General features: G+C 40.1%; 1 protein-coding gene across 1 annotated transcript; it reads left to right on the top strand.

Annotated features, from left to right (window-relative positions):
- The first annotated feature begins 42,300 nt into the window (after positions 1–42,300).
- LOC121872090 (nephrin-like) lies at positions 42,301–68,662 on the top strand. The gene is made up of 9 exons (XM_042374781.1): positions 42,301–42,384; positions 53,415–53,623; positions 54,928–55,053; positions 57,478–57,876; positions 58,177–58,352; positions 58,914–59,055; positions 64,116–64,246; positions 66,774–66,933; positions 67,661–68,662. Exons 2-9 carry the CDS (start codon positions 53,578–53,580, stop codon positions 67,963–67,965), a joined length of 1,485 nt encoding a protein of 494 aa, XP_042230715.1. The 5' UTR covers positions 42,301–42,384; positions 53,415–53,577; the 3' UTR covers positions 67,966–68,662.
- The last annotated feature ends 3,427 nt before the right edge of the window (positions 68,663–72,089 follow it).

Below are 72,089 nucleotides of genomic sequence, written 5' to 3'. Positions count from 1 at the left end.
GTCTACATTACCTGTACTTAGTCTATTGATTAAAGGTGAGAGATATAGGTGTATTTACCTGTGGGTGTTTGTCAAGCTGGTAGTAACAACGCCAGGTAACATGGGAATTCATCTGGTGGGCCTCATTAGCTTGTAGGATCTAGTTCTAATGGGCCCCAGTGCTGATAATAGACACGTCTAATAGTTCCCAGTTGTAATATGTCCTTTTCATAATAGATTCTAATCCTCTAATAGGTTTCAGTACCAAAGAGGCTCCATTTCTAATAGGTCTCAGTTCTTATGTTCCCTTTCATAATAGGGTCTCGTCCCAATAGAATCCACTCCTTAAGTCCATAGTTGAATGGCATTTATCTTGATTCCACAGACACTTTACGCCATGTTGTAAAAGACCTGAAGAAGTTAAGAAAGAAAAAACAACAAAACTCTCCAATAGAGGTCAGGTCAGGTCAGGTCAGATATTGGGAAAGAATTGGATCGCCTGAAGATTCGCCACTAGCATATTTCACCTTTAGATTAAACACCTTAACGCTATCTGGTGGGATGCGTTAGGTTAGGTTAGGTTACCATCCAGGGAAACAAGGGTCAAAGTGAGGTCACGGGGTATTAAATTTGTGATGTGAGAGATATGATAGAGAGAGATAAACAAAGACAATAAAAGAGAAGGAAAAGAAACAGACAGAAAAATGGAGAGAAAAAATATAGAAAAAAGAAGACGTAGATAAACAGATTGAGAAATAGACAGACACACAGACAGACAGACAGATTCCCAAAAGAACCTCACACTGAAATCTAAAGGCTAGGAGACCAGACCAGACCAGACCAGACCAGAAGGTAGAGGTGTAACACATATCACCTTTCCTTAAGTATCATGACTATTAACACACCTAAAACATGGTGCTCCTCAAAGGGAGCTTGGACATACCTATACCGTGTCCTACCATGTCCTGAAAGGCATGGTGGAAATGTGTCGTATTTAACTCCCTGTCTTGTATGGTGTATGACATGGGTATATGGTAGCGTGTGTTGTTGATATGTCTATAATTGATGGGTTTTAGCGTGTTCTAATTTGCCATTGCGTGTCCTAACAGTTCTTCAAAGGTAAGATAATGGGGTTGGGAACACGAAGTCAGGTATACAGTGTGTGTGTGTGTGTGTGTGTGTGTGTGTGTGTGTGTGTGTGTGACTGGTCTTAGCGTCTCTCAGAATATCAATACGTGTCTAAATATGTCATGGCGTATCTCCGTACCCAAATGTATCCTAGCGTTCTCAACTTATTCAAATGTGTCTTAACGCGTCAGATGGTCAGTAAATTAGCCCATGAGACAGTTCGTTAATTAGTCGGTCATCGCCAATCTCTATCTCAGTCACTCAGTCGGTCAGGGAATGCGTTGATAGAGCTGACACACGCAGCTAAGGAGAGAGAGAGGGAGAGAGAGAGAAAGAGAGAGAAGGGGGAAAGAGAGAGAAGGATAGAGAGAGAGAAGGGGGAAGAGAGAGGAGAGAGAGAGAGAGAGAGAGAAAGAGAGAGACTTAAATATATAGATAAATAGAGAAAGAAAGAGGGACACAGAAACAAGAGAGATACAAAACAGTCTCTCAAGGAAAACAGTACGTGGGCGAAGAGAGAGAGAGAGAGACAGCGTAAAGGAAGATAAATGAGGAACAGAGACAGAAGAAAGAAGAGACAGGGACACGAGGTTGAAGAAACAGATGAGGCAATTATTCTTGTTAATGTGTGTTAAGTGGTGATCTCTCTATTAACATTCTCTCACTAACACACACACTCTCTCCATCTATCTATCCTTTGTTTTTTGTATTTTTCAACAACCACTAATTATACTTTCCCAGGTATTTCACAACTGCAAAAGCCACAATATGTTAAATTAAAAGGCAGGTAACTTTTGCTTCATATAATACAGTTACTTTATTGAATTTTCATGTTTCCTTGATAATGAAATTTGTGAGAAAAATGTCACACAAACTTTTCATCCCGTTGTTTTATATTATTCTTTGTTATCGAGTTTGATATTAACAAAGATTAATTCCCTGGCGCAATTGGTTCAATCAATGTGTGTATTGATAAAACTTTGTATGTGTGTGTGGGGAGTGTCTGTCTGTCTGTCTGTCTGTCTGTTTTGTGAATGTGAGAGAGGTGTGTCTGTTCATTGTCTGTCTGTCTTGTTATGTGAATATGTGAGAGGTCTGTCTGTCTGTCTGTCTGTCTGTTATGTGAATGTGTGAGAGAGCTGTGTCTGTCTGTCTGTCTGTCTGTCTGTTATGTGAATATGTGAGAGAGGTCTGTCTGTCTGTCTGTCTGTCTGTCTGTTATGTGAATATGTGAGAGAGGTGTGTCTCTGTTTGTCTGTGTAATGTGAATATGTGAGAGAGGTGTGTCTGTCTGTCTGTCTGTCTGTTGTGAATGTGAGAGAAGTGTGTCTAGTCTGTCTTGTCTGTCTGTTATGTGAATGTGAGAGAAGTGTCGTCTGTCTGTCTGTCTGTTATGTGAATATGGAGAGAGGTGGCCTGCCTTGTCTGTCTGTCTGTTATGTGGAATATGTGAGAGGGCCTGTCTGTCTGTCTGTCTGTTATGTGAATATGTGAGAGAGGTGTGTCTGTCTGTGTGGGAGAGACGTGTGTGTGTGTGTGTGTGTGTGTGTGTGTGTGTGTGTGTGTGTGTTAGAGAGAGGGAAACGTGTATGTATTAATTTGTTTTTTGTGGCTGGTTAAGGGAGAGACAGACGGACACACTAGGGAGACATATGTGTGGGTGTATGTGTTTGGTGTATGTGCGTGTGTGTATATGTATGTATATGTGTACAATATCACATTAATGGCTACGTACACCTCACGTCGCAACAAGTAAACAACAACAACAAAAATAAACAGTCTAGCAAAAACATAAACAAAGGATCTCACATATTTCCTTCACTAACAAAAACCTTCCTGGAAATGGACAAAATAAAAACGCACATACAATTTTGCCGTGTGTCATCGTGATGTTATTCTGGTCGTGTTCATGCCATTTGTAGTCTCTCATGACCTCTATTTGATATTTTTTAAACAGTGTGACAGAAGAACACAGCCCACAAAAGCTCAGAACATCGTCTGGCGTTACACTCCACTCCACCGTGATTCATTTATTGAAAGTACACCAGACGAACGTTCGCCCGTATTCCCTCCCCATCACAATGACACATTTATGGACGAATTATTACCCCTCGTTATGCCAGCAGTGTCACTTGCTCTTATCTCCACCTCGAAATGAGACACATAATGTAGCTACGCCAGACGAACGTACGCTGTGGTTGGACTAACAGTTATCGTGTGTGGTCTTGTATGAAGCTTCTGTTTGTGACGTTAAGACCACAAGTCGCCTGATGTTCATGTTCTCAGCGTGGATCACCTCACTGGCTCTCCCCGGCCATTACCTTGTTATACGATCAACCTTATGATAACACCAACCAGGATAGATCTATACTGTTAACGGGCTGTGTACTCACTGTCCCCTCCGTAGGGCCATGATTTACCCACTCTTCCCACCGTGGGTTATGGGTAGGCTTTGGGTGGACCTAAAGCTAATGTTCATAAAAGGTGTGTGGGTCATGAAGTGTGTCATTAGAGTTATACTGTATATATCTCTAGCATTCATGAATTGGTTAGGTTAGGTTAGATTAGGTGAGATTAGGTTAGGTTAAGGAAGAGATGCAAGGTTCGATTCCCAATCAAGGTGGAAATTCAGCCAAACGATCCTTCTCAATCCAATAACATGACCATGAGATCTTAAGGCAAGAATTCATTTGGTAACGCATACTCCTCACAACTTACAGGTCCTCGGTTCGATTCCCAGGGGGTTGATCCAAAAGACTCGCCTTAAAAGCTACGGCAAGAAAATGGCGACCAAATTACATCAAGACTCTGCTCTTATTAGATTACTTCTCTTACCCGAGTGTAGTGATCTGTTTAGGCTGGTTTATTTATACTGTGTCCCTGTGTCAACCCGATGATGTTGAGACAGAGACGAGAGATATTGAGAGAGACAAGAGATGATGAGGGACAGGCAGAGATAAGAGACATCGAGAGAGATAGACCGAGACAAGAGACATAGAAAGACAAGAGACACAGAGAGAGACAGACAAGAAGCATTGAGAGAGATATACATAGACAAGAGACATTAAAAGAGACAGACAGGTAGAAACAGTAAGAGAGAGAGAGAGAGAGAGAGAGAGAGAGAGAGAGAGAGAGAGAGAGAGAGAGAGAGAGAGAAAGAAATATAAAGAGAGAGAGACAAAGGATGACAGTAGACCAAAAAAGAGAGAAAAGAGAGAAACGGAAATATACGAATGAGACAAAAGAGAGGAAAGAGGAACCAAAAAAGAGGATCAAGACAGAAAGAGAATCCTGGAGAGAGAGAGAGAATGGAAGAAATAAATAAATTAAAGGTAGAGAAGGAGGAGAAGGAAGGTATTATAAAATTCACCTAACCTTAGCATTATTAAACACAAGATAATTAATCCCGTAATGAAACACATGGTACTTTCAACCCTCTTAATAAAAACACAGATATTTTAATCCCTCTGCAATCCAAGCCACCATCTTTTTAATCAAGGTAATTAATCCCCCAATCACAAGGTAATTAACCCCTGAAACACTCGGCACGTGAACTCTTTAAACACAAGTTAATTAATTTAAATAAAACGTAAAGTAATTAATCCTCCATTTAACTTCAATAACAAATAATCATTCATCTCATCCCCCTCTCAGGATGGCCAGGTCATTTCAGTTCCCTCTCAGACTGGACAGATCATCTCAGCCCGCTCTCAGAAGGGTCAGGTCACCTCAGCCCCCTCTCAGGATGGTCAGGTCATCTCAGCTCCCTCTCAGAATGGTCAGGTCATCTCAGCCCCCTCTCAGGATGGCCAGGAGCCCCCCTCTCAGAATTCAGTAAAACCATCTTGAATGCTAACTATTCACCTTAACAGTTATGGTCAAGTCTAGGCGTCATTTCAGGAGCCATATTGGTCGCCAGCGTTGTGTTTTTGGCCTAAATGAGTCGGAGATATACGGTTCACTTTGCAGTTCAGACTAGGAAATGTCTCCAGTTAAGGAATGAAATTATCGTACGAACCTTTATAAATTTATCTTTGTTTCGTAATCTTAAAGGAAGCTCCGGTTTAATGGATTCTCGTATCTGTAAAAAAAAAAGAAAAAAAATCACCTACGAACGCTCTAAAATTCATCGTTGTGTCGTAACTTAAAACAGACTAGTTAAGAGAGGAAATTTGGAGTAACGAGTCTTAATGAATCGGTCTCTTAATCGTGGTTGAAGGAGGTCATTTAGAGAGACAATCTGACGAACGAATATCTATGTATCCATCTTTAATACGTAACATACATAACAATTTACATGGTAGGAATATTTCTAATTTACGGAATTTTAAAAATCTAAGTTATTCTCGCATCTTTGGCCACGTTCTTCACAGACAGTAATACTTGAGCTCTTGTATTTCTTGCCGTGCTAACGCTAGGCTGGTAACAACTGCAGTTTACGGTACAATTTTATGTGTAATTTCATCCTAAATGCAGGTAAAGCCGCTATCTTCCGTGTGTTTTAAATCATAAACGTAACCAAGAATTCTCAGGTGTGTTGTGTTCAGTTTGTGGAAGATATATACCATGCTCATATATTTTTCTTGTTATTGTTATGTTTCGTGTTATTACTATTGTTATTTAGCTTTTATTGTAATTATTAGTAGTTGTTTTAGTACTAATAATGGTCCACTCGTAATAATCGTAGTGTTATTAGTATTAGTAGTAGTACTAGTAGTAGTTGGCAATAATAATAATAATAATAATAATAATAATAATAATAATAATAATAATAATAATAAAATGATATACCCTCGTTTGTGTAGGTTCCCGGCACTCACAGATAAAGTGTATACAAACAACTCGTATCGGTATGCATAAAAGAAACAATTTGTCTCTCGCACTAACGAACAAAAATACACAACTCGAATTACCATTGTGGTCAATTACTCATTCGCGACCCAAAATTCTCAAATTCCTGTTCGATCTTTTTCTCCCCTAAGTGGAAATGTGAGAGTGTATGTAATTGGCTCGCTTATTATACGATACAAAGATTGATTCTACATGGTTAATAAATTTAAATATATTTTACTATAACTGTAAGTGTATGTAACTGGCTCATTTAAAATACTTATTTATTTTAGCTACGACATAGTGAGATTTTTTATCATTCTTAAGTCAATTTTTCCACGTAACTGGAGATGTGAGGACGCTTCTAATTGGTTCACGCAAACGACGACAGAGATGATTTTTTTCATTGTTTATTCAACCTTTGAGCACTGCCAAAAAAAATAACTGGGGATGAATCACTCTTAAAACATTGTACCTGAAACATTTCCCAAGTGTGTAAAACTATGTAGAAAAACATAAGACTGCAATGTAAACATTCCCTCCCAACATCATCATCCTTTACTTAGCAAATAAATAAATAAATAAATAAAATAAAAAAACAAATAAATAAATAAATAAATAAATAGATAAAATAAAAATATATCTCCATACATCTCTGCTTCAGTTATCAATAAAATGTTTAATATCTAATTTTTTCTGAATCAGCAATTTTCAGGTATTTATTTGGATGTTTTTACCAATTTTAGCATTTTTTTTCTTATCAGTGTAGCTTATTTCTCGCATTTCTTATAGCAGTGTATTTCGTATTACAAACCATATGGTACTTAGCATTGTATCAACCTTTTGTAGATATTAATGTCCCTTTTTATCAGGTCTCTTTGATTATTAAATGCTGTTTTTGCTTGACCTAATCTTGTTTTCATTTTATACATCTACCAACACAACTAATGTTGCTTCACAGATACACAAAATTATGGAACATAACACTGATTATAATTGATCGGTCATGGCCTTCACTCGTTTTCAGTAATCCAAGACGACGTTTGATTTAGTGTTAGCGTCTGTATCTCTGGTCCATCAGCTGATGTACGAAGTGTTTTTTGGACACGAGGACACGAGTAGTGGTTCCCTGAACGCTACCAGACGGTGGAGATTTTGGAATAAAAGATCGTTGCAATTATTGTTAGGGAAAGCATCGTTGTGGTGGAGAAATATTCAGAAAAAACAATAATTAAAAATAATAACTATAATAAAAAATACCATAATTTCTTTACAGTAGAAAATTAAGTTATTCTGAAGACCATCAAAACCCTCGCTGCTCTTCCGAGAAAAATTATCTGCTCAGCGCAAGGAGAAAATTAAGACTTTTAAAAGTGTCTAGAAGACTAAACTTTCCTCAGGAGTTTCAGTTCTAAAGCATTGTTCTTGTTCTCAGAGTCCGGGTTAATGTACTCTTTGTCTGCCAATGAATGACTCACAATACCCATTCACCATAACACTCTCTAAAGGGGGCGGGCCAGTCATAATTATTTTTTTCATATACAGTATATAGATCAAAAGATAATATATACATAAGTATAGTTCCATGGAAAATATTATAAAATGTTCAAAAACTCTTCTGCCATGACGTCACACCCGTACCTCACCACAGATAAGCCTCTTTCGTTCTTTTCGGTTATATATAGACCAAATTCTTCGAGATGGTTTTTTCATTTTTTGTCCTTTTATTATGAGAGGTTAAAATAGGATTACTATGAAGCTTCTTCTAACGTACGACTACATAATGTGAATATCAATGCCTCTTCCTGGTGCAAGTGTATCGTGTGGTGGTGAATCCCAACCTACTGCGATCATTGCACTCTTATAACTGTCACTATTCTTTAGGTCTGATAATTAATTTGATCTAAAAAAACTAAACTGGAAGATCCAACACAAAATGAAAACAACTTCTCACTGAAATAGACAAGTAAGGAAACAACTAAACGACATCATCTCACACTCAAACTAACATAGCGTTCTTGAGCCGACGAACCTCCTCTTCTACGCTCGTTTCTCTACTGCTTTCCAGGCTTCCGGCTCATACACGTAAGCGCCCGTCAGCCCCCGATGTCCTTTCAAATTCTCACTAAAATGTATCATACGTTGACAGAAAACTTTCTTTCTCTCTCTCTTTCGCTCACTTTTCTGCCCACTGTCCAAACTGCTATTGTGTACATTAGTCATTGTGTTGCTGCTGGGCGGGATAAGAACGTTACGTCATAAGTCGGAAAGCGTTAGTCAGTAATACTCGGATATTAATTTTTTTTTTGTCTTTTTTATAATCTATACAAAAGCATAAGAAGGATTATCCAAACAATATTTATTGATGTCTTAATCCAGTGTTTAGATACGGAAGAAATACTTTTTTTTAAATTACTAATTTATAATTTACAACTTTCATAAGTACGCTAATAATAATAATAATAAGAAGAAAAAGATGAAGATCAATAATAAAATAATAAGATACGAATTCAAACTAATTCTCCATAAAAGCTATTTCAACCGTGAGACATTTTATAAGGTAGAGACATAAATATTACAATAATACTTTTAGCTTATGGAAATGGTGGAACTATTAGACTCTAATAGTAAAGTTGGCTGCAGTAGTCATTTATAGTCGAGGTAGTTTGTTGCAGGAAACAGGCCTTTAAATTTTGACCACCGACTCGGAGTTCTTGAAGATTCGTAAGTTAATTCTACCCTCAGTAGCTTGGGAGATGTGAACGTATGTAGTTAATGTATCGAGTCTTGGTGCAATTTTGAGGCCATGTTGGTTTTACTATGTCTCGTATCTTATCTATCATATGTGAAATTTTCGAACGTAATTTTTCCTTATGTAATCTTATCTAATTAATCTAACCTAACCTAATTTAACTTTATCGTAATCTAACCTAAGATTTTATCCTAACCTAGCCTAACCCAAATCAGCTTAGCCTGCCTTAATTTAACCTGACTTCACTAATATAACCTAAATCCTAACCTAACTCAACCTAACCTATTGTATTTAATATAACGTAACCGAACTTAAACCTCCATGGAAGCTGCTAAACCACATACTTCCGTAAGTACACATAAGTACTTATTAGTTACACTTATACACCTTAACATCTGTGTAATGTTCTATTGTACCACGAACCTATTATATAATATTTCAATACTTATAAATATAGACAGAGAAATAGGTTACCACAACTCAAACTGCTCACAAGGTAGTTCACAAATATCAACACACGCATTACTTTGTGCTGGTCTCATTGACTAGAGCGACACACACACACACACACACACACACTCGTTGATACCCTCAGAGTAGCGGGACAGACAGTCAGTTCTATCCTGCTGACAGTAGTGACGGAAATACAAGCACACGTCCTCCCTCTTGGCTGACGTTTACATCCTGACTTGTTTTGGTCTGATACAAGTCGTCGCTGTTTACTGTGATTGTGTCAGCGTGGAAGTCAAGTAAGCTGACACTACATATTACTGTAAATTATTAGATGCATCAGGTGTTATATATTTACGTGGCGTGACAGCTGTTTTTAGTGGAGTAATTAGATATTTGTTTTCTCGTGAACACCTGTTGTATTATTTTACTTAACATTGGACTTTATTTCGTGTTTAGTTTGTTTAGTATTATGGAGAGGTGAATAATTTATCAAGTATGTTTATTTTTATTTATGACGAGAACAAAAATAATTAATTGTGTTATTCTTGTGCATTGTTGATTGTTGTCTCTCTTGGGTGGGAAAGAGAGATGTATTTTATCTTTGTTATGTCACTTAGTTGTTAACAATGGGTAGGAATATTAGAAGATGAAACATAGATATTTAAGATATTTAAAATAAGAGGCATAGTCAAGTGTTGTTACCTATCTTAAACTTGGCGGGGTAGAGTTTGCGGTTACCAGCTTGTTTGTTGAACACCTTAGTATTCTCAGTGGGACTTTTGTGGGTTGACTTTAATAGTGCATTCATGCGTACACTGAACAAAGTGGGACTAGGTACTCCACCTTGGGGGTGTCGTGCTGCAACTCTTGGCTTCCATTTCGTAACCCAAAAACGTGTAGCAGCCCTTCTGTTCGTGAGGCAACCAATTATCCAGTGTAACAGCCGACCTCCTATCGATTTTAGCAAGTTCGTACAATATGAGTTGTCTATTGGCAATATCAAATGCAGATTTTAGGTCAAGAAATATGGTGTATCTGTGTGTTTCATCACCACGTACAGTTAAAGTGTAGTGATGCAGTTATGTACACCTTTACCATGGGTGAAGCCATTTATGTTAGGAGACATGTGTTCTGTGATTCTGTATAAGAGTCTGCCAAGAACCATCCTCTCAAAGGTTTTACACAGGCAGCTGGTTAGTGATATGGGAAGAAAGGCATCAGGCTGTCCTGGGGTGGTATTGGCAGTTGACATGCAGCATGACTCATATTGTACAGTACAATGCCAATAATGTGTGTGTGTGTGTGTGTGTGTGTGTGTGTGTGTGTGTGTGTGTGGAATGGGTTGTATGTGTGGGTGTGAATTGAATTGTTTTTAATTTCGTTGGAGACAATATCTAGTTTATTATGCACCCTATACTCATCCTATGAACGGTAGCGCAAAAAAGATTACAGAGCAGAGGTCACAAAGGGTGTTTACCAGGCTCTCAAAGGACAGGATATTGTGGCGTTAAATGTTATAGAGTATTTCCAGTACATTGTTTGTTTAGTTTAGTACATAGAAGTTTATTAGCTACTAGATGCGAAATGTGGATACGGCTTTAGTATGTCGGCTCTCTTGCCATCAGAGATAAAGAGCTGTGGCATTGTATACAGTACTATACACAGTGTACTTGGGCCTGTGTGGGATGGGTGTATGTATGTGGTGTATTTGCGTGGTATGGGCGTGTGTGTGTGTGTGTGTCTGAGTGGTGTATGTGAATGGTGTGTGTTGTGTGGGTGTGTGTATGAGTGGAATGGGTTAATGTGCATGTTTGTTTGTGGTGTGGGTGTATATGATGGTGTGTGAATGGTGTAGGTGTATAAGTGTGGTGTGGGTGTGTATATGTATGATGTGTGAATGGTGTAGGTGTGTAAGTGTGGTGTGGTTGTATGTGTGTGTAGGTTGTGTGTTTCAATGCTTTTTTATATTCGAGCGATATATTTTGGGAGGTCTTATGAAGATTAGACACCCCTGGTTAATTCCCCTAATAATCAAACACCTCCAACCTAACCTAGCATAACGTAACATAACATAACAACAACATAACAACAACATAACCTAACCTCTCTTATATGCTTTAAATACAAGATAGATAAAGTTAAAGGGAAAATATTAACTTGGTGTGTCCATATGTAGGGTACGAAGGCTCTTTAACACAGCCTCAGGTAGGACTGAAACAGATCCTTGTACCGTTGTGTCTCTAATTTACTTTGAAGTGTAAGAAAAGGTTGAATGTTTTCTCTTATGAAATGCTGAAAAGGTGACTTGGTTTAAGGTGACTCGTGATGTGTGTGTGTGTGTGTGTGTGTGTGTGTGTGTGTGTCTTACCTTAACACGATAAAAATAACACACAGAAAATACCATTAGACTTACCCTGGAACTTTACCTTATTAGTTACTTTCACTTGATAATTGTCTTGAGACCAATTTAATGAGGAAATGTAACAGAAATATTTTGTTACCTTGATTTTATCTCTAACCTGTAGAAAAGTATACACATATTATTAAGGTAAAGTCTTAATATAATTGGGAAGATATTTTCTGGAGATTATTTTTTAGTCTTAGCTTAAGGTAACTAATTATGTGTATTTTTATATCTAACTCACGATAAATAGTTATAATGTTTACTTTTAATGACTCTACACACTGTAATATAACAATTGTATAACAGTGTGTGAGAGTCATCAAAGTTCCTCTCTGATCTTGTTCTCTGATGTAGTTCCTTTGATGTTGATGTTATAATGTATTACTGTGCTCATAAGGTCTTAAAGAGCGTAATTATTAATTAGTAAAGATACGTTACTGTAATAATCTCATATACCCTTCATATACAATAGTGTATTATAGTACATGTTTCCTATACTGTATACAAGCCTTAACTAGTCCATATACCAAGATTACATACAGAATCCCTGACCTATCTCACCTGTAAAATACTCTGAGGTGTAAGATTTTTCCATTCATTTTGCATGGAAAAATAACATTAAAAGTACCATACAAAATCCTGATATACTTTCGAAATATTGATATAATTGTCAGGTAAGACTTTACTGGAGTTAAATAGACTCTGTTTACCTAAGTTACTCTTCCCTATTACCTGGACACAAGCTATAAATAAACAACTCAATATATTTTACAATGTGATTCAAAACTTCGGAATTACACAAATGATTTAATTTCCTCTCCCATCATCAATAATAACTGAAATTGCTAACCTCTGATAAACATATATAGGGTGTCCCAGAAAAATGTCCCTGCCTCCCTCCCTACCTACCTGCCTGCTCCCTCCCTCCCTCTTTCCCTCTGACAGTATCTCAGGGAGGCAGGGAGGAAGCAGGGACATATTATTTTCTGGGACACCCTATATAGTACAGTATAAATTCTTGGACGTGGGCCTTGTTGAACGATTCTTAACACTCGCGTATCGATTTTTAGTACATTACTTTCTGTGTGTGTTCTCTATATGGTCAATAGTGCGTGTCATTGTGTTATAAACCAGCGGTACGTTGATAATAAATGTGATAGTTTATATTTATTATATATCGTTTATGCTGTATATATATATATAAAGAAAAAAATAAGAATATGCAGAAAAGAAAGGCAGAATGAAGAGAAAAAGGTCAGAATAGAGGAAGACAGAATGGCAGATCAAAAGGCATAATGGCAGAAAGGCAGAATGACAGAGAAAAAGTCAGAATGGCAGAGAGGAAGACAGAATGGCAGAGAAGAAGACAGAGTGACAGAGAGGAAGACAGAGTGGCAGAGAAGAAGACAGAGTGACAGAGGAAAACAGAGTGACAGAGAGGAAGACAGAATGGCAGAGAGGAAGACAGAATGGCAGAGAGGAAGACAGAGTGGCAGAGAGAGGAAGACAGAATAGGAGAGAGGAACAATGGCAGAGAAAGGAAGCAGAATGGCAGAGGGAGAACAGAATGGCAGAGAGGAAGACAGAATGGCAGAGAGAGAAGACAGAATGGCAGAGAAAGACAGAATGGCAGAGAGGAAGAAAGAATGGCAGAGAGGAAGACAGAATGGCAGAGAGAGACAGAATAGCAGAGAGAAGGCAGAGGAAGACAAGGACAGAGAGAGACAAGAGAATAGAGAGAGAGGAAGACAGAATGACAGAGAGAAAGATAGAATAGCAGAGAGAAGACAGAATGGCAGAAAGAATGGCAGAGAGAGAAGACAGAGATGGCAGAGGAAGACAGAATGACAGAGGAAGACAGAGAATGACAGAGGGAAACAGAGATGCAGAGAGGAGACATAGTGACAGAGGAAGACAGAATGGCAGAGGGGAAGACAGAATGGCAGAGAGGAAGACAGAATGGCAGAGAGGAAGACAATGGCAGAGAGGAAGACAGAATGGCAGAGAGGAAGACAGAATGGCAGAGAGGAAGACAGAATGGCAGAGAGGGAAGCAGAATGGCAGAGAGACAGAATGGCAGAGAGAGAAAGACAGAATGGCAGAGAGGAAGAAAGAATGGCCAGAGAGGAAGACAGAATGGCAGAGAGGAAGACAGAATAGCAGAGAGAGAAAGACAGAATGGCAGAGAGGAAGACAGAGTGGCAGAGAAGAAGACAGAGTGACAGAGGAAGACAGAATGACAGAGAGAAAGATAAGAATGGTAGAGAGGGAAGACAGAATGACAGAGAAGATAGAATAGCAGAGAAAGACAAGAATGGCAGAGAGGAAGACAAGAATGAGAGAGGAAGACAGAATGGCAGAGAGGAAGACAGAATGGCAGAGAGGAAGACAGAATGACAGAGAGAAGAGGAAACAGAATGGCAGAGAGAGGAAGACATAGTGACAGAGAGGAAGACAGAATGGCAGAGAGGAAGACAGAATGGCAGAGAGGAAGACAGAATGGCAGAGAGAGAGAAGAAATGGCAGAGAGGAAAGACAGAATGGCAGAGAGGAAGACAAGAATGGCAGAGAGGAAGACAGAATGGCAGAGAGAGAAGACAGAATGGCAGAGAGGAGAAGACAGAATGGCAGAGAGGAAGACAGAATGGAGAGAGGAAGACAGAATGGCAGAGAGGAAGACAGATGGCAGAGAGGAAGAAAGAATGGCAGAGAGGGAAGAAAGAATGGCAGAGAGGAAGACAGAATGGCAGAGAGAGAGACAGAGCAGAGGAATACAGAATGGCAGAGAGGGAAGACATAGTGACAGAGAGGAAGACAGAATGGCAGAGGAAGACAGAATGGCAGAGAGGAAGACAGAGAACAGAGAGGAAGACAATGGCAGAGAGGAAGCAAGAATGGCAAGAGAGGAAGCAAGAATGGCAGAGAGGAAGAACAGGGAGAAAGAATGGCAGAGAGGGTAAGACAGAATGGCAGAGAGGAAGACAGAGGTGGCAGAGAGGAAGACATGGTGACAGAGAGGAAGACAGAATGTCAGAGAGGAAGACAATGGCAGAGAGGAAGCAAGAATGGCAGAGAGGAAGAAAGAATGGCAGAGAGGAAGAAAGAATGGCAGAGGGTAGACAGAATGGCAGAGGGAAGCAAGAATGGCAGAGGAAGAAAGAATGGCAGAGAGGAAGACAGGTGGCAGAGAGGAATACAGAATGGCAGAGAGGGATACAGAATGGCAGAGGAAGAAAGAATGAGAGAGGAAGACAGAGTGGCAGAGGAGAACATAGTGACAGAGAGGAAGACAGAATGACAGAGAGGAATACAGAATGGCAGAGAGGAAGACAGAGTGGCAGAGAGGAAGACAATGACAGAGAGGAAGACAGAATGACAGAGAGGAATACAGAATGACAGAGAGGAATACAGAGTGACAAACACAAGCTAAACTCTAACGCCAAACATTTCTGTGTAGTTATTTTGTCTTTGGATTCTGTGATTCCCAAGTGAGGGAGGACAGTCGACTACAGCACAAACGAGGGGGGAGGAAGAATAAAGAGTGGGCGGAGAGAGTAAAGAGGGACGGAAGAGGTAAGAGGGGACGGGAAGAGGAGGACGGGGAGAGGTAGGAAGGTGGTGGAAGTGGGGGACGGGAAGAGATAAGAGGACGGGAGAGATAAGAGGGACGGGAAGAGATAAGAGGGGACGGGGAGAGGTAAGAGGGGGACGGGAAGAGATAAGAGGGAACAGGAAGAGGTAAGAGGGGAGACAGATAAAGAAGGTGTGGTAAGAATGAAGAGGGGAATAGGGGTGGTTGAAGAAGGTGTGGAATGAAGTAAGAGGGACATGGGAGAGGTAAGAGGGTACGGGAGGAGGTAAGAAGGAACGGAGAGAGGTAAGGAAGGTGTGGGAAGAATTAAGTTGGAACGGGAAGAGACAAGAGGAGACGAGGGAAGAGGAAACAGACAAAGAAGATTAAAAAACACCTTTTATTTATTCTTCTTTGTATGTCCGTGTTCTTTAGCGTCTGGGGTACCCTCCCTTCCTCCCCACTCCCCACTCCCCACTCTCCACTCCCCACTCCCCACACTCTCCCGAACTCTCCACCCTCATCCCCCCACCCCCCCACCCCACTTCCCAAGCGTCTGTCAGAGCCCTTAGTTGGTTAATGAGAGTTAAACAGAAACGGGTGAGAAAATTCATTAAAAAAAGGTAGATATTTATAAGATGGAGTTACCAGGAAAATCAGAATAAAAAATAAATTAAAGAATGAATGAAACAAAAAAGTTGAAAAAATAATATTTTAGAGATTTAATCAACGAGGAAGGTGATGAAATAGTTTTTAAAAATAGAATTTATGAGTATAATTAACGAGAAAAATAGTAGCAATAGTTGTTAAAACACAGATATATTCAGGAGAATGTTAATAATAGATGTTAAAAGCTAGAAATATTACGGAAAATTTTAATAATAGTTGTTAAAAGCCAGAAATATTATAGAAAACATTAATAAGAAGAAATTTTGAAAATGATTGTTAAAAGTTGATTAAAAACACATGTTAGAAGTCACACTTATTAACATGTTACAAGCCATATTGTTCACTGCTATATTGACTTTTGTACCAAGCATATCTCTGTTCTAATTATGTATTTATCGTGGATAAAAGTCTGATCCTTCCCAAACTGAAGCATCGACCCGCACAGCACACCCACACCAGATAACAATCAGGGTAAGTCAGTTCGGAGACTCATTCCCGCGTCTCAGTTTCACTACAGGTAGCGAACTTTTGTCCACGATAGTACAACAGTTGCCTCTATGGAACACTTTTACTAGGTTATTTATTCTCTCTTGTTCGTGTACCAAACCAGATTCTTTTGTTCAGAAATATCAACACGTCTAACTGGTATCATTAATGAGAAAGAGAGGGAGAGAGATTTTGTGTCAGACCAATTTATGTAGTACAGTATAAGGAAATCAGTTCACGTGATCGGTAGCATTAAAGACAGAGTGAGAAAAAAAGATTTTGTGCTAAGCTAATTTCTTTTTTCTATAAAACAATAAATCTAAGAATACCATCAATAGGAGAAAGCGATAAAGAGATACAAAGATAGAGAGAAAGCGAGAGAGATACATAGGTAGGGAGAAAGTTAAAGATAGAGACAGAAAGAGAGATAGGGATTTTATATTAAACCAATTTCTCTTGCTGTAAAACTATCGCAAATGTAATCTAGATATTCCCTCCACCAAGACACAACAACAACAACAAAATGAACAATGTTGCCTCGCCGTTGGGCTTTGCAAGTTCAACAAAGGTTCCGCGGAGCAATTGCAATCGACCCTTGGCACCTGGACGTTGCAAATAAATTCAGATGAAGAGCGTTGCTTCAGCGCCAATTAAACTTTAATTCCAGGGTATTTATCCAAGGGTAGGATCACTTGAATATTTATAACCTGACGAATTTCCGAATTTACAAAACAAAGATTAATCCAGTTGGCTGGGATTGATGTCTGATTTTTATTTTGGATTTGGGTGATTTTTTTTATCTGATAGTTTTATTTTATTGGTTTGTGTCTCATTGTTGGGATTTAAGTCTTTTATTTTGGTCTGATTTACAGTATGTCTGTTCTGGGGGATGTATGTCTGTTTAGGGAAGATTTATGTCTTCTGATTTTGGGAATTCATGTTTTTTTTTTTTTTAGGACTTGAGCCTGTTTTAGATGTCTGATATTTCAATTTATTGGAATGTCTGATTTTATTTATTTATTGGGATTTGTCTTTTTTTTACGGGTAATAGCCCACCTGGCACAGGTCATCGACCCACAACGGGGCCTATAGGGGGCGAAAATAAAGAGTAAAAAGAAATTAAAAATAGAAGAGGAAAGGTTATATTAATCTACACCACGAAGATGCCATAAAACCAGCTTTTTGAAGTGAGACATATTGCATGAGTATAGAAACACAGAAGAAGGCAGAGCATTCCACAGTTTGGCTGTGTGAGGAAAGGAGGATGTACTATAACAGGTTATTCTAGTGTGACCAACATCCAGACAGAAACGGTGGGCTCCGCGGGCAAGACGAGTGTTACGAGCCCACGGCCTTGCCGGCGGTACACAGGATGCCAAATCCACCGAACATTGCCCGCTAAAGTACCTGTAAAAGAGAGTGAAGCAAATATAGCGGCGATGTGTTGGTTTTTTTTCTGAGATTTATGCCTGATTTTATTTTATTTTTTTACACGTCCGTATTTCATAGAGAAAGTGAACCAATTCTTATCACTCTCCAGATTTCGCGAACTAGATGGTCCAATATTTTAACACCCACTAGACTTTTGCGAACAAGATTTGGTAATTTTTAAACCGCGCCAGATTTCACGAACTAGATGGGCTATTTTACCCGGACGCGCCAAATTTCATGAACAAAGCTGGCCAAGTAGGCTATCTCAAGAGGGTCGCTGGCTGGTAGGTGAGGCGAGTCGTGCTTACCTTCTGTTAGTGTCGATGTCAAGCTGCGTCAGGTAGTTCCTCTCTCACTTATCTTGATGACATGAGACTTTAAAGTATTCCCCCTTTCTCCCAACCCATGCCCTCACCTCCTTCCCCCCACCCACTCTTCCCACCAACACCTCGACCCCTCCCTCCCCACTCTTACCATCCACTTCCCTCACCCCATCTTGACCTCCAATGGCTCTCCTTACCCCTCCCCTACCCCTTAACCCTTTCCTCCTTGCCTCCCACCTACCTACAAGTTCGTGACGAGAGGAGGTAGAGGAAAAAGAGAGGACAAAAAAAAGTAAGTGGCAAGTTAGAGGAGATGGAAGAGGGATAGAAATGAGAAAGATGGGAAGAATAAAAAGGGAGAGAAGTAAAATGAAAGAGGAGAATGAAGAGGAAACGAGAAGAAAGAACAGAAGGAAAATAGGTGAATTTGGGGAGAAGAAGTAGGAGTAAAAGGGAGAGGTGGAAGAGCGAAGGATGAATGGTGTAAAGGAGGAAAGAGTGAAAGTGGAAGGACGAGAAAGAGAAGGAATAGAAAAAAGGGGAAGAGGGGTCAGCATCATCAGGTAGTTTCTCACCACACTCACCTGGATGACAGGAGGTGGTGACGACCCCCAGGTAGGAAGCACCATCACCTGCCTCACCCACCCCATCAGGCAGGTCTTTCCTCAAGTGACACTAAAACATGGTATCTTTCTCACCCAGTCTCACGGGGTAGTTCAATAAGCATTTATATTTGTCGTAAGTTATTTGAAAACGTATCTGAATGATTTGATCGTAGGTAAAAAAAAATATCTTAACTGGTGATATGAGAAGTAATTAACTCACTAATGTCTGATGTTAGATTTCCTTCCCTAAATGGTAATGTGAGGATGTATCTAACTAGCCCATTAAATTAAGGTACAAAGTTGTTATCTCAAGGGATCAAAAGCTTAATTCCCTTCCCTAAATCAATTAGCTTGGGAATTGAAGACCAATTTGCCTCACTTAAGCTTCGACATTCAGCTGACGGTTAACATGGAATCGAAAATGGTTCACGTCGCAGTACCACGACCTACCTAAATGACTTTGTTCCGCTGACTAATCTATCATAAACTCATTTGACCCGGCGTGGCGTGTTTCCTCTCTCTCTCTCTCTCTCTTCTCTCTCAGCAGCTGGTATCCAGTACTCGCCATAACTTCCCTTCAAAACGAATTACCGAGAGTATAAAAATCTTGGCGTGACCCACACACCTCTGCCTTACCAAATACCTGACACCCTACGGTCGATCCTCCTGTGTTCTGTGGCCTCCATCTCACCCTTAAGAGATCATCTTTTGTCGTCCATCCACTGTGCTAACTTTTCCAACTGTGTATAATATTGTGTTGACAGCATCCAGCCTCAAGATAACACACTATGAATGGCATTACTGGTTTTACCTGGAAGTTACCTCGTTGTGGGAGTATAGAATAAGAACGGTCGAGTGGAAACAGTGTTCGTCTTCAGTTTTCGAGGTCGTTGGTTCGCACCCAGGGTTCGCCCAGTTCATCCAGCTGTATTTACATTTATGGCTGAGGAAGTGAAGGCGACCGAGTGTATTACCAACCATGTTCTGTTTTATATACAGTGTACTATATCCGCACCGCCTCTCATAGTTTGTCAGCCTTACAGTATAGGACCCACCTTTTAAAAGAAGCAATGGTGAGGGGATAGAGAGATGGCCACACAGATAAACAGATAAATGGACAGGAAGATGGATGGGTTTATAGATAGGTGGAGAGAGAAGAGTGAAAGTGGATAACTAAAGAAAGAAAGATTGGAAGAACATACATACATACATACATACATACATACACATACACATACATACATACATACATACATACATACATACACATACATACATACATACATACATACATACATACATACATACATACATAAACAACTAAATCTACAAATAGACAGTTAGATTGGAAACTGGAGAGGAGGAGAGAAAGAGAGAGAGATAAATAGAAAATGCTTATTAAAAATGGAAAGAAATTTATAATTCGGTGTGAGAAAGTTTGAAACACACACACACACACACACACACACACACACACACACACACACACACACACACACACACACACACACACATACACACACACACACACACACACACACACACACACACACACAAGAACTGTCCAGAAATATTTGTTCTCGCGTCATTAATTTCCCGAGCAGTACAGCAGGTCCCCAGACCTTCATTATAACAACCTGGATATACTGTATTTCAAGATATCTGCTCTCTCTCTCTCTCTCTCTCTCTCCCCCCCTCTCTCTCATGAATGTGGGTCCCATCTGCAAGACTGCTCATTGGGGACTGTGTAGATGCAACATACAGAATACTAATCCTTCGGTAAACAAGGAGTCGGTGTAGCCGGCACTGTAACCGACCTCCTTCACTTCCCCAACAGTCTAGTTACGGTACCCATTTATAGTTTGGTACCTTTAAAAAAAAAAATCCCTTGATCGAACCAGTGATTCATGGGATAAGAAACGAGTGTTATATCCTCTCACCCACCAAACTTCTTTTTTCTCTATACTCGCACACGAAGACAACTTGTAATCTAAAGTGTGTTACCTTGATGCGGGTCACTGTCAACACAATGTTATGCTGAATTGGAAAAGTTTAACCCCACTCGAATGGATGACAAAGAGAACCTCATAAGGGCGAGGATGTGACCACAGAATTCAGGGGATCGACCGTAGAGACTGTAGGGTAGGAAGCACTAGGAGGAAGGATGGGGGGAGTAGGGAGGGAGGGAGGAGATTACAGAAGAGGAGTGGAGGAAGCTGAGAGAGTGTTTACATACAGAAACTGAGTGAAGGTCTTGTAGTGGAGTGTGAGTCGTCTCGTGGGTATAACAACGTTGACTTGTCTTTAGTGGGTGAGGGTGAGAGAGGGAGAAACAGGGGGGCAAAGGGAGAGGGGAGAGAATGAAGGATGGAGAAGGATGAAAGAACAAAGGGAGATATGATGTTGGTGTGTGGAAGTTATGTGAGGAGAGAGATGATTGAGGTGTGTGTGTGTGTGTGTGTGTGTGTGTGTGTGTGTGTGTGTGTGTGTGTGTGTGTGTGTGTGTGTGTGTGTGAAAGACAGTAACGGATAAAGAGAGAGAAAAGATAGACAAAAAAAATTCCGAATGGAAACAGAGAGAGAAGCAAGAAAAGAGAAGAGGATAGAGAAACAAAACGAATGGGAATTAAAGACAGAAAGGAGATATAAAAAAGAATAGAAAGAAGTTAGTCCATGGTAAAATATTTTATACACACCTTTAGATAGTTCAAAGATTGTTTCTGACTCCTAGGGACCTGGACATTGCTGTTGCCTGTGTTGTGGTCGACAAACACCACCATGAACACTGTGTTGTTGAATCTCTCTCTCTCTCTCTCTCTCCATATGTATTAAACCTTCCAATTCTACGAGTTTTCATCCATTCAGGAAAAAGTATTCTATAACAAATTAGGAGTTTCAATTATTTTTTTTAATCTGAACGATTCTTCCTCCCAGGCAATTGTGAGTTGAAATAGCAAATTAATTCGTTCATCATGATTACTCCTTTTTTCAGTCTTTTGTGAACAAGAATTAATAGAAAATAAGATTACTTTTGTTTTCCTCTAAGGTCTTTATTCCATTCCTTTCAGATATAGAATAACTGGGTCAATACATAAAAGAGGAGGAAGGTTGAAATGTATACTTTGTTTCCAAATCAAACGTCAAGCGAGAATTTATTTTATTTTAGTAAACAATAACCAAGACTCAAATTACTAGTACGAACACTAATCTTATAACACCTTCGCCACCATTTTATTACCTTAAAATTAAATATCCTAATACAAAAGTAGCTACCCTCGCTGTGTTGAGTTAGTGAAGCCCCCAGGCTCCATGCGGTATTCAATGACTACTACTACTACTACTACTACTACTACTACTACTACTAAACACACACACTCCACACACGTTCACCTTCTGGCCAGCCACCCTTTATTACAACAAGTTGAACATTTTATCAACAAACTCAAGCTTAATTGAAGCCAGGGGTATCCATCACACACTCCACGAACGGTGCGTATTTTCCTCGGATTATGCTACGGTCCGCGAAGCCATCCGGATCTCAGAGTAAACAAACTGTCCAACTCCCCCCTCAATATCTAGGGAATTTAATGACCATGTTCCTCTCCTATTCTTTTTCCTAATATCTTAATTTGTTTTTTTTCTTAACTATCATAACTTGGGTAAAAATACGTTCTCTTTTTACATATTTCTTATTATGTTGATAGCTAGATTTCATCCTCCTCTTCAAGTTCGCTAAAAATTACATACAAGTACGTTCCTTATTATTCCAATTTTTTCCCTAACTCTCTTCAATTTCACTGAGACTTAAGAAGAAACAATCCCTCTTTATTTTTCCCATTTCACGGATCAGGAAGTCGAACATGAAGTTTCCGGGGACTTGACTTTTAGGTGTGTGTGTGTTTCTGTGATTAGCAGCGAAGGTGAACCCAAAACAAAAGGAGCGAGGTGGAATTGATATGGGAAGTGAGATTGTATGGGCAGGTAAGGATGTATGTAAGGGGTGTATGTATATTAGGGAGAGACGGGAGGAGGTGATGTATACATGAGGAAGGATATGACCCCTTAAACCCCTGATATGATCCCTTAAACCCCTGATATGACCCCTTAAACCCCTGATATGACCCTTAACCCCTAATGACCCTTAAACCCCTGATATGCCCCTTAACCCCTGATATGACCCTTAAACCCCTGAATGACCCTTAAACCCCTGATATGACCCTTAAACCCCTGATATGATCCCTTAAACCCCTGATATGACCCCTTAAACCCCTGATATGACCCCTTAAACCCCTGATATGACCCCTTAAACCCCTGATATGACCCCTTAAACCCCTGATATGATCTTTAAATCCATGATATGTAAAAAAAAACATGATGTCACCCGTTAAGCCTTATATGATCCTTTAACTCCTGATGTAAACCTGGAACTCCTAATATGATCCCTTAGACCTTTTGTACAACCCTTAAACCCTTAATATCACCCTTTAAACCCTTAATATCACCCCATAAGCCCCTGATATCACCCTTTAAACCCCTAATATCACCCCATAAGCCCTTATATCACTCCATAAGCCCCTGATATCACCCTTTAAACCCCTAATATCACCCCATAAGCCCCCGATATCACTCCTAATAATCCCCCTAAATTCTTATATATCCCGAAAATTATCCTCAAACACCATCCAAAAAGTATATATTTTTCTTTATTTCTTTAACCAACAGGCAACAATTTTTATAATATATATTTTCTTTATTTTTCGAATCAACAGACAATTTTTTTACAATATTCCTTATATTTTAATCATCAGACAGCAGTATCTATTTTACAATATATAGCTATCTTTTTTTCTTTGTTTTACTTTTCTGTTCAGTTATCCTTCAATTTTTGGTTTAGATACAAAACACAGTTATAAAACCCAGGTGTGTTTTTCCTTTGCATGTATTTTGACATATAAACCCGGGGGACTTGTACCTGCTCCTGTGGTTGAGGAAAAGGTAGTTTTTGTCGGATTTTATACACGTATTTTTTTTCCCCAACTCACCGTGTACCTAGACCTACAGTAGAGCATTTGGAGTCGAGGGTCGTGATCACCAACCTTGATTGAGTGAGTGAGTGAGTGAGTGAGTGAGTGAGTGAGTAAGTGAGTGAGTGAGTGAGTGAGTGAATAAGTGAGTGAGTGAGTAAGTAAGTGAGTGAGAGTAAGTAATTAGTATTTGATTGAGCAGTGATTATTCTACATACACATTTAAACACAGTTTACACACACACACACACACACACACATTTTCACACACACACACACACACACACACACACACACACACACATTTACATACACACACACACATTTACATACACACACACACAGACACACTTTTTCCTCAAATTACGTAGGCAATTTACAAAGGGAATCAATTTACATTTCAAATCATTTCTTGTGAGACAGTAAGACACGCTACTTGCTCTTGTTAGTCTTGTTACTATAGTGGCCATAACTATCTCTTGTTATCTCTCACCAGCCTAAACTATCTCTCGTTATCTCTCACCAGCCTAAATTATTTCTCGTTATCTCTCACCTGCCTGAGCTATCTCTCGTTATCTCTCACCTGCTTGAACTATCTCTCGTTATGTCTCACCCGCCTGAACTATCTCTCGTTATCTCTCACTCGCCTGAACTATCTCGTTATCTCACCCGCCTGAACTATCTCTCGTTATCTCTCACCTGCCTGAACTATCTCTCGTTATCTCTCACCTGCTTGAACTATCTCTCGTTATGTCTCACCCGCCTGAACTATCTCTCGTTATCTCTCACTCGCCTGAACTATCTCTCGTTATCTCTCACCTGCCTGAACTATCTCTCGTTATCTCTCACCTGCCTGAACTATCTCTCGTTATCTCTCACCTGCCTGAACTATCTCTCCTTATCTCTCACCTGCTTGAACTATCTCTCCTTATCTCTCACCCGCCTGAACTATCTCTCCTTATCTCTCACCCGCCTGAACTATCTCTCGTTATCTCTCACCAGCCTAAACTATCTCTCGTTATCTCTCACCTGCCTGAACTACCTCTCGTTATCTCTTACCTGCCTGAACTATCTCTCCTTATCTCTCACCTGCTTGAACTATCTCTCGTTATGTCTCACCTGCCAGAATTATCTCTAACCTGCCTTTAAACCTCTAAAGTATTTCCCAATCCACTCTGAAACATGTGTGAGTGGATCCCTGTCTTTATTTTAAGTCAGTGACATATAACCTAAGCTGTTGCGTCGCCAGGATGTAATTACCACAATCAATCAATCAATCAATCAGTCAGTCAATCAGTCAGTTAATCAATCAATTAATCAATCAATCAAGCATCCAATCAATCAATCGACCAATCAATCAATCAGCCATTCAATCACTCAATCAACCAATCAATCAATCAATCAATCAGCCAGCCAATCAATCAATCAATCAACCAATCAATGAACCAATCAATCAACCAATCACTCAATCAGCTAATCAATCAATCAATCAATCGACCAATCAATCAATCCGCCAATCAATCAGCCAATCAATCAACCAACCAACTAATCAATCGACCAATCAATCAATCAATCATTCAATCAACTCTGCCTTTACAGTTGAGGAAGTGAAGGCGGTCGAGTACAGTACCGGTCTCTACCAAAGGCAGTAAATACAACCCTATATCCACACTATATCAGAAGGGCAGTTAAAGGCCTCTAGGACCCACAATTAATTTTATTGCCAAAACTACATGAAAAGTTTACACCATCCTTATGTGACGTAGAAGTTTTATTTATCACTGTGGGTTTCACTTTTGTGTTTTTTTTAATGGATATTCTGTGACCGGTTTTTCTTTAATGTGGTATTTTTTTTTCATTATTGTGTTAGGATCTCTCTGTTGTGATGGTTTTTTTCTTTGTTATGACGGGATTTTCTTTGTTCTGACGGGATTTTCTTTGTTCTGATGGGATTTAATTTGTTCTGACGGGTTTTTTCTTTGTCATCACGAGATTTTCGTTGCTGTGACGGTGTTTTCTTTGTTCTGGGGGATTTTCTTTGTTCTGAAGGGATTTGTTTTGCTGTGTCGGGATTATAATTACTGTCGCGGGATTTTCTTTATGACAGGATTTTCTTTTTTCTGGCGAGATTTTCTTTGTTTTGGCGGGATTATCTTTGTTCTGACGGGATTACATTTTCTGTCACGGGATTTTCTTTGTTCTGACGGGATTTTCTTTGTTCTGACGAGTTTTTCTTTGCTCTGAGAGACCCCTCGGCCCCGAAGAGGTTAATCCAACACTGTCCACGGGCGAGAGACAGGAGAAATAAAAAGGTTGAAGGAACAATTGGGTTCGTTAGGGAGAGATGGAGGGAGATATACCATGTAAAGAGGTGTGTGTGTGTGTGTGTGTGTGTGTGTGTGTGTGTGTGTGTGTCTGTGTGTGTGTGTGTGTCTGTGTGTCTGTGTGTGTGTGTGTGTAAATATGTGTTTGTTTGTAATTTTTCTACCTCATTTTTCTTTTGTTGGGAAATATTAATGAGGCTTATTTAATTTACTGACGGAGGTACAGACACAGGCAATAATAACTCCATCAGACAAACAAATGGGATGGAACGATAATAAACGTAACCAAAACAAAGGAAATATTCCGTAGGTCCACAAACTCTCAACACTGTATCGAAATAAAGAAAATCCTCGAATACTCTTCTTTAGATTAAATTAGTGTCAGTTAACGAAAGATCAGACAATCGAACTCAAAATTTGCCTGTCAGTGGAATGATGTGCCCCTTGGAGAACTGATTCATGAAGGTATATTAAAAACAACTTACTTTAGAAAATTAAACTATATGAGCAGTGTGTGATGCCAGTGTTGACATGGCTAACTCAGATGATTACATGGAGAATGGGCAAAGAGACACCAATTTGTTCTGGCCTGGGGAGACAAATTACGTATGGGTAAGATCTTATCCCAAATTACATGGTTGTGTTGTTAGAGACGAGGACCTAACTACAATGGCCGTTACTGCTCTTACTACAGGAACAAAGATAGAGTGGATTCCACCAGCAAGTCTTCACTCACTAGCGGCCCTGTTACTTGTCATCCATCATCAGTCACCCTTCACTAGTCATCCATCAGCATTCGCCCATCACCAGTCATCCATCACCAGACATCGATCAGCACTCATCCATCAGAAGTTGCCCATCAACCTGCCATCCATCACGTCACTTCTACAAGGTGTTTGCCGACCAACTCTGCATAAATAACCCACACAACACGCTCAAACACACTTCTAGGGCGTTCGAATTCTCGCAAGGTACTAGTTGGTTTAATAACTCCAAAATATATCAAAATCTATTCAAAATCCATTATACGTCATTATAATGCATCTGAAGTATTATATAAATCAAATAACCAAATAAATATAATAACTATGGTTTAAATATTTGATGGGAAGACTTAATTCTAAATCCAAGCCACCGTCATCATTTTCGGACGGAGTGTTTTGGTTCGGAGGCAATTTTTTTTTAGCGCGAAAGATTTGATGTATTCAGGCGCGCGAGAGAAATCTTGAAGGATTGTGGAATTTGCCGTCGAGAGCTGAGGAGGTCGTGTGGGCGTATGATGTGTCTATTTACTCTTCTGATACTCCTTTGAACGTCTGGAAAATTAGACCGAAGTGATGACTGTACAGGTGCCTTCAGGTTTTTCTCCTCCTCCTCCTCCTGGGTTAAGAGACTGGATGTGTGAGTCGTTGAATCATAGAGAGAGAGAGAGAGAGAGAGAGAGAGGGGGGAGGGGTAAAAGAGATGAACAGATAGACAGACGAAAAGATAAGTAAATATAGATAATAACCAAGAAAGAAAGAGAGAAACGAAAAAATAATGAGCGAGTGAAAGAGGGAATGATGAAATGATAAACAGAGAGAGAAAGCTAGAGTAAAAAGAGAGTTTGAGATAAGCAGAAATAGACAGACGAAAAGATAGATATAAGCAGACCTGACAAAGAAAGGGACAGACAGAAACGAAAGAACTGAGCAAGTGAAAGAGAGAATGATGAAGGGAGACTAAAAAAAGGAAAAGATAATAAGAACGAGGGAAATAGACCAGAAAAGAGAAAAATAGAGAAGTAAAATAGGAAAGAAAAAGAAAATATCAGGACAGTAAAAAAGACAACGAACGAAAGAGACAGACAGACAGAAATAGACAAAGAAAGAGAGAGAAACCAACAAAGAGAGAGACAATGAGAGACGTAAACCCTGAGAGATAATACAAATAGACCGACAAACAGACAAAAAAACAGACATACAGACAGACAAACATAAAACTGAAAGAAAAATAACCGAAATGACAGACATGATGGTGTAAAACGTTATTACCTTTATCAACGGTCGTAATGCTGTCATTAGTGGCGTCTGTCTGTTTGTCTGTCTGTCTGATTTTATATGTGGAAAGAAAGAAGGAAAGAAAGTGAAAAAGAGAGAGAAATATATTATCGTAAATTAAAGAGAAACATCAAGAAGAAAATATAGAGAGATATAGAAGAATATCATGTTATAAATCACGGTTCCGAACAAAGGTTCATTTACACTCGTGTTCGAAACTGTACCAAACCCAAAAGCGACACTGCATTTCAGACTCATTCCACTAGTTTTGAGTCTCGTTCCAGTAGTTAGAAAACTCGTTTTAACAGTTCAGAGACTCATTCTACCAGGTGGAAGACTCGTTCCAGCAGCTCGGAGATTCAGTCGTATTGAAGCGCCTATTTTTATGACTCGCCACTCCTAAGGGTTTGTGTTTATATGGAAGAAGAATACCTTAAGGAAACGACTCCATGACCTTTGGGATGTCTTTAAGTTACCAACATATCTGAATCTAACACACACACACACACACACACACACACACACACACACACACACACTTGACGCTTTAATATTAATGAGTGTTAATGGGAGCAATCAATTAAGTCATTTCGGGTTAAATTCAATTTTCCGCAATTTGATCAGTTGTGAAGTTTGGTCATTTGTGTTTGACCTGCCAGATGACCTCCTTGGGGACCATTAATAATCATAATGTTAATATTACTTTTAATAATAAGAATAAGAATATCAATAATAGCAATCATAAAATAATAACGCAATATTGGGAATAATTATAATAATAAAATGAACATTAAAATAATAATAGTAAAGATAATAATGTAAAAAAAAATATTAATAGTAATAATAACGAATTCTGCACCAAAAATCATTCCCCACATTTCTTTTAATATTATACACATATTCCCTAAAAAAATTCCTCCCCCTTTTTTCGTCAGCAACATCAAAACCCAAAACGATTGAAAATTTTGTGAATTTTTTCCCTCCCACAGTTTGCTACAATATATACAGTATATATATATATTTTTTTTTCTTTGTAAATATCTAGGGCGGGAATATCGGGAGGCTCATCGGCTCATTTTACTGTTATCTGTAAAAGATATGTAAAATATTTATAGTGTATTTACAATTTTTTTAAAAGGAATATTATTGAATCGTATTGATGATGATGAAGATGATGTTAAGTATAATATCTATAATGACATCAATTACAGTCGTAATACTCAAAATGAAGACGATAATAATGCAAATGATGTTGATAGTGAAGATAAAGGTAATGTGAATGATGGTAACAATAATGACGATAATAATGATGAATATGATAATTATTATGAGACCCAATGAAAATAGAATAAGAATAAAAACTACAATAAAAATAATAATAAAAATATTGATGAATGAAAAAATAAAATATTAAGGGGAAGAGACAGAGAGCAAACTAGAAAGAAAGAAAGAAAGAAAGAAAGAAAAAGGCAGACAGACAGATGGACAGAAAAACTTGAATTTTAAGAGAGAAACAGAAAGAAAGACAGAGAAACAGATTGAAGGTGAGACAGAGACACATATGTAGAAAAAGAGACAGACTAAGATTGAGCAAGAAAAAAGAGAAAGATGGAGGAGAGACAAGAAAAAAAAATATTACCCTAGATTTTCCCCACCATCTCCCCTATTCATGTCTTAAGGAACCTATGACAAAAAATAGCCAATTTATATCCTTTTGTAATGTGAGACCTTCCACCACCCTCACCCTTGTTATTGTCGTGACTCTTGCTGGGAAGAAAGATTCTGTCAGGATTGTTCTTTGTTTATTGTGTCACTGGATACTCGTCTCTACCTGTCATGTTCTGGAGTTTGATTACACACAAATACGTACACAGATATACAGACATACACTTATGCCCACACACACGCACACACTTAAAAACATACACTAATGTACACACACACTCACATTAAAACATACACTCATGTACAAACTCCTACGTTCATGGTAGTATCTGATTTCAGTAAACCGGACACCGTTAGTGCATAAAATTTCAATAAACTGAAAACTGGATGCCACCAAATACCGGAAGACCAAATGTCAAACGGTCCTAAATCACAACTGATAGATTTATGGTGTTCCAAAAAGTCAGGCACCAATAAAATGTTTTACACACTTCCCATTCATGTTCAAGTCTTTACATTGCCTGACAAAATTTGCTTTATTTAATATTTTCACAGTTACGCAAAAGAAATTATTTCAATATAGGTAAAATTGACAAGAGCTATGAAAGCTCCCGAATGTAAGGTAAATATTTTAGTTATGCATTTTAGAACGTATACAAATATGGCGAAGAGCATCAAGTGGGTGACGTCAGTAACGATGACGTCAGCCGAGTGAGGATACATTAATGTTGTGACGTCATCATCAAGGTTGACCAATCAGAAAAATAATCCTTATGAAACAAATCTTAAAATGAATAAATGGATTCAGGTAAACTCTATATACTGTAATATAAATTTTATGTTTTCAATATATCACAAAAACTACATAATTGTTACTCATTTTAGTTAAGCTTTTATAGTTTTGTCATACATTTCCAGGCAGTAAGCTACAGTCAGTGTAATTTTGATGCCATCTTGGATATTGTTTTGTGTCGTGTACCTTAGACTGAAGCAGCTCATATTCGTTCCCATCTCTCCAGTTACGAGGATGCCTTTACGTAGAAGCCTTTGAGAACCCTCGGACTCCCCTTGGCCTATTGACCTCCTGGGCCACACACACACACACACACACACACACACACACACACACACACACACATGAGACGCCTCCGTTTAAATATTTCACAAAATGTCTAAGTGAAATTCCTTGCTGCCAGTGCTTTTTGAAGCCGGCATGTAATTTCTCTCTCTCTCTCTCTCTCTCTCTCTCTCTCCCCTCTCATCTGTGTGTCTATAAACATACGCTGAAAAAGTCATCCAGTGTAAGGTAAGTGACCTTGTTTGACTTTATTGTGATTGGAGACACTGAAATATTATCATTTACGTTGAGGCAGTAAAAAAAAAAAATATATATATATATATACATATATATAAATATATATATATATATATATACGTGGATAGATTCTTATAAATCACCAGGAAGAGAGCAACATGAAATGTTTGTTCAAGACATTCAGAGTGTGTGTGTGTGTATATATATATACATATATATATATATACATATATATATATATATATATATATATATATATATATATTGTTTAACAACTTAAGTCAGATAAGAGCGGAAATGAACCGTCTATCGGAAATAATAGTTGGAAGGAATATGATTGTTAGGTTAGGTTAGGTTAGGTTAGGTGTGTTGCCATTGGTTGTGAAGTTTTGCTATAATTGGTGGAGAAACTAGATTCTGTGAGTAAATTCCGCTTAAGAAAGGTAAATAGGGACACACTGGACGGGGAGAGGGTCTGCCTTTGGAGAGACGTGGAGCGGAGAAATCCCTTTTTTAGAGAGCCTGGGTTTGTTGATTTGATTTGGAACGACGACCTGTGTGTGTGTGCGTGTGTGTGTGTAACCTTAGGCTGTGAGTGTGTGTTGGACAACCAGGGTTAGTTGAGGTGTGTGTGTGAATATATACATTCCGACACTCAGATTCTCAAAGGTACGTGTGTTAACTTGACCTCGTAAGGGGAGACGAAGGAATGAATGTGAATGCTTCAGTTGAGTAAAAACATAAATACTATATCCAAAATGGTGTCGTAAATCCGCTGAGACTCTACCTTACTAGTTAATGAATAATTTTCACGTAAATAAATTTGTGAATGCTGACCCAAACTTCTGTACACATAAAGATAAGCAAATCAATGTATGTCTATTTATTTTGTTCACTCTTACTGTAAATCTTCTTGTTTGTTTTTAAATATTTTTTCTTTCTTTTGTATTTGTCATCTAATTCATCTTTAGCTTTTATTAAATTCTTTATTCTTATTTTCATTTACCTGATTTATCAATGACAGGCTCTCTCTCTCTCTCTCTCTCTCTCTCTCTCTCTCTCTCTCTCTCTCTCTCTCTCTCTCACAGGAAGACCTACACACTCAACCCCTATGAATCCTTTCCGTTCCAACAATGAATATTTTTTTTTTAGGAGACCATAATGGCCCATATCTTTTATACTCCGAGGTAAACAAATGGACGGGGGAAACTTTTCTTTGTCGATAACTTGACAAATAATGATAAAAATGAACAGATTGGTGAGAAAGCCTTTGTTTATCTATAACTTGGTTAGAATTGATAAAAGTGATGACTGATTTCCGCCATTTTAGTATTTTTTGGGGGGTGGGATTTTGTATAAAGAACTGAGGACATGTACTCGTTCATTCATTCATTCATCCATTCATTCACTTATAGATTTTAGAGCCTCATTCATTTACCCTCATACATTCTTAGACCAATGCACACACATACTCCTTCCTTCATACACTTCCACTCATCCATACACACATACATGAATATCCTTCAATCATGCAGCCATATACTCAGAGACTCACACAGTCACTCTCCTTAAATCATACTCACACTCATTCATTCACACACCCCTTCATTCATACACTCACACACACATATCTTCATTCAACGCACACACACACACACACACACACCTTCTTGCACTCACACTTTCATACACGTTTTCACTCAAATAATCATACACACACACACACACACACACACACACACACACACACCTTCTTGCACTCACACTTTCATACACGTTTTCACTCAAATAATCACACACACACACACACACACACATACAATCATGCACTCACACACACTCCTTTGTTCATACACTCACTGACTCCACAATCATGCAATCACACACTCATACATTCATATAGTCACACATTCATAAACACACACAATCATACACTCACTCCAACGTTCATACACTCACGGATTCACACTCCTACGCCAGCGCAAAAATGTAAGAAAGACGATATAATTGTATCATGCAAATTTCTCCTCATTTGCAAAAAAAAGAAAAAAGAAAAAAAAAGGACTTAAGGCTTCGCATCCAGTGTAATTGTGGACTATAAGAATAATAATTGAGTACAAAATTATCAGGAATATAATTTTTATTTGGTATTTTTTCTTCACGTTTGTATTCCCAGGTAAATAAATTTCTCCATTGGTATTTTATTTTCTTCTGTTTGTGTGGGATTATATGTTTGTGTGTGTGTTTGAGTGGGATTTGTGTGTGTGTGTGTGTGTGTGTGTGTGTGTTTGGGTTCTGTTTGTATGTGTTTGTGTATGTTTGTGTTTTTGTATGTGATTGTGTTTTGATTGTGTTTGACTTCTGTTTGTATGTAATAGTATGTTGTTTGTGGATATTTGAGTTTTGTTTGTAAGTATTTGTCTGTTGTTTGTGTTTGTTTGTGTTTTTATACCGATATAATAACGTTTTGAAGTTGTTTGTTCAGTGAGTTGTTTTAATAATTTCAACACAGACGTTCACAATTTTCATACATAAAAGGTATTTAGAATTAGCATGCAATATATATATATATATATATATATATATATATATATATATATATATATATATATATATATATATATATATATATATATATATATATATATATATATATATATATTCTAATAATTATCATGATAACTACGGTGCTATTTTTCATGATAATTGCCTTCTTCCTCCAGTATAATAATCTCGTTATCTCTTAATTATTGACGAACCTGAGACGAGATTGGTGAATTTCGCGAATATTATCGTCGAAAATGGGAAGAATTTGGTGAATTTCTCGAATATTATTGACGAAAACAAAACTCTGGAAGAATATTGTCAATCTTAGCGTTCGACAGGAGAAAGAGGAAGAGGAGGAAGAGACGGAAACGTAGGAGGAGGAGGAGACGGAAAGGTAGGAGGAGGAGGAGGATAAAAAGGTAGGAGGAGAAGGAGAGGAAACGTAGGTGTAGGAAGAGGATCCGAAGCGTCCTGACTGTCACGAACACTCACCCAAAAATCCATTGGAATCCAGACTAAGATTATGACTCGTTTTATCCAATAGATTTTAAATTAAATGAGCAAATTTCTCCGATATATTTATGGAAAAACAAACTCGCTTCTACGTTGAACATCTTAAAGGATATTCATTTCACTTAATAATCGATGTAAAATGACGTTATTGGTTTGTTGGCGTTCTGAAGTCTATCTAATTTGACTTCTTTTGTCTTGGATGGAGTGAGGTGCAGGGAAACGTGGAAAGGATATAGGAAATGACCCAAGAAACTGATGCAAGACAAGTGAAGAAAGTGAGAGGAGAATGACAGTAATGAGTACAGGTAGAAGCACACACACACACACACACACACACACACACACACACACACACACACACACACACACACACACACACACACTGACCCATTGCCTCAACTCTATATAATATTCAGTGTACAGTCTTTCTACTTTTACACACACACACACACACACACACACACACACACACACACACACACACACACACACACAACTCGTCAAAATTTCACGTCATATTGACCTGCTCAAGGCTTACCCACCTCACTGGGTATACACACTAACCTGACTCCAGCAGTGATCATTATCCAAAAAGTTTAGTTCGTGTCTAAAGCAGTAAAGCATTATAGATTTATCACAGTATCTCGACAGCTGACACGAAACAAAAGAATAAAATCACATTAAATAAAGACAAATCATTAGTGTCCGTCCATGAACCGTAATAGAAAATGTAAATAAATTGTTGAGCCGAATAGAAACTTAATGACTTGAAATGAGACTTTACAAATATTCTGAACGCTGAATTCATCTCTTAGCTGTTAGAGTCTTAATGTAATTCCGGTGCCAATTAGTGGACGTATCTAGTTAAGGTAGAGTCTCAGCGTGATTGTGTAGCCATTGTCAGCATAATTTTTGCGTTTTAGGTTTAGTCATTTATTTTGGTGTATTCTTAAATCTCCAGATACGAGGGAAAATTTTTACCTTGCGATAGTTTGAAAATACAACACCAGAATTATCGTTTATAAATAATTAAAAACCACAAAGGAATTATCCACACGTGTTGAAACCTAGAAACCGATAAGTGAAACCCCGTGTAGGAATAACTCAACGAATCAAGAAGAGGTTTCCGGAAGCTGAAACCCTCTCTGATTATCTGGTTATTTCCTCGGGGTTGTATACGTGTTGCAAATGGGATGAAAAGTTAGCTGGGCAATCAAGAGAGGAGGGGGAACCAAGACCGCGTTTGTTGAGTAGAAACTTAGTTGTGTTCTACGATATTAGGTGAGGGAGGGGGGAGAGTGTGTGGTGAGAGGGAGGGAGAGTGTGTGGTGAGAAGGAGGGAGAGTGTGGTGTGTGAGGAGGGAGGTGTGTGGTGAGAGGGAGGGAGAGTGTGGAGAGGGAGGAGGAGAGTGTGGGTGAGGGAGGAGAGGGGGAGGAGGTGTGGTGAGAGTGGTGGAGGGAGGGAGGGAGGAGTGTGGTGGGAGGGAGGAGGTGTGTGTGGGGGAGGGAGAGGTGTGTGAGAGGGAGGTGAGGGGGAGAGAGGGAGAGGGGAGGAGAGGGGAGAGGGAGGGAGGTGGGTGGGAGAGAGAGGAGAGTGTGTGGTGAGAGGGAGGGAGAGGTGTGAGGGGAGGGGAGAGGGGTGAGAGGGAGGGAGAGTGTGGTGAGAGGAGAGGAGGGGGTGGTGGAGAGGGGAGGGAGAGTGTGGTGAGAGGGAGGAGAGGTGGTGAGGGAGAGGGAGGGGAGGTGAGAGGGGGAGAGTGAGGTGTGGGTGAGAGAGGGGAGGTGTGTGAGAGGGAGGGAGAGGAGAGGAGGGAGTGTGGTGTGGAGAGTGGTGTGTGGTGAGAGGGAGGGAGAGGTGTGTGAGAGGGGAAGAGGTGAAGGGAGGTAGAGGATGTAGTCACTGTAATGAGAGGGATGGAGAGTGTGTGGTGAGAGGGAGGGAGGAAGGTAGAAAGAGGGACAGTGGAGAAGAGGGGGATAAGAGAGAGGGAGAAGAGGAGTGTTGGTATGTAGGGGAAGGAAGGAAGTGGGTGACAGGAAGAGAGAGATAGAGAGGGAGGAAAGGAGGAGGAGATAGGATGGTGAGGTTTTAAAGACAGGGATAGAGGAAGAGGGAGAGATAGAAGAAGAGGGAGTAATAAAAAGAAAGAGAGAGAGAGAGAGAGAGAAGCTGTGAGTGTATAGATATTGGGATAGAGAGAGCGGGGAACAGGGTGGGGGAGAGAAGGAGGGTGAATAAAGAGAGAGAGAAAGAATATGAGAAAGAGAGGGTGGGGAGGATTATGGGGGTGTAGGGAAAGGGGTGGGAGTGAGTGAGAAAAGAAAAGGGGTTAAGAAAAGTCTCGGTGTGTTCTGAGAGAGAGAGAGAGAGAGAGCGAGAGAGAGAGATTTTGTTCAGTATAAACTTGAGTTATCAAATTAGGAGATGAAGAATAATGATGCTGGGTGCTGAGAAGAAGAAAGGTTAAGAGATGAGAGAGAGATGGGGTAGGGAGAGAGACAGGGGAAGGAAGAAATAGAATGGGAAGAGGGGTAGATAATGAAGAGAGGCGGGGAAAGAGAGGAGAGGTGAAAAACAGAAGAGAGAGAGAGTCTGTGTGTGTGTGTGTGTGTGTGTGTGTGTGTGTGTGCGCGCTTGTGAAGGGTAGGAAGGGGATAGAAAAAGAGAATCCAACAGAAGAGAACGGGAGAAGGTAGAATATGGAAGAGAGAGAGAATTAGCAAATATACCCTGTATCTCTGTACAAATGACACCAACGGTAACACAACCAGCCTGATATAATAGAATAGAGGACACTGGTGGATCCCGGCCATGATAAATTGGTTTAGGGACGTGAAAACCATCCCAATATATATTTAGTGTGCAGAAAAACAAGAGAATAACTCCATCGGGAAGAGGAGAAACCGGGCGTAAAGTTTTTGGGGAACACACTATGTTTCCAGACAAGGCTTGACAGGTCTTTTGAAATATGTAAACACTCGCCTTTTCTGGGCTTCATTGAAATATTGAAAAATCACGGCGTGTTTCTTTTTTTTTTCCTGAACGTAGTTACGAATTCCTGTGAGTGTTACACGTTTTTGCGATATGTCAAATACGTTTATTTACTCTGGCGTGTTTTTTGGGGGGTCAAACGAATGAAATGAAACGAGAGGAAAGTTTGTCGAAGAAAATATTTAGAATTTTGCAAGTTGAGAGATTAAGTATCTTGCTTCGTGTTTTCAGAATTCTTCACGATATGAACGAAACAAAACGAGCGCCAAAGATAATGAAAGATGGCAGAGGGCACTGTATTTTTCCAAAAGTCTTAACATAATGAAAATTTAGCTTGATCTAGAAATTAAAGAAGTTCATTACATACACATACATAATAAATTAACATACACAGCAACTTTATAATCAATGTTAATGAAAGCAGTGTCTTTGGTGAACATTGGCACACTTAACTTCGATAAATGTTAAATTCGACGGAAATTTCTAACATAATGAAACGAAATTGATGGTAAGAATTTTTTTTTAATTTTATAAATATTAATGTTACTATCAGTTAAATTTTACGAATATATCACACCAGCTTGTTAAAACGATTCTCTTTCAGAAATCCAGTTAACATTATGTTAATTCCATATAATTATTAATTTTAACATCAGGTTGATTTATCTTCTTTCTTGTCTTCCAGTGGTAAATAAATTAACAAAAGACATAGTTCATAACTGAGAAAATATTGTTATTGGTGATTCCACTTAAAATTTCTACGAAGGGACTGTACCTACTGTTGGTGTGGGTAGCGGAGACTGAGTGGATACAATGCTCACAACCTGTCCTAAGAGTCACTGGTTCTCGCCCACCTATGATTAGCTACCTGACTTTACAGTTTGCAATGTGAGGGTCGTTGAGTACAGTACCGAAGACACTGCATCCTTGTATAGAGAAGGGACTCAGGCTTCAGTGGGTTGGAGCCGCACTAAACAGCCCTGAAAAAAGGTGGAATTTTACTTCGATTTTAATTTCTATATTCAGTAATGTTTTCGTTAATGATGTACAAAAAACTACTAAATAATGATGATGTTGATAATTATAACGATGATGATTATGATGATGATAATTATAACGATGATGATGACGATGATGATGTTGATGTTGATGATGATGATGATAATTATAACGATGATGATGACGTTGATGTTGATGATGATGATGATGATATATTTCGACACAACAGTATGATAAAAGTATATGTTTAGTGTATCGAAAAATTGGGTTTTTTTAATGTCGTATAAAATTTGTTTTCAGTAAAGCTTCCCAAAGAGTAATGTTTATCCAGGTTCTCACGTCTTAATCGCTACTAATGATATGCCAATAAGGATTAAGTATTTTTTATTAATATCTCTCTCTCTCTCTCTCTCTCTCTCTCTCTCTCTCTCTCTCTCTCTCTCTCTCTCTCTCTCTCTCAGACACCATCCACCTGTTTACAAACTTTTTATAAAACATATACCCTAGGATGGTCTCCGCCCCAGGTGTTGTTTGTCCTACAGGACGAAAATAGCTCGACTTCGTTTAGGGAAATCTGAGAACCATTAATTTTCCCCGCCATTGTTGAGCGTGGTGGTGGGAGTCTAGGCCGGGATTCTCTAGGGTACCTTACGTAAATTTTTTCCCTTAACTGGAGATGTGAGAACGTATCTAACTGGTTCAGTTAACTTACAACACAAAGAAGGATTCTCAGAGGATCTTACATTCATTTCCCCCCTAACTGGAGATGTGAAAATGTATATAACTGACTCACTTAACTTACAACCCAAAATTAGAAGTCAATATAGTACCTAGATTGCCGAGACTCTACCTCTGCCAGTTAAGGGGAAAGAATTTAAGGTACGACTCTTGTGGACTCAAACAGTGGGTGGTGGCCTCAGGGAAGATTACAAAGTAAGGAATTTAATTTTCTTGTTCGGGTGTTATTATCCCTCTTAACATTATTGTAAACTTTCCACTAGTCAGGTCAGGAAAGGCGGGTCTTGGGCTGACTAACCGCAGGCAAAAATATGAATATGAATAAGTTTAAATCAATATAATTTCTTTCTAAACTCTCTTGACTTTGGTTAGATTGAGCTAATGGAATATCGGTAAAATTTTCGTTTTGGTTAAAGAAAATAAGTTATAAAGTCAGGTAAAACAGTGGGCTTACATATAATTGTAGTCAAGGTAATTTAAGTAATATACTGTAAATTGTTATACATACATACATACATACATACATACATACATACATACATACATACATACAGGAGTATATATATAAATATATAAAATAAGTAACTGACATTATTCAGCTATTAAGTTAATCAACCGGTCACATACCATTATTGTTTCCGGTATTTTATTTTGGAAGGATGGGTAAAAACTTTCGGTGTGCACAATATAGCCCGAGATTTATAATGCTTCAATATATAATTTAACATGTGGGAGCTATATAATGTTAAATGGAGTGAATTTGTTATGTAGCTTGGAGGTGTGAGTCATTTGATTAATTTGTTTGCCTCATTTTGTTAGTATGTAGGTAATTGGGAAGAGAAAGAGAGAGGAAGAGGGAAAATAAGGATTAAGTATTTTTTATTAATGTCTCTCTCTCACGATTTCAATTGACTCACTTTTCTCTTATGTCCCTCTTCTCATCCTTCTCGTTATCTCCCTCTCCCTTTTTTTTCCAACCTTCTATTGCATTCTCTTCCCCCTTCTCCCCTCTTCTCCTCTTCCTCTCTATTGTTCATTAGAGTAAGAGCTTGTTACTCTCACATAAAAAAAATCATCTCCGCTCAGAAATGCCACCCGTAAAATAAAGGCGTGAACATATACCTACACAAACTGATTATGGACACAATGGAGCGGTCCTTTCATCAAGCATATGTATCCATTCTATTCGGATTTCCGCTATTCCTACACACTTCTGTATTGATTTTAATGAATATGTGGTCTTTCTAATCGTTTATAGTGCTATCATTGCCGTGTGAAATAAAAAATAACGTATTTTTTAATGTTAGAATGTAATCCCGTTGAAATGCTGATAAACACAATGGTACGTTACTCTCATTGGTCTCCTGTGTGTTCATTGGTCGAGCGTTGGGGAGGTCGGTGACAGCGGCTTTGTTTATCCACCTAATCAAAAGCTTGGCACGTCAGTTTACTCTATGTTTTCACCCATCAATCTTTTTATTAATACGAAGTACGATACGTGATGGATGAAAACGTTGTCACATTGACGTTCTACAGTATAGTTTGTTTATATTTTAACCTAACTTAACCCAGCCTAGCCCAACCTAACCTAAGTATGGTCGTTAGTGTAGTATTGGCTAGATTTAGCTTTGGTCGGTTATTTAAAGATAGGTTAGGTTTATTTTGTTTACGTTAGATTAGTTTGTTTAGGTTATGTTTGGTTATACTATTCTATGTTACGTTGATTAGTTAAGTTACGTTAGCTTTGGTTAGGTTAAGTAGACGTCTGCTCTGAGAAAAAGAAGACAAACCAGTCGTCGTGTACTTGATTGTCTTCAAACATTGGCCAGCCATGCGATATACGCGGGCAAGTGTATCCTAAGAGCGCTCATTATTCAGCCCCGCCTTACGTTGTGTAATGAAGTCATATATCAGCTTATAATGCGCTATATATCGTAAGCTTACTGCGTGCATTATGTCTGATTTTAATGGAATTTTAAGGCTCTCGTGAAAACTTATGATTCTTGAAGAGTCGTAATGTATTCATAAGAGAGAAAATTAAATGAAATTGATGGTTATTACTATTGTTGTTGTTTTTTGTTGTCTTCGGGTGGTTTAAAGACCAGGGTGTTTAAGCATCGTTTATGAGACAGCATTAGCTATCATTACTGTAACGTTGTATACATAGTTCAGCATCGTGACAATAATCAACAATGAACTTGACGCCCATTAATGTATTCATGTATATATATTACGTCTAAATAACCATTAGCCTTAAGTATTACATATTACCATTACCGTACACATGTATACATACAGGTAGTCCTAATAACCATTGCATTTAAGTATCCCACACGTAACTACCATTCCTGTATACATGCCAGTGTGGATAGGTTGAATTAGGCAGTTTTTACCGTTATGTACCGCATATATTATTGGCCACGAGCGCTAATGGGAAGCTGTCGTGCTGTTATTGGTGTTTAATTGGGTCGTTAAGCCCGAACAGATGGGTGGTTGAATCACCTGTTACACTCCAGAGTAATTATGCAGTTTCAGTCAAGCTCAATTTTATTTATTTTTTTATTTATTTTTTCGTGAACTTTGCTGGGTTGATTCTGAACTTTATTTTGTAATTTTTAGTTTAGGGTAAATGTTTTTGGGTTATTTTTTTACGTTTTAAGGGATTTTTTTAAGTTTAAAGGATATTTGAAGTTTTATGGTAATGTTTTTAAAATTGTATGGTAATTTTTTCAAGGTTTATTGTAATTTTTAAGTTTCAGTGTAAATTTTAAATTTTAAGGTAATTTCTGTTTCGTGGTAATTTTTAAGTTTTAAAGAAATGTTAAAGTTTCCGTTAATGTTTTATTTTTAAGACAATTAGAAGATTTCAAGTAATTATTCAAATTTTAAAATTATTTTCAATTTCAAGGGAATTCTCAGACAATAGGGTAAGTCTCAAGTTTTAAGGTGTTGAAGGTAAATTTCGAAATTTCACATTTATTTTACGTTTACTTTATTTTCATTAGTTTAGCGAAGATAATTATTGAATTTATTTAGTTTTTATTAAACTTTAGTGGAATATATACGGAATAATTTAATTTATACTAATTTTCTTTTAAGATAATCAAGTTTTACCTCATTTATTTGGCCAGTAAGACAAGAACGACAGTGTCCATATTACAGTTGTATACAGGGTGACAGTGACAACCCATTAACGACACTGTCTATCCTCTTTAAAGTACCTCATGGGGTGGCAGTGACAACCCATTAACGACACTGTCTATCCTCTTTAAAATACCTCATGGGGTACCTCATGGGGTGGCAGTGACAACCCATTAACGACACTGTCTATCCTCTTTAAAGTACCTCATGGGGTGGCAGTGACAACCCATTAACGACACTGTCTATCCTCTTTAAAGTACCTCATGGGGTGGCAGTGACAACCCATTAACGACACTGTCTATCCTCTTTAAAGTACCTCATGGGGTGGCAGTGACAACCCATTAACGAGTGGGCAGTGTAGACACTGCTGTACCTCTGTGAAGTGTCCCATCCCCCAGACGACGACATCCTCCTCCTGCTGTGGTTTAGAGACCACCTCACCACGCCCATCTACAGGTGAGTCTCCTTCACCTGGCTATCTGAATATGAGGCATGGAAAGAGAGAGAGAGAGAGAGAGAGAATAATTTTTCTAATAATCGTTTGAATTCTCTCTCTCTCTCTCAAGATTACACTTCATCCTTACTCAAAAAAAACCTCCCTTGCATTATTACCCTCCGTTGTTCTGTGGGATATAGATTACACATTAATCTCCGCTAGTGTACGGAGACTCGCTAAGGTGTCTCGTACCTGTGAGCTAAGGTGTTATAAATCATCAGACTTGGGTACGTCTTAAAGGTGTCCCGTGTTACCTCATTGTTTACACTTGAGGTGAATTATTATATTAGTGTTATTATTGGAATGTTGTTATTTTTTGGTTGTTATTTTTATTGGTATTATTTTTAGTAATGTTTTTTATTAATATTTTGATTGTTATTATTATTTTATCATCATCCTTACTATTATTACCAGTGTTACTAATGTTATTATTTTTATTTTTACTTTCTTTCTTAATTTACAAATACGTTCACAACAGCCCCAGGGAGACATCCTTTACATACCTCAGCCTACAAATGTCTTCATCCACCTCCTCAACACAGCTAAGTTTCCTTCCCTCTTATGTTTTGGTCTTTTTCAACATGATGGCGTTATTCCTTCACCAAGACTCATTTGTCAGATGACCCCGGGGCATTAATTCTCTGAGTACGATGTTTTAACCCTTTGAGGAGGATGTTTTAACCTTTTGAGCACGATGTTTTAACCCTTTGATGAGGATGTTTTAACCTTTTGAGCACGATGTTTTAACCCTTTGAGGAGGATGTTTTAACCGTTTGATGAGGATGTTTTAACCTTTTGAGCACGATGTTTTAACCCTTTGATGAGGATGTTTTAACCTTTTGAGCACGATGTTTTAACCCTTTGATGAGGATGTTTTAACCGTTTGATGAGGATGTTTTAAACCTTTAAGGAGGATGTTTTAGCCCTTAAGAAGGGTGTTTTAAGATGTTTTAACCTTTGAGGAGGATTAATACCCTTAGAGGATTATGTACAAATTATTTGATAGCGATGGTTTAACCCTTTAAGTTATTAATTTGCCCTTTGAGAATGGTGGTTTGTTTTTTGAGAAAGATGGTTTAGATACTTTGACAATGTTTTAACCCTTTGATGAGGATGTTTTAACCTTTTGAGCACGATGTTTTAACCCTTTGAGGAGGATGTTTTAACCGTTTGAATGTTTTAACCTTTTGAGCACGATGTTTTAACCCTTTGATGAGGATGTTTTAACCTTTTGAGCACGATGTTTTAACCCTTTGATGAGGATGTTTTAACCGTTTGATGAGGATGTTTTAAACCTTTAAGGAGGATGGTTAATCCTTTGAGGAGGATTAATACCCTTAGAGGATTATGTACAAATTATTTGATAGCGATGGTTTAACCCTTTAAGTTATTAATTTGCCCTTTGAGAATGGTGGTTTGTTTTTTGAGAAAGATGGTTTAGATACTTAAGAACAATGTTTTAATAATTAGAAAGCGATGGTTTAATCCGTTGAGAATGGTGATTTAGGCCTTTGAAAACGATGGTTAATCCTTTCGTCGTTAAAGGGTTTATAACACACACACACACACACACACACACACACACACACACACACACACACACATTAAGACCATGTACTGTATATAGAATAACTATGTTCCTGTGACACAACTGATCACAACAGTATTGACAATTAATGTTGTGAATGGAAGAAATTTTCAGTTATCAAGTGAAAATAATTAATTAAATATATTTTATTACCAATTTATAACTTTATTTTAGTCGTTTTATGGGAGATGCTGGTGGTAAAAATGACGTTGTTGCTTCAAGGATGTAATTAATGACATCACCTGTGACATCACCTGCAGAATTTTACACAAGAGTCGCCTAAGTTTGCTGTAATAGTTGATGTTTGATATTTTACGGAGTGTTAAGATTTACTGTCCATATTAAAAAAAATTTATAAAAAGATTATCTAATTTTTTTAGATGATGGAGATTATTTTCTTAAAACCATTTATTTATGTTTTTATTGCTCTTCGTTGTAGTATATCTATCAGTTATTTTGTATATATTTCTCTCTCTTTCTCTCTCTCTCTCTCCAACATATAATAATAATCTCCATATCATTTTAACAAGTCTCACCAACTTTTACCCTCATGAATAAAAACTTTCTCTCGCTTTTAATTTTCTCTAAAAGCTTCAAACATTAAAACTTGAGCCTAGTGAAAGTACCTGAACTTTCCTCGACCTTAACAGTTCACGGTGTAAGAGTTCTTGCGTATATATATGTATATATATATATATATATATATATATATATATATATATATATATATATATATATATATATATATATATATATATATATATAAGAGATAGTAACATTATTCAACGGACAGACTTTTTTTAAACAACGATAACAATCTCTCTCAGTAAATAAAGCTATAAATAGTACCCTGTAGACACAGAAAAACCTTTGAATAAACCTTAGATTCTTAAAGAAGAATTATCCCATGGATCAGGTCCAATTAGAGAGGGAACGAGAATACAAGGGCATTGCACTTCAAAGCTCCGGCCTGAGGGACGCAAAGACAGAACTCACTTAATTTTTTGGGGAGTCTATCCTCACTTCTGTCCAGCAGGGGTCTCGGTTTCTTTGATGCACTGGGGAGCACTCGGTTTTAGCAAGGTTGGAAACTTTCCTCCGAGTCCATTACTTCTGAATCGTCTTTTTTTTTCTTTTTTTTTTCTTTTTCTTGTTTTAAGGCAATGAACATGATCCGGGATTGTAGCAAACATCTTTCTTTAGTTTGAGGATTAAAATATAAAATATCACAGATGAAGATTCCAGCTTCCCGGTACCTGGAATAACAAGGTCTTGCTACGTTACGTGCTGTGTCCTCCCTGATGACATACCGTAGTCTATGATTGTTTCATTGGTCATCACAGGGATGGCAGGACCTCAGTGTAAACAAACCCTCCGCACCGCTCTTGTTGCATCGACTTACTGTTTGCAATTGTTTGTATACCTGCACAGTCTGTTTACATGATTCACCAATGGGAGCTTGTTTGTCGATTTTTGGTAAATATCTATCTAGTCTGTCCCGTAGGATATTGCTGCGCCAGATTACCCAGTGATTGTGCTCTCTCTCTCTCTCTCTCTCTCTCTCTCCTGATAACTATAACCCCTTAAACCCCTGATAAAACAGATCATAGGTCACAGGTCAACACGGGGAAGCAAATTTCACAGGTTATAGGTTAACACACAGAGGCAAACATCACAGGTCACACGTCATTATAGAGGCAGAAATCACACGTCAACTCAGAAAATATTCAACACTACCGAAGCTAAAACTGGTAACCCGATATAGGTGGAACTTTACAGGTGGATTTAATATTTGCCACAAAATAATTATAAAAAAAACTTTATTAATGAAAAAAAATGGGTCAGTGTAACAGCAAACCTATGATCAAAATTCTACATTTGATTGAGTTCTGAATTCACAAATATTCTCAATGGCAATATTGTCTCAGAGTACAGGTATAGTCACAGAGTAATTTTGACATCATTTTGGGGGGATTGTATTTTTTAATGTTTGGGCTTAAATTTTATCTCTACGTTCTTACATTTTATTTATGGGGAATGTTTATTTTATGATGTTTTGAGAAATTAAGCCCAGAGAAACATTTTGTTTTTTCTTATGGTATATTAATCAAAGGCAGCTTCGGTTTTTTCCCCATTATAACTCAGCACTGTAAACCTCTATCCTCGAAGAGTTGAAGAGGACACTAGTGTTTCTGTCGTTGATTTGTGTTTTTGAGGTGTTTAATATATGGTTAGGTTAGGTTAGGTCAAGGCAGTCTAGGTTAGATTAAGTCAGATTGTTTTAGATTAGACTAGGTTCGTATAGTATAACTCAGATTATGTTAAGTCAGATTGGTTTAGGTTAGGTTAGGTTTAGGTCAGGTTCATACAGATTAGATTAGAACAGGTTAGATCAATCCAGGTCGGGTCAGGTTACATGAGGTACTGAAGAAGGTGTTATAAAGTAGGTTGGATATATTTCTTATGTTTTTACTACGGAAGGAAAATATTCATATAGATAAATACTAAAACCAGGTTACATCCCATCTGAACTAATATGTAAATATTGACACGTGTTTTAGGAGAGTTTAATTGTATAATTCACGCAATAATATTAATACTTTCTCCAACTTTTTTCGTAATTATTTTTTTCCGCTCAACTTTTTTCATAAATGGAATGCAATATCCAACTTAAGTTGTAATGGAAACAACGAAACATATATTTGGAGAGTTTGTTCACGTGACGCTAATGAAAAATATACTGATCTATATCATGTAATTATTGTGAAGTGAATTATTACGTACAATAACTGCAAAACTAAATGTAAAGCAAACGTGACGCTTCAGTTGTAATGTGACAAATGATATATATTTTATTTGTAAACTTTGTGTAGTTGGCAGGACCACAGAATGCAAATGAGATGTTGTATACCTATTGTGGAAATAGGTGTGGGAAGAGACCTCCTGTAGTATTGTCACTCACACACACACACACACACACACACACACACACACACACACACACACACACACACACACACACACAGGTACATGGTCCTCTTCAGCCTATCGTAGCCACAAACACACAATACGGTATGAAAAGGTCAAAATTAATACTTAGATCAAACAAAGCCAAATGTTACAGAGATAAGAATGAATATAGAAGCTTCAGAAAAACAATATATATCTCTCAAGATATGCTTCATCTTACACCAGGCACAAAGAGGCAACAATTCCTGAACTCCCAATTTGTATCACCTTCAAAAATATAAAAATATAATACCAATACCAACACCTGAACAAGGGTGTTTGTTTACATTACCTCGGCCAGGGATTTAAAAATGGCGGCGCACCATTTCTCTTGATGACATTTGTTCTTAGGTGTTATATTTTACAACCTATGTATGTATGTATGTATGTATGTGTGTGTGTGTGTGTGTGTGTGTGTGTGTGTGCGTGTGTGTGTGTGTGTGTGTGTGTGTGTGTCTGTGTGTGTGTGTGCGTGTGTGTGTGTGTGGCTAATTCACTTATTAAAGGGTTAAGGAACACATCGTAGGCTATAAGAGGGATGTGACCTATTTAAAGGGAATTCAGACTCTTCTAGACTCGACCAGACTTACCAGATTCGATCTGACTCAGTTTTTCTCTAGATTCGCCCATACACGGCTTATTTTGACTGGAATCGACCAGATGCAACCATATTCGACTAGAATTTACTCTAGATCAAAATCAACTAGGCCTTATTCGACCAGACATAACCTGACTCGAGCAGATTCGTCCATGTTCTAACAAATTCGACCAAACTTGGCAATCATTGACCAGACCTGACCAATATCGACCAAATTCAACCCAAATCAAGCAAAGCCATTCAAACTCATCTGGGAGCACCCATGTTCGCGAAAATACTGCCAAACTTCACTAAATTCTACCAGCCTTGCCCAAGTTCCACCAGACTCGACCAAATTACTGAAGCTGGTCTAATTAGTGAGGCGGAGAGATACGAATTCTCTAGGAAATGACGACCCAAAATTCGTCTCTCCTGGAGCAACTTGAGTTTTATTGGGTCCTTTTACCCCCGTGTGGTGTGGAAGGTGGAAAACATGGGACTCTCTCTCTCTCTCTCTCTCTCTCTCTGTGTACCTTAAACACCAATAATTTGAACAACATACGCAGACAGGTATTAATATCAACACTGTGTTGTGTTTTGACATAACAACACGGCGTCCCGTATCGAAATTCCCGAGGCGATGTCTCTTCCTTGACATTATTGACACTGGTGATATGCGTCTCTCTCTCTCTCTCTCTCACATAATATATTACGGTGAAAAAAAGCAAATTAAGGTATTATCTTCTTTCATATTTTTCTTGATTTGTTAAAAAATTGGTACGAAAATGAGGTAATTTCACGACGCAATGTAAATAGAGAAATAAGAGAGAGAAGAGAGGGAGAGAGAGAGAGAGAGGAGAGAAAGAGGGAAGGATGAGAAAGAGATAGAGAAGCGGGAGGAGAGAAGGAAGAAAGAGAGAAAGAAAGAAAAATAATACGATATAGAATACAAGAGACAGAGAAGGCGAAGGAAAAATATTTAGACAAGGGCGAGGAAAGAACGAGGATACAATGAGAAATAGGGAAAAATAGAAGAGAGACAGAGAAAAGGGAAATGTGTGTCAAATGAAAGAGAAAAGGAGAAATATAGAAGAGAGATAAAATGAGCGTCGAAGAAAAAGAGAGAAGAATAAAAGAATGGGGAAAAAAAGAGTTTTAATGAGTAAAACACACACACACACACACACACACACACACACACACACACACACACACACACACACGAGGCAATGAGCGTAACTTGGTCACTTTAGAACGTTGAAGGCCACGACGTCCAAGCCTTTGATGTATTATTGAGTTAGTGAATGTAGAGTGAGAGAGAGAGAGAGAGAGAGAGAGAGAAGGGGAAGATATTGAGAGAGAGGAATGAGAGAGGGAGAGAGAAGGGGGAGATAAAGAGAGAGAGAGTGACAGAGAGACAAAATAAAAGTAGCTAGATAGACAGGGAGACAGGAGAGAGAGAGAGAGAGAGAGAGAGAGAGAGAGAGAGAGAGAAGATAGGGAGAGAGGAATGAGAGAGGGAGAGAGAAGGCGGAGAGAGAGAGAGAGAGAGAGAGAGAGGAGAGAGACAAAGAAGCTAGGATAGACAGGAGACAGGAGAAAGAGATAGGGGAGTGAAAAGAGAGAGAGAGAGAGAGAGAGAGAGAGAGAGAGAGAGAGAGAGAGAGAGAGAGAGAGAGAGAGAGAGAGAGAGAGAGAGAGAGAGATTAAAGTTCAATTACCTGACTACAGGAAACGAAAAACATTTAATCACTCGCTTCAACTCTCAACCTAAAATGCAACGTCCACCAGTACTGTTTGTGTCAAGTTATTCAGTTTGTATTACTTTACACGAGAGCATATTAGTGTTATAAGTGTCCTCATTAATTATATTACAAATGACTTATCGTAGCAAAACAAGTTAGAGTACTGTGATTTGGTCTACAGCTTGTACCATTTTATTTCCATTTAATTTCCGCCTGTTTTGATTTAACTGATGGATGTTGTTTTTGCCGGGTGTTGTACCCAGATTGTGAGAATGGGAAGTGGAAATTTGAAAAAGAGGAATGGATAATTAAGAGGTGGATGACAGGAAGGAGAAGTGTAGACAAGCGAGGTGGAAGGATGGGGTGAAGGACAAGCTAGTAGTGAGGGAAGATGGAAGGAGGGGGAGGGGGGATATCCAGAAGGCAGCAGTGTGCGTGAATGAGTGGATACCATGACGCCGGGTGATATTGATGGGTGATGCTGGTTTGTGTGAAGCGACAGCGGTAAACCAGATAAAGTGAGGCTTTGTTTTGGAAGGGGAGCAGCATAGAAGAGAACATCTATCGCAGCTGTAAGAACACATCTATCGCAGCTGTAAGAACACATCTATCACAGCTGTAAGAACACATCTATCACAGCTGTAAGAACACATCTATCGCAGCTGTAAGAACACATCTATCGCAGCTGTAAGAACACATCTATCACAGCTGTAAGAACACATCTATCGCAGCTGTAAGAACACATCTATCACAGCTGTAAGAACACATCTATCGCAGCTGTAAGAACACATCTATCGCAGCTGTAAGAACACATCTATCGCAGCTGTAAGAACACATCTATCGCAGCTGTAAGAACACATCTATCGCAGCTGTAAGAACACATCTATCACAGTTATAAAAATTAATGAATAACAGCGATTGGGAGAAGCGTCCGTGTTAGCTTGACAATGGCATACGTTACTTAGGACACACATACGTACAGCCCAGCGAGATACTGTGACTCTGGCTCTTGGTTCGTTCCTTGGTTAACCCACGAGTTACCCATCATTATCACAGCAGCTGATTGCCTTCATACTACAGCTCTGAATGCACTTCTCTTCATGACTGTTGAGACGTTTTATACTGCTGAGCTACTGTTGTTGTTGTTGTTTTGTGTGTGTGTGTGTGTGTGTGTGTGTGTGTACTCTCTCATACACACACTCTTCTCAATTACATTCCTCACTACAGCATCCCCACTCACTCACCCACTTTCGTTCCAACCAATTTTCCGTGTGGATCTCCTCACGTCAAATTCCGGCTGCTCCACTTACCATTTTCTCCACCACCCTCCATCACTATCACCACTATCACCCTCCACCACCTTCTACGACCAACACCCTCCATCACCACCGCTATCATCGTCACCATCCTCCACGACCTCTATCACCCTCCACAACCACCACCACCACCATCATCACCACCATATTCCACCACCATAGTCCTTCACCACCACTATCACCCTCCACCACCACCATCATCGCCACCATTTTCCACCACCATCGCCCTTCACCACCGTTACCCATCACCACCACCACCACTATCCTCTACCACCATCACCACGTCATGCGCAAGGAAAAACAGGAAAAATGTTGAAAATTTATTGTTGTTTTTCCAAGACAAAGTGAGGGTCCCCGAGGCTTCGTTTTACATGGTGTCCAGGAAAAACAGGGAAAATGGTGCAAACTAAATATCACCTTTCATAGGACAAGAGTGAGACCTATTGTTAATCAGGACAAAGTGACATTCAATAATGCTATATCTACTTTCATTAAAATTACCTTGTTGGAAGCTCCTCAAAAATTAGGAAAATAGAGAGTGATATTCAACAATTTTACGATGACATGCACTAAATATTATATTGTTAGACTTGATTTTTTTTCTGCTTTGTTTATATCTCAAGAGTGAAAAATATTGTTAATATTATTGGAAAGAGAGACAGTCTGTAAAGGTACATCTATGTCCTTGGAGAGTCAAGGGAAATGAGGCATCTCGCTAATTTCCATTTTGTTTATTGGACACTATGATTTTTTTCCCATATTGCAAGTAAAACATTTCATAAAAGAGTCATTTTGTTTTCATTATTTCCTATCCTAAACAGGTTGAAAGAGAAGCAGGAAAATACAGGCAAAATTTTTTATTATTTTTTCCGAGGACAAATTCGTAACTTTAATAATATTTGCACGACGGAGTTGACAAGAAGGAAGTGAGAATTTATTATTATTATTTGTAGTAGTAGTAGTAGTAGTAATAGTAGTAGTAGTAGTAGTAGTAGTAGTAGTAGTAGTAGTAGTAGTAGTAGTAGTAGTGGACCAAGTCATGTAAGAGACGTGTAAAAGTTAAGCTAGAGTGAAGATTAATTAGAACTTAAAATAAGAAAAATTATTTGTTTTTGATGATGCGGCATTGAGCTCTCTAAACACCACTTACTCTCCTCCTCCAGTCTTCCCATCCTCACCCATAATTTCCAATTATTTATTTTTGTGATCCATTTATTGCTTCCCTCACCCTCTCTCCACACTCATCCCCACTCTTCCTCCTCCCTCCACTTCTTCCCCACATCCATCCGTTCCCTAACTTCCCTTCTCCCTCCTCTTCCTCTCCCCACTTCCCCTCTACATCTCCACCCACTCCCCACCCCACTTTTTTCCTTCTCCTCACACAACGCTCTCCACACCCACCTCCATTCCTTATTTTTCTTCCCATCTCCCCACCTCCTCCCTACACACCATCTCCCACCTCCCCCTTCCTTCTCCCCTACATCCACATACTCCCCACCTTCCTCCTCCCTGAGCTCACTCACTCGCCACCCTTCCACTTCCTACTCCCCCATCCAAACGTACCCATTCCCCAACCCTCCCTCCCTCCTCCTTCCCACACCTACCTACTCCCCATTCACACTTTCCCCTCCTCCCCACACCCGTCCTCTCGACCCTCTGGCAGCTGTCAAGAGATTCACAGGACAACATCAGTCATAACGAGTGACCAGCGATGTATCTCTCTCAATAAGGAGACCAAACTTAAGGCTCACTCTTGTCGTACAACTTTACACGTTAGTTATTATATTGATGTTTATGATCTTACGTCGACAGGGATGGCCTTTGTTGGCAGGAAAGTTAGTTGTTGGTAGGGAGGGAAGTTGTTGGCAAGGAAGGTAATTTTTTATGGCAGGGGGCAACTGTAGACAGGAAGGGTAATTGTTGGTAGCAGGGAGGTGTAGCTGTATGTGGCAGGGAGGTGTAGCTGTATGTGGCAGGGAGGTGTAGCTGTTGGTAGCAGGGAGGTGTAGCTGTTGGTAGCAGGGAGGTGTAGCTGTTGGTGTATGATGTAGCTTGCATGTGCAGGGAGGTAGCTATGTTGGCAGGGAGGTGAAATACAGCAGGAGGTAGCTTGTTGGCAGGGAGGTGTGAGGCCATGCAGAGGTGGTTGTTGGTAGGGAGGTGTTACACAGGATGGATAATGTTGGGTAGCAGGGAGGTGTAGCTGTTGGTACAGGAGGTGAATGTTGATAGTAGAGGTGTAGCTGTTATGTGAGTAGCTGTTGGTGGCAGGGAGGTGTAGCTGTTGGTAGCAGGGAGGTGTAGCTGTTGGTGGCAGGGAGGTGTAGCTGTTGGTGGCAGGGAGAGCAGCTGGTGGTGCCAAAAATAATAACTGCTAACTGTGGTGGCAGGCTGGACAACCGTTGGCCGAGTTGCAGGAAGAAGAGAGAGCCGTCTGACAACAGTAAATTAATGTAGGAGGATACCTGTATTATTGCTATCAGAGCCAGGGAGACAAAATCTGACTCTGACACCATTTCTGACACCATGAACTCTGTGTTACCAAGCTGGAGAATTCTGACACCATAATTCTTGTGTTGACAGGTTGGACGAGCGTTGTCAGAGATCCGACACCATTAACCTTGTGTTGGCAGGTTTAATAAGCGATGATAGGAATAAAAATCAAGCCTGACACCACTAACTCTTTGTTTACAGATTAGACGAATGGTGGTAGAAATAAACAGTCCTTCTGACAACCTTAATCTTATGTTGGCAGGTTGGACGAGCGGTGGCTGGGTCGTGGGAAGGAGAGGCATTGGTCAGAAGAGCAGCAGCTGGGCAGGAGGGCGGTACTGCAGCTGACCTCGTCCCCAGCGGTGCTTCAGGTGTCCTCCCTCACCAGGGCTGACCAGGGCCTCTACACCTGCCGAGTTGACTTCATGTACCACCCTACCAAGACTACCAGAGTCAACCTCACTGTTGTTGGTGAGTTGACTCTCTCTCTCTCTCTCTCTCTCTCTCTCGCACACACACATACACACACACACCTCAATGTTAATACAGAAAAGTGAAAGTTGTCGTCTTCAGGGGGGAAAAACGCAGCTTCAACGACCTGTATCTTACTTTGGTGGGAAAACTTTCACTCTTAGAAAGCGTTGAAGAAAGTGTGGCGAGGTGCTTTCATTCCCAGAGTTTGAGAGCTGGAGAGCGAGAGACAGGGAGAGAGAGAGAGAGAGAGAGGGGGGGAGAGAGAGAAGTTTGTGTGTGCTTTTTATAAAAATTCATCTATCTATTTAATTATCTCTCTCTCTCTCTTCATAGAGAGACTGATGTTGATTGGTTGTATTCAGTATAAGAGTGATGCTGCTACTAATAGGCTTCAATTTAATAAGATTTGCAAGGTTTTCATTGGTTGAAGAATATTAATTGATATTCAACGTGTGTGTGTGTGTTCGTGTGCGTGTGCGTGTGTGTGTGGGGCCAGACTCTTGAGACTAGCAGAAATCAGTTTTTCTCCCTCGCGTGTTGGAAGTGAACTCCAACAGCAGCTACACGCGTTCATTTCCTCTTGCAAGACAAACAATTCTCTCCCTCACCTCTCCTCAATCCCCCCCACCTCCCCCTCCTCACCCTCCTCCCACGCACACAAAACAAGAAGGAAATTCAAGAACACATTTTCAAGTTTGTTTATTTGTTTATTTCATTGTTTGTTTGTATGTTTGTTTGTTCTTATCACTTTGTTATGAATCTCACCAAAGTTATTTATGAAAAGTCTTACGTAATGTCTTATATATTTTCTCTCGTTTTTAGTGAATAATTTCCTTCGTGTCATTTATACCAATTATAACCGTAAGTTTTTGTTTGTGTTTTTTTTTACTTATCTTCAAATTCTAACTCAATATGTACGTCTGAATATGTCTTGTTAACTTTTTTATATGGATAATTGTAGTTTAGTTTAGTTATTGGTGATTTATATTACAGGATTTCAACCCCAGTTATGTTGTTTTCTTCTGTTCTAGCACATTGGTATTCAGTCTCTCTCAGTAATCACTACTACCACCACTAACATCCACTCCTAAGCCCCTCACCACTATCATTACTACCACCACCACCACCATTACCAGCATCACCAGCACTACCACTATCACCAGTTCCATCACTATGTTCACTACCACCACCATCATCATTACCATTTACCCCCCCACTCACACCACCTCCACCACTATCATCAGTACTACCACCATCTCTATCACCACCACTACTAACCACAACTACCCCTCCCCCTACAGTACCCCCGAAGCGCGTGAGTGTGGTGATGGGAGGACACAAGACCGCCCCCCGCAGCAGGTCGAGCAGTGTGGTGGGTCCTTACCTGGAGGGCGACACACCCAAGCTCACCTGTGTTGCTTATGGAGGTACGTAGACACTGACAGACACACGAAGACACCAGCGGGGAGTGAGAGACAGTCACAGGTAGAAGTTAACAAGGAGTGGAAGCTAAGTTTAATTTAACAACTTTATTGACAAGATTAAAGTACAGTTTTGTTGTCGTTATACACAGTTACCCGGACAGAGGTTCATACACAGGAGGAGATAATCAAAATGGTCACACTCATTAGCATCATGTTAGTAGTTACGTAACTGTTGGTATAATAGACCTGGAGGTGTGAATCATCTGAGTCACATTTCATATAATGTTGAAGAGTTTGTTTTAAAGGTTTATCACAAAGTTTACATGCTGGGTGTTCCTGTATGGGTTCAGCATCACTGTCAGATGTGCCTGCATCCTAGCCTGATCCTAACTACGACTACATCACATTTTCCCTATTCAAAATTGTGAAGTGTAGATTGTGAAGTGTAGGGTACCCCTACGGGGAATCACGACTGTAGGCAATAACACTGTTGGTGTAGTGCATATTCTAGATCGCTCAAACCATGGGCCTTGCTCCAGGACTGCCAACATATGAAAAGGGGCAATGTTTTCAACTATTTTTATGCTTAAATTCTACATAAGAAGAACTAAATGTCATCCTAACATATCACTAAAATCTTTAAAGTCACCAGGTAATGCTTCAGAAGAGGTGTGCGGGATAGCGAGCACATTAGGAAACTTTTCAACAGATGAAAACTTCTTCCTTTTCTCAAAAACGTCTCAAAAATTGTGGAGGAATCAATATTTACAAATCCTAATATAACCCAAAAAAAGATTCTAAGGAACCAAACCTAATGATCCTCATATATCACAATACATGACTTTTTCAGCCTAACTTAATATCCCGGCTACGTAGCCTCCAGTCTGCCCAGCCGGGAATTTCCGGCTAAGTAGCCATTTCCATTTCAATTAACTGGTGCAGACTATCCATCCTTGGGTGAATAAGATCAATTTTGGTTAATCATTCTGGAATTATGGAAGCTGACAACCTCAACACATTGCCCGGTATACGAGAATAATGCTAACCCATTTCGACTTGTATCCAAAACTTGCAAGGTACAGTACTTTTAGAGTTTTAGAATATCACACCTCAATTTTCTTTATGGTTGTCAGTAGTTAGGTTAGGTATCATAAGAGAAAAGTGGATAGCTAGATAGATAGATAGATAGATAGATAGATAGATAGATAGATAGATAGATAGAGAAGTGAATAAGAATTAGGTATCAGCTAATTGATATTGTGGTAATAATTTTGTTTTCTGCATTTTACGTCTCACACCTCATTTATCACTCCCTCAATCCATCAACCTCTCACTCAGTTTCGTCTAAGTGCCGCCGTGTTCTATCTATCAACTTCCTTCACCGCCCTCCCTTATTAATTTTCTCTGGTGCATTTTTCTACGTGGGAGTCGGGAAGAGTATTGACAGCTTTACTTAAGGTATACTAAGGGTTTTTATTATTATTATTATTATTATCCTCCCATGTACAGTATGTATTGTATTGTACGTCGTTCTGTCCGTGTGTTTGTGTGTGTGTGTGTAATAATAAATAATATTAATAATAATAATAATTAACGGTTTATTGAAAGAGCATGGCAGCCGGAAGGCTGAAAATATACAGTTACATAATTGGGAAATGGGTCTCTTGATTTACAAATAATATACAAGTAACATAAGTGATACAAATATGATATATAATAACTAGGTGGGGAGAAGCTCAAACTACAGGGCATTTCAACATAGTGACAGTGCAAAAAGTAAGATTGACTGGGAGTGAATACACTGGTTGATTACAAGTTATTGATAATTTTTGCAATGGTTGGGACTGGGCTGTTCTTATAGCGATCAGTTTGTGCTCTTATGGGTTGGATGCGGTTGTGGTCTGGAACAGCAATTCTCTGGCGAGGGATCTCAGGTGGTAGTAGGAGCCGGTGTCGAGGATGGTGCAGAAGCTTCTCACCAAATTTGCAGATGAGGTCGTGGTGATGGTCAGTGAGAGCCGAGAGGGTTAGTGTGTTGAGCGCTTCTTGATATGTGGAGTAGGAAGGGGAGAGAATAATCTTGCATGCCCTCTTTTGCACTTTTTCTAGGTGTTTATGTTGTGTGGGGAGGAAGACCAGGTAAGGGAGGCATAGGTGAGCGTGTGTGTGTGTGTGTGTGTGTGTGTGTGTGTGTGTGTGTGTGTGTGTGTGTGTGAACCGATTTCAATGAAACTTTTTGACATTGGAGTCGAAACTTAACTTACAATTATATGGAATAAATTTGGACAGGACAGGTCAAGAGTCAGAAGTCAATTTCGACGTTCTACGCAAACTGGGGTCACGTCAGGTCGGTTTATGCATGGTTCTGGCTAAAGCTATCTCTACTCCTCTACTTACGTAACTGTCTTTGTTTTCATCTGACTACAGGAAACCCGCGTCCTTCGGTGGTCTGGTTCGAAGGCAAATACCTCCTTGACAGCTTCATGGAGTCGGAGGTTTCGGAAAACTCAATAAAAACTTTAGATGAATTGGAGGCGACAACACTCGGTCCGGGGCCCCTGACACTACAACCAGCCTACGGAGGAGATCCTTTTAATATGCTCACTCTTGGGCCCCCGACACCAAGACCTGCCTTTGAAGGGAACCTCTATAATACGCTCATGCCGGGGCGCCCGACGCCAAAGCCAGCCTTTGGAGGGGAGCCGTACAATACGCTCACTCTAGGACCTCTCAGTCGCAGCCACTTAAACCTGCAACTTACGTGTGAAGCTTCAAATAATAATATTACCAAGCCCACCACCCTCATGGTCATCGTGGAAATGAATTCAGAGTCTCATAATCTTCATACTTCACCCTTACCGTCCATGCATCTCCAGTTGTTGTCAAGAACATAGTTGTTAATTTAGTGTGAAGGTGACCTAATTTACTGTATTTCGGGTTTATTGAAAATTTAATTTACAATTTATTTCTTAAAGATTTTAAACGCATTAAAATGTTATATGTTTACTTATATTTATTCTATAGTAATACTAATTAAGCAAAAGGTTCTCTTACTACTATCAAACCATTCCCACTCAATCTCTACCTCCCCCGTCGTTACTCCCTCTTCCCCCTTACCTCCCATAGTGCCCCCCTTGAGTGTGGAAATCCTCCCCCCGGAATCAAAATCTCCCCTAATGGCGGGTTTGCAGTACAAGGTGGAGTGTGTGGTGGTGGGGGCTCAACCTCCTCCCAGAGTGTCTTGGTGGGGAGGATATGAAAGACTACTCCAAACTACCAAGGCCTCCGTCGACGCTAAAGAGGTGAGGAAAAGAGAAAATGAAAGAGAGAAAGGATATAGGAAAAGAGAGAGAGCGAGATTGAGAGAGAGAAATGATATAGGAAAAGAGAGAGAGAAAGATTGAAAGAGAGAGAGGGAGAGACAAAAAGACGGAAAACAGATATTGAAACGGTCGAGAGAGAAAGAGTGAGGAAAATGGAGACTGAGTGAGAGAGAGAAAGAGTGAGATAAAGATATTGAGTGAGAGATAAAGATTGAGATCAACATATTGCATGAGAGGGATTGAGTGAAAGAGAAAGAGACATTGAGATAGAGAGACATTCATTCAAGATAAAGATATTAAGTGAGAGAGAGAGATTCTTCCCTGTTTCGTGGGATCCAGGCTAGAATCTCCACTTTCGGTTTTTGAGATTGTATCCATTTGTGTCTCATCTTATCTCTTAATATTTATCTCCACAGTCTCTGTCTCTCTACACTCATATCAGTAGTGATGGCCATCATCCATCACACACCTTCCTCACCCTTCACACAGCCTTTCTCACCCGTCGCACACCTTTCTCACCCGTCATATTTGTCCCGGCAGAATTCGGCGCACGGGAACGTGACTACCAACAGGCTAATCTTTACCCCACGACCTGAGGACAATGGTTCGAGCCTCCGGTGCATAGCTGAGAGCCGAGACCCTCCCGTCACCCTAGAGGACTCCTGGCCCCTCTCCGTTCACTGTATGTATTCGCTTCAAAAAGTATCTCTATGATTATATGTGAGACAATATGACACAACAGACGAAGGATTTTGACAACCCTACCGAGACAACAGGCGCCACGGTGTTCATTTTGAAATTCATCGGGCCCCTAGGTAAAGGTTTTTTTTTGAGAGAGAGAGAAACACCCCGTACACTGTGTATACCTCTCATCGTGGGCTATGTGTTCCCTTCACCATACTCTGTGTGTACCCACCGTGAACTGTGTGTTTTGCGCTAGTTCACTGTGCGTACCCTCAGTCCACCTTCCCTCCTTCCTTTTTCTCCCTCCCTCACCTCCTCACAACACACCGTCCCTCCCTTTCTACCTTACCTTCTCTCGTCAAAACCCTCCCTCCAACCTACCCTCCCTTACCTCCTCACCTCCCTCCCCATCCACCACATCCCACACCTCCTCACATCCTCCATCCTCCTCTTCCCACTTCACACTGGCCTGGTCATCCCTCCCTCACCTCCCTCACCTCCCTCACCTATATTATCACATTATTGCACGCAGGTTCAGCGGATCGTGTAATTCCAGTTGCATATATCTTGTCCCCGAGTCTAGCCCTGTGTCTTAATGAGGCCTGCTTGATTAAATGTGTGTGAGAGGGAGAGAGAGGGAAAGTGGCGGAGTGGCAGAGTGTGAGAGAGAGGGACACTGGGAGAGAGTGGGGGGGGAAGTAGAGAGTGGGAGAGAAGGTGGAGAGAGTATGAGTTCGAATGGTTGAGTGGGGGAGAGAAGGAGAATGGGAGGAGAAAGGGAGAGGATGGGGGAAAGTGGAGGAGGAAAGGGAACATTGGAGAGGGAAAGAGAAAGAGAGTGGGAGAGGAAGGGGTGAGAGAAAGGTAAGTGGAAGAAGGAGAGGGGGGTGGGAGATAGAGAGTGAGTGAGAGAGATAATCGGAGAAATGGGAGTGGGCAGCGGAGAAAGACAGGGAGACAATGAGAGAGAGAGAGAGAGAGAGAGAGAGAGAGAGCCAGACAGACATATTGAATACTGAATATACACAGGTGAATTAATTAACCTTCCCATGGTATATACCTGAGCTTAATTCCTTAACCTGATTGTCGAATTATTCTCGTTAGTCACACCTACAAATTGGCTAACTACACAACAGCCCTCACCGTAACAAACCACCGTAGGGAAATAAATAATTACGTCTAAACAAGGTTGATCAAGAATTAAACATCCATCAGTGTAGTCAGGAGAGGCCGCTATTATTATTGATTATACTCCTCGTTTGTATTATTTCCCCATTGCCACTCAGTTATTGGATTATTTACGATTTTAAGTATTATATTACTAATAAAGAGACTATTAACATATGCTCTTTATACTTTGTTATAAACGATATTGCAATTACAGATTTATTCACTTATATAGATATAGGCCTGAATAATAAGGGAAGGTATGCCTATATAATTGTGTAGATATGTTGTAATAGATAAGAATATTGTATAGTTCAGATCTACAAGTGAATTTATGCTCCAGAATCAGAGAACTTATGGTAATACAGACGTCAATCCCAACATGCCCTAGTACTACCTGGCCCCAGTACTACCTGTCCATAGTACTACCTGGTCCCAGTACTACCTGGTCCCAGTACTACCTGACCCCAGTACTACCTGGTCCCAGTACTACCTGGCCCCAGTGCTACCTGGTCCCAGTACTACCTGGTCCCAGTACTACCTGGTCCCAGTACTACCTGGCCCCAGTGCTACCTGGTCCCAGTACTACCTGGCCCCAGTGCTACCTGGTCCCAGTACTACCTGGCCCCAGTACTACCTGGTCCCAGTACTACCTGACCCCAGTACTACCTGGTCCCAGTACTACCTGGTCCCAGTACTACCTGGTCCCAGTACTACCTGGTCCCAGTACTACCTGGTCCCAGTACTACCTGGCCCCAGTGCTACCTGGTCCCAGTACTACCTGGCCATTAGGGTGTGTCATACGGAGGCGATTTTTTTTTTTTTTGAGTTTGAAAAATCGGCCCATGGTATTAATGATGTAGTTCTATGTGCAGAATCATGTGATATCTTCAGATTTGAAAAGTTTTTATTTTTTTGCTAGGTACCTAATCCTGAAATCTTAAGAAAATTCAGTATTCTACCCCTTACCAACACCACTAAATAGCTTATTTAAAGTAAAGTAAAATGTATCAGGTTAATTTATTAGGATGAAAATGATCCAGAATAGTGAAACGAATGATCTTGACACATTTATTAAATTTAATATTCCTTTAGAAAACAAAATCATCAAATACAAAAACCGGTTTTACTACTACGACCCGGTGTTGCTGCACACCATAGAGAACATGTCTTTCTTGCTTCTGTTTCTACTCATCACCTCCCTGCTGACCACCTGAGCTCGGATGTAGCCTTCCCTCCTCTCCTGGCTGTACACGTGACTGCTGGCCTCACTCACTTGCTGTACACAACGCTCTATACTCTGGGTGTGCGAGGGCCAGGCAGGGACATGCATGGGGTTGTCCAGGAAAGCTCTGACTTGAACATTGGTGAGGCTGCAGGTAAGAGGGGGCTCACTGCCAGCCTGGATGTTATCCAGATCTATGAGATCAGTGAGGGTCTTGGCACCTAGATTGACTTCAGTCTCACATTCTAGGGTTTGTGAGACTGGACCTATCTGCAGGTAAGCAAGTCTATCAGGCATGACCCCAGTTTTGATGGCACTGCAAATCATGTAACCATAGTACTGGTAAGTACTCAGGTCGTCAATGACAGTATGTGCAAGCTCAACGAGTGGAGGGCCAACTGTGATTTTTTCAAAGCTCGGATTTATTTCTAACTCAGTGGCAGAGTCCAGCATCTTGCCAAGAGGACCAGACCATCTGTTGTTTGAAAGAGTCTTGCCATCCAGCTCCTGGATCAGATGTCTGAGTGGCAACTCGTTGGTGTGGAGGTCACAAACAATCCAGACCAGCTTCCTCCCAATCTTCCGCTCTATCCACTGTATGACCCCCCCTTGCCACCCTGTGTTCGTGTTGGTGCTGTCCCCTCCAATGGCCTGCAGGGTCTGGTCTACGTTCCTCTCTCTGAGCCAGTTCACAATGTTATCTGCCACTATCTCAGCTGGTTTCCTGATGTCATCTTTCTCTGGAGTGAAATGCCACAAATACTTCCCTCCTGGTTCACTGCAGCAGGAGTAGTGTTCCTCCTTCACCATGGCAGGGAACAACTTGTCAGAATCTCCAACTTTCATGAACACTTTAGTGTCATCCCTTCTCCCATCAAAGAACAAACAATTGATTCCATTTTCTCTTATCCCCTTATCAAACTCCTCTTCTAGGTTACTGACAAGTTTCTCCTGAGCTCTCCTTACTTTGTTATGATCTATCACCAGGTGAACATCATCAGGTGTTATCAAACCACCGTCAACCCAGGCAGCTGTTGTTATCTCTGCAGTTTCTCTGAGACCAGTGTGGTGTCGCATGCTGGCCAGAGCTATGCTCGGGATATCTTTCCTATTTCGAATCTTATGCCTGGAAGGTTTAGGATCATTATTTTCTCGGTTAGGGACAAAGTCACCATTCTCCTGGTCAGCACTGGGATCAGCCATGGGGAAGTCATTAAACTCTGAATCAGCTTGACTTCAATCATCGGCCTTTTTTACCTCACCCTGGGCCTTCTCAAGTCTCTTTTCCTCGGCAACTCTTCTCCTCTTCTGTCTCTGTGGCAGCCTCCTGTCTCTTGGCCTCCGGAATATCTTGGCTAGAAATCATGAGAGCCTGGCACGCCAGCTCTTCAGCGGACAAATGCTGCCTGATCACAGGAATCTGTGCTCCACGCTTGCAAAATACAGGAGATGGGCCCGGATTTACAGTCACGATCGCATCCAAACTGTATAGAGAACAATTACATTCTGTGCATTAGTCACAACTGGTCCAGTTGCTTTGGCAAAAGGTCCTAACTGCAAGTTTTTCCTCCCAAGAGAGAGAGATATCTCTTGCCTTTTCCCAACTGGCTAGCAGTCTCTCACTAATCTTCTGACTTGTTATGACTGGAGGCTTGAACTGAGCGTTAGCCAGAGTGTACTGTGCCAAGACAGCTTTGGTCATATCACTGGCAACGTCTTTGTTTGTGTAAGTTCTTTGGTTCTTTTCACTGATTTGCCTGATTAAAACACCATATCTCAAAGCATCTCTCAATGTAGGCAACTCCGACTTCAGGAGCTCTCTCCCAGACCCAAGATAGTGACTGAGATGGCTGGATTTTGGTTCCGTCCTGACACAAGCAGCCATCGCAACATATCAACTTATAAATGCATCAGAATTCGAAACAGAAAATATTGTTATTGGTTGTTAAAGAACGAAGTCAGAAAGCAATGTTCACTATTTAATTGTAATGCACTAATGCAGCTGTACGTTAGATTTTCGATAAATTTCACGCTAAAATTTACCTAGCAAAAGGTTGCAAAATATTGAAACTGAAATTATTTTCTGTTAATATACACTAACATCTACCAAAAAAGTGATGGGCCATTAGTTTTAGCTGATCTTCCCTCCTATGACACACCCTACTGGCCATAGTACTACCTGGTCCCAGTACTACATGGCCCCAGAACTGCCTGGCCCCAATACTACCTGGTCCCAGTACTACCTGGTCCCAGTGCTACCTGGTCCCAGTACTAACTGGTCCCAGTACTCCCTGGTCTGCTACCTGGTCCCAGTACTAACTGGTCCCAGTACTACATGGTCCCAGTACTACCTAGTCCCAGTGCTACCTGGTCCCAGTACTAACTGGTCCCAGTGCTACCTGGTCCCAGTTCTAACTGGTCCCAGTACTACAAGGTCCCAGTACTACCTGGTCTCAGTACTACCTGGTCCCAGTGCTACCTTTCAAACACTCACCTTCCACCTCTCACCTATTCCTTTCTCCCCTGTCCCTTTCTGGTCCCTTTCCCTCTTTCCTTTCCCGTACCCCCCTCTCACACACACTCTCACACTCTCCCTGCTCTCACACACACTCTCACACTCTCCCCGCTCTCACACACACTCTCACACTCCCCCCGCTCTCACACAGACGTGCCGACAGCGAGGTGCAGCTACGGAGCGTCACTGGACTCCACCAACATCAAGGAGGGAGACGACGTGTACTTTGAGTGTTATATTGAAGCAAACCCACCTGTGACGCGGGTCTCTTGGCGGCACAACGTGAGTATCTCTCTCTCTCTCTGGTACGATTCTGTCCCTAAACTTCCTCTCTTAAGTGACTCTAAGTGAACGTAACTAATTCAGGTATACTCTCAGTATTATTCAGATGCTATTTGTGAGCGTCATTTTTACGTTTCACTCTAAGTCAATACATATATATATATATACAGTTGTGTACAAAAAGAATTCGGCATGGAGATTGATAAAGGTGGTGGATGGGAGGGTAAGGGTAGGTAGAGACTTGGCAAGGTCGCATAGAAGTGGCGATTAAGTCTGCGATTTTATTTTCCTTCGTAGTCTTTTTGTCCACACCTGTGCATTCTTACACCTCCACTTACGAGAAATATCCACCTTACGAACCTTTGTGAATCTGGATGTATACACGTTGCTATAGTCTTGCATGCTGTATATCGCCTTCAGCACGATATAACACAAAAGGAAAATATCTGTTGAGGTGGATATTTTGTAAAAATCGTCATTTAAAGTTACTCTGGTTTTGTATATAGACAGTGTAGGTATACAATGGTAAACAGTGAGTGGCTTCAACCAAGGATACCGCAAGGAAACTGCTAGGGGTCATTCATCGCCATGTTGCAACCCCTTTATCTCTCTGTAGTATACTGTGAGGTGTTTTAAGGTGCTCTCACACATCTGTGATAAAAGATAGCTAAAATATTATGAAGCTTTGAAAATCCAAACTCCCCACTGCCTTCAGTGTGACAGAAAACGTGACTCCTAACAGGGCACACTGTCACTTGTAAAACGTGCCACGTCCTCACTCTGCCTAGGGCTGGGAGTGGACAACGTCTGTTCCCAGTTATGAGAGTCTTTTCTCCTGACTTGACAAGGGGTTACAGATATGGAGGCTGATCGTGCTGACAAGTTATGATGTTATAGGAGATGAATAGCATGTTACTCTACAGTGTAATGATCAAGATGTCAAAGAAAGGCGAGTCAAGTTAGTATATACCAAGATATCGTTGTAGACTTTCAAATCGTATGAAGTTTGCTACATTAATGCAAAAGACTAATCTAAGGACATTCTGTAACCTGATTGCGTTTGTGAAGTTTGTAATAATGTTTTAAGATAAATAACGAGATACGTAGTTCATACCAACATATATGATGAATTACTCTATTATAATCACGTTCTTATAATGCAAATGTATGAATTGTAAATTGTAAAATTCTGAGCCAAGTAAGTTTATTGGTCTTTCTGTCGTGGTAAATATTTCCTCGAGAGATTTGTATACAGTACAGTACATGGAAGTCGACTTGCTTTACTTTTACTTTTATCCTCTTCGCCACTGATCGGCTCGTTAGCCACTTAGGCGGTCGGTCACGTCTCTGTTCGACTTGATATTTGAACTGTTTATAATTTAACTAAACTTGCCGTATGAGCCTTTAAGAATCCACTACCGAGTGAAACTTTCTAAAGCCGCAACTTCCTGATTTAGATATTGTGTTTATATACCTCAGACTGAACAAGAAAACTTTTCATTGCTCATCAGGCAACACGAACCAACCAAACTAAACAAATGAGAACTATTGCATGTGGATAGCTAGGACAGGTTAAGTTTCGATTAGTTCATTAAAAAAAACACAATGACAAATAAAGCTTTAACAGTTCTTGTTATTGGTGACTAACTAACACTGGTCTACTTGTGTTGGTCTGCACTGAGGTAAAAAGCGCATGGTCTAGTCAGACAGGTTGTTGCGTCGTGTTACAAAAATACTCGGACAAAAATACAGGGAGATAATATATGTCTTGTCTCGCCTTGTCTGGGATACGTGACTTTACGCCACTTGGTTGACGCTGTGGGTTGTCACGCAGGAGCTCTCTGAGTGGCCGGTAAGTCAAGCTCTCTGACTGGCCTGTAAGTCTAGCTCTTTGAGTGATCATTAAGTCATGCTCAGTCTAAGTGGCCAGTAAGTCAACCTTTCTGTATGTCTCACCTCAAAATACAGCCGTAGGAAGATATACAGTATACTGTACCTGTACTGTATATACGAATATTGTATATAGCAAGAGAAAGGCTGTATCTCTTACCTGTAACCTCTAAATACAACCAAAGAAAGATAATGATCATTTTCTTCTTGGAGTAAGTGACTTATATACTCTATGCTGGTATACATGGGGCGACTCTTGTTATGGACGGTGTTACTGTAACTTGTGTGTTCTTCATCTAATGTTCGACTGTATTCTCCCGTGTTTTTGTGTTCTTCTTACCGTGTTTTAGTGCTTTTTTCTATCTCGTGTTCATGTATGTTCTCCTGTGTTTTGTTTTGTTCATGTATGTTCTCTTGTGTTTTGTTGTGTTCTAATGTGTTCCCCACCCTCTGAGTCTGTCCTCCCGTGTTCTGTTTTGTTCTTCCATGTTCTGTTCTAACGTGTTCTACCTTGTTCCAATGTGTTCTCCTGTGTTCATCCTTATTCTACCGTGTTCTCCCCAGATCGCTCCTGTTCTACTGTGTTCTCCCAAAATCTCCCCTGTTCTACCGTGTTCTCTATTGTTCTCACCTGCAGGACGTGGCGCTGGTGCACAACGTGTCAGCTGGGGTGATCGTCAGTAACCAGAGCTTGGTGCTACAGCAGGTGGTGAGAGCACAGGCGGGTCGCTACTCCTGCCTCGCTCACAACCCCGTCGGTGATGGCGCCTCTAACTCTTTGAGACTCGACGTGAAGTGTGAGTACCTGAGAGAGAGAGAGATGAAATGTGTGTTAGGACTGAATATCTAAGGTAGAGATAGACAGCCAGACAGACAGACAAAAACAGAGCCAGATAGTGTTCGGTGTGAATATCTGAGGTAGAGACTTAATTTAATCTCTGCCGACCGACTATCTATGAATTAAACGTCAGGTTATGTTACTGAGAGAGACAATGTTGATTGCATGATTGAGTGTGTGTGGTCCATGTGTAGGATGTGGACTTGGATCTGTTGAGTGCGTGGCTGAGTGTCTGCATGTTGGTTCTCGGCGTTTAGATGACCTCTGTACGTCTAACAACTTTACACATCTCCCTATCCGTAGAGAATCTCTGTAAACAAAATACCTCACGTATTTTTTTTTTATCTTTACTCGGTCAGATGATTCCTGTAAACAAATCACTTCTACATAAAATGAACAATTTACACAATTTAGCAGTTTTTCTGCAACAAAGAAAAGCATTGTAAACGCAACGTGTCATACGTCATGTTCCATTGTTGTTGTCACTTTCAGGATGAGTGAACGGTTTATGTAACATTGCACCCTGTTTCACCCCCAAATGGACGCAGGTGACAGCCCTTGCAATAAACACATAATTAATACACAGTATTGCCCTGTATTTTGCTTAACTGGGAACCCTGTGTATGAAGTGAGCTTATGTTTCATAGAAACCTTATAAACACATCCTTCTTCTGTGTCGCCTCCAGACGCCCCTGTGTGCTCGCCAGGGCAGGTCACCACCTACGCCGTGGGTCGCTACGAGGACGCCGAGGTGACCTGCTCCGTGGAGGCCAACCCCTTGCAGGAGTCCTTCCAGTGGACGTTCAACAACACGGCGGACACCATTGACGTGCCACAGGGGCGGTTCAGTTCGTCCAGCAGCCACAGTGTCATCACCTACACGCCCATGACCGCCCTGGACTACGGCACACTGCTCTGCTGGGCAGCTAATGAGATAGGATCACAGCGGGAACCTTGTGTGTTCCATATTGTACCCGCAGGTGAGGCGTAATTATAAAACTACAGGTAACTACACTTAAACAGTGAGTACTGTATCCTTCTTTGTAAGGGGGACAAGCTTGGTGTTTCCTTTTTCCTTCTATATCATCAAATAACTGTCATATTATTTCTTTGACAAATAAGATGGTTATTTTACACGCTCAGATAGGACTGGACCCTTAGGTCTTATTTTTATAAGTAGCAAAATAGATCTTCAATTCTTGGTTACAACATTAAACAATCATTATATTATTTCGTTGTCAATACAAATGGTTATTTGACACACTTGACAATATCCCAAATTAACATATCTATAACATCATGTTATTTCGGAACGAACAACATGGCACTTTTACTAGAACTCAGTTGGTAGTACATATGAATGGTGTACTCACAACCCACATAACAAACGTTATAACTGGTAATATCAATATTTATGGGTTCACTACTCAACATGGGATAACTATATTTCTGCTAGTTATCCCCAATCAGGTACAACAATAATAGGTAGGACTCAGTTGGTAGTACATATGAATGATGTACTCACAACACACATAACAAATGTTATTATTGGCAATATCAATATTTATGGGTTTACTATTCAACATGGTATAACTAGATTTCTGCTAGTTATCCCCAATCAGGTACAACAATAATACTTTGGCCCATGTAACTGTAAGGGGATGCACCAGGGTGTCACGCTGGTATCACCACAACAAACAAAGAGCACTGTTAGGTCGGTTGCAGTCCGACGCACGGCAAGGGAGTTCATCCCACGGGCTCGTGCAATTTAATCGTGCATAATTAATGACATCCTGCAAGACAGCCAGCTAGTATGTAGCTACCGGTCCCCCGGTGACTGCCGGGTATTCAGCTAACACCCACTCTGTGCCTGAGATAGTGGTGGAGCAGCGTCAGAGATGTCACAAAAATAACTCAATCACAAACAATCTTTTGTCTGGCAACAACAGACGATATTTAAGTTACATTAAGTCTTTCACGGGGCACATGATAATTTCACTGTTACAACAAGAAAACTGATATTCACAAAATTCAACTGAGTTAAACTAACTTAATATGGCAGGAGTGAGAACTATACACATACCTGAGATCGCGATAGAGCAGCTCAGAGGTGTGACACTGCTCCTTGTACACGAGCTTATATACTGCTAACTAGCAACTCAGGCCACTGCACTAGACATGCCAGAAATTACATTTAAATCAGCTGTGGTACATTTAACTATGAAAATCAGTGTCAAGGGTCAGGTGAATTTCTTATGTCTAATTTTATAATCTAATCAGAGATTGAGCTTGCCAGGAAAAAGTGAAATGGGCATCAAATACACACGCTGTTAACGTCATTCTCACAACATCAGTGGGATTTCAGACAAGGGCCCTCTATGGTTATACGTTGAGATCTTGTAGAGTTAGGCGTGCGGGTCGGGTCGGGTCGGGTCGTGTCGCATATCTGTAACAAAGCATGTTCGGCATTCGGGCCTTCATTGTTGAGCTGCAGAAATTGGACAGTAATTACATAAGAACATCAAGATCGTCTTAGTGATGTGAAAGAGTAAATCGATGTAGGATTTTTAATGCTGGACGCGATTGTAGTTTTGAAAACTCAATCTCCACCGAGTTGGAGGTACAGCCCAAGTCAAGAGGCCTACAACCACAAAATCATTGCCATATGACAAAGCTTTTATTTTATTTTTTTACGGAGTTGTGGTCACGGCTGTGATAAAGGCCAAACAGGGAGTGTAGTACTGTGCCTTTAGTTAAATCAGTTCATAGTGTCATCAATGACCGAAGAAGAGGTTGCAAATAACTTAAGGTGAATACAAATTGGCAAGCTGGTAAGGCGCCACTGCCAGCAGAAACCAAGTCGTGTTATAGGTGCCACAGAGACTTTAAATTTTATTTTGTTTGTGTGCTTTCTCATGGACTGAAACTGTGCCTACAATACACCATTCACAGGGAGATACAGTGTACACAGTGATAGCACATAGAGATATAGTCGTTGATGAGGACGGGAAAAAAAGTATGAGGAAATAATAGTTAAAATAAAAAATAAATATAATAAAAGAAATCAACAAGCTTGGCTATCTAAAGGTATTCTATTACCGCCCCAAAGAAAGTATTCTTTTATTATTCTGTGATTCTAAAGGACTGAGTGGGTGTATAAAATCCGTTATTCACTTAATAAGTAGGTGTACCTAGAATGGCACATAAATACCGACAAATCAACAGGTAGACGAAAAAAGAAAACGAAGGCTTAATAAAAGGCAACAGGGAAGTTAACACCAGCAGAGGGCAGCTAAAGTGGGTTTTTCGCCCCCCCTCACAAAAACAACAACCATGAACAGTATGATATGTGAATGCTGCGGGGGATGACAGAGTATGGATGATACAGGCCTGACCAATGCAACGTTTGGGACGATGCAAGCTGCCGTAAACATGAAGGCTGTTGCTGGTAATGCCCTGACTGCTGGAGTCCCTTTGAGGTGAAGAGAGCCGTTACCAAGCCATGGGGGAACGAGTTCCCTAGGGACGAATATAGATGAAGCTGGATCTTGTTGAACATGAAGCTAGAACAAGTTGGGAAAGAGATCCTTGCTAAGACTGAGGAAGTAGCTGATAGAATGAGTGGTTGCTGAGAGGAGTTATGCTGAGGCCTTAAGGGCAACGGGAAGTGGCGGAGAGTAATGCAGGATCAGAACAGGTTCTCCCCAGCAGCTCAGGACTCTGAAGAAGTGTGTCGAAGAAATGACAATCAGCGGACATACTGTTAGGGAGAGGAGGAACAACAGGAAACGTTTCCAGCGCAGGAACAATGTAATAGTTTTTTAGCAGAAGTCTATGAGAGTAGCGGAGGAACTGAGGTAGGACCTTACACGATAAGATGCAGTTTAAGAATATTTGTACAGAGGTTCTGGAAAGATGCCATCAACCCCTCAGGATGTGAGGAGGCTGGAACAAAGCAGGGGGATAAGCCTCGCCTCCTCAGGATCACACTAGTGAGTGAGGAGGAGAAATGGGGCTTAATCGGCAGGCAAAAACTGGCAAGGAGCGAGGCATTTCAGATTGTATTCATTCACCAGATCGCACAGTAATACGGAAGACAGCACAAGAAGCTCCTTCAGGACTTGAAGCAGAGAGAAGGGAAAGAGTCGAGGAGGAACAAAGACGTTTGTGCATAGGTTACATTCATGGGAGGTGGTAGAAGCAATTATTGCCGACACAGGGCCAGGGGGCAGCAGCGCACCCTCCACCCTCTACCCCACCCGTGGTGGCACAGCTCCTCCTACCAGCCGGGAGGAGGCAGAGCGCCAAATGTAAACAATAAAAATTCTAACCACACCCTGCAAAAATACAGTGTGCTTAGCAAATGCTGCAGCTTCTGAGAATAAGAGTTTCTACTAAGAGCAGAGACGTTACCGACAACAAATTCTGGCTTGAATGTCATACACTAATATGATACGTTCCTTGATAAGAGAGGAGTTTGAAACACTACTGAAGGTACACCAACCAGATATTGTAGGAGTTGTAGAATTGTTGTACATGAACAGGAGAAACTGACCCAGAGGAATGCAAACTCAGTATTGCTGGATATGACTCATTTACGAACCCCAACTCTCCAAGAAACTTGCAAGAGGGTGTGGTTGCTATGCTAAGCAAGACCTTATACAGCCAACTGAGCGAGGATACAGAAGAATATGTTTTTGAAGAGTCAGAGTGGTGTAAAGTGCAATTAAAGAGGAGAACTTCCTTATTGTTGGGTGTATCTACAGATCCCCAAACTGTGGCCCACTAGATCAAAAGACTTAAAATTTGTAATAGACAAGTAAGCCATGCTCAACCTAGCCACCTCCTTATCATGCGGGACTTTAACTATGGTGACATCGACTGGAGAAACAGAGTTCACCCTTAAAATGGCTTGAATAACCCTGCTACTCTTTTCTAGAAACTCTGAGAATAATTTTCTGTTCCAACAAACAAGGGCCCGACACATTACAGAGAGGGCAAACACCCAAGCCACTAGACCTCTGTCATAACAAACGAAAGGAGGGTATGGTGGCCAAACTAGAACACCTTACTGATTGGCACCAGTCACCATATGGTGTTGTCATTCAGGAATTT

This window comes from Homarus americanus, unplaced genomic scaffold, assembly GCF_018991925.1.
Source record: "Homarus americanus isolate GMGI-L3 unplaced genomic scaffold, GMGI_Hamer_2.0 scaffold51476, whole genome shotgun sequence".
Taxonomy (NCBI): Eukaryota; Metazoa; Arthropoda; class Malacostraca; order Decapoda; family Nephropidae; genus Homarus; species Homarus americanus.
Note: the sequence above shows the minus strand (reverse complement) of the source record. Positions and strands in the feature narration are given on the sequence as shown.

Excerpts from the sequence above, each read along its gene's own strand:
- LOC121872090 (XM_042374781.1), top strand. The coding sequence starts at position 53,578 with ATGTACCACCCTACCAAGACTACCAGAGTCAACCTCACTGTTGTTG. Across the intron at positions 53,624-54,927 it reads AGTCAACCTCACTGTTGTTG|TACCCCCGAAGCGCGTGAGT; the intron begins GTGAGTTGACTC and ends CTCCCCCTACAG. Across the intron at positions 55,054-57,477 it reads CACCTGTGTTGCTTATGGAG|GAAACCCGCGTCCTTCGGTG; the intron begins GTACGTAGACAC and ends ATCTGACTACAG.